This window comes from Mercenaria mercenaria, chromosome 4, assembly GCF_021730395.1.
Source record: "Mercenaria mercenaria strain notata chromosome 4, MADL_Memer_1, whole genome shotgun sequence".
NCBI lineage: Eukaryota > Metazoa > Mollusca > Bivalvia > Venerida > Veneridae > Mercenaria > Mercenaria mercenaria.
The window spans coordinates 60,820,423-60,892,511 of NC_069364.1; the positions used below are offsets into that span (position 1 = coordinate 60,820,423).

General features: G+C 35.7%; 2 protein-coding genes across 3 annotated transcripts; both read left to right on the plus strand.

Annotated features, from left to right (window-relative positions):
- The first annotated feature begins 15,949 nt into the window (after positions 1–15,949).
- On the plus strand, positions 15,950–18,625 carry LOC123551874 (E3 ubiquitin/ISG15 ligase TRIM25-like). 2 transcript variants are annotated; one of them, XM_053541434.1, is made up of 2 exons: positions 15,950–16,330; positions 17,084–18,625. In XM_053541434.1, the coding sequence occupies exon 2, from the start codon at positions 17,516–17,518 to the stop codon at positions 18,419–18,421; it is 906 nt and encodes a 301-aa protein (XP_053397409.1). In that variant the 5' UTR covers positions 15,950–16,330; positions 17,084–17,515; the 3' UTR covers positions 18,422–18,625. The 2 variants fall into 2 exon arrangements, with proteins under 2 accessions (XP_053397409.1, XP_053397410.1); XM_053541435.1 differs by having other exon boundaries at positions 15,956–16,330.
- A 16,548-nt stretch (positions 18,626–35,173) lies between these two features.
- Positions 35,174–48,962, plus strand: LOC123552909 (uncharacterized). The gene is made up of 7 exons (XM_053542229.1): positions 35,174–35,255; positions 36,460–36,562; positions 37,729–37,766; positions 39,201–39,261; positions 42,287–42,363; positions 46,275–46,383; positions 48,547–48,962. Exons 1-7 carry the CDS (start codon positions 35,201–35,203, stop codon positions 48,623–48,625), a joined length of 522 nt encoding a protein of 173 aa, XP_053398204.1. The 5' UTR covers positions 35,174–35,200; the 3' UTR covers positions 48,626–48,962.
- The last annotated feature ends 23,127 nt before the right edge of the window (positions 48,963–72,089 follow it).

The following is a 72,089-nucleotide window of genomic DNA, read 5'->3' on the forward strand; positions in this document are numbered from 1 at the left end:
AAAAATCTTTTAGCCTAAAACTACAAGGCCTTGGTATGTTGCATTACCTAGTGGTCCTCTACCAAAATTGTTCAAATTATGTCCCTGGGTGTCCCAAGTTTTACCTAGACTTCTTGTCTGCATGTTCAAGGCCTAGGACTTTGATATTTGGTATGTAGCATTGCCTAGTGGTTTTCTAACAAGATTATACAAATTATGCCCCTAGGATTAAAAGAGGCCCCGCCCTTGGGGTAACTTGTCAATGAGCCATATAACAAAAATACTTCACAAATTATTTTATTCCATCAAAGGGAGGTAATTAATAAACAAATGAAATGCATGACAATTATATGATACTGAAGAAACGTATTATGTTGACTGTCAAGTTACTTGAAGATCCATCCAAACAAAGTAGAGATACTGACCCAAAAAAAAAACAAAACCTGTTGTCTTTCACTTCAAAGTGTGACCTTTGAGACAGGGGCCTAAGTCTTGCACATGACATCATCTCATTATAGGGAACATTTGTGTCAAGAAATATTTACATCCCTTGATGAATGGTAGAGTTATGGTCTGGATATGAAACTGATGCTCTAAACCTGTGACCTTGATCTTAGAGCTAGGGGTCTGGGTCTTACACATAACACATCAACTCATTTTTGGAAATATTTGTGCCAAGAAATTTAGCCGAGTCTGACATTGACCTTGGAGCTAGGGATTTGGGTCTTGAGCATGACACATCAATTCATTACATAAATTTGTGGCAAGTAATATCAAAACCCCTTGATGAATGGCATAGTTATGGACCAGACAAGAAACAGAACATGTAATCCTTTAACTTCCTGACCTTCGAGCTAGGGGTCTGGGTCTTGCGCATGACACACTGGCTCATTACGGGAAACATGTGTGCCAAATAATTGCAAAATCCCTTGATGAATGACAGAGAGTTGTCGACTATACACGAAATAAACCCTTTTAACCTTTAACCTGTAAGTGTGACATTGTCCTTGTATCTAGGAGTCTGGATCTTGTACATGACACATTGTCTCACTATGGGGACTATTTCTGCTTAGTTATTTTAAAATATCTTCATGGAAGGCAAAGTTTTGGACTGGACAAGAAACAGACCATGTTCACCTTTGATGTCTAAGTGTGACATTAGCCTTGGAGCTAGGGATCTGGGTCTTAAGCATGACACATCAATTCATTATAGCGAAAATTTGTGCCGAGTTATTTTAAAATCTCTTGATGAATGGTATAGTTATTGACATGACAAGGAAAAGAACATGTTAACATTTAACCTCTAAGACCTAAGACCTTGACTTGGAGCTAGGAGTCTGGATCTTGCACATGATATGTTGTCTCACTATTTGGAACATTTGTCCTTAGCTATTTTAAAATATTTTCATGGATGGCAAAGTTATGGACTGGACAAAGTGTGAAGGATTGACGGAAGGATGCAGCCTATTTCTATGTCCCCCTTTTTCTTTCAAAAAACAAAAGCTATCTACAAACCAAGTAACAATAGGTGTAGAAACCTAAATATCAAGAGGAAACCATTATTGAACTTTTAGTATAGAAACACTGACCTTCGCTATATTGAGTTATTATGGCCTTGACCAAAAATGCAACCATAGCATTGGCTTCTATAAAACAACCTTTTTACCAGGTAAGTTCATTCCTTACTTCCTGAATAAAAGTATTTAGAGTTATGAGAAAAAAAGTTTTCTCTGTTTTCTTTTTTTTTGTAACAATAACCTTGACATTGATCTAATCAGCGCAAAGCACAGGTAAAACTGCCTCAGCAAGTTTCCAAATTTCTTAGTTTGGTTGCAACACCTTATTCTTTAGGGTTGATCCGGGTAAGTACGAACAATAAGGATAGTACGGACGGTATCAATAAAGAAGTAAATAAAAAGCATACCATATATTTACAAGTAACACGCCATATTCTACGTTTAAAACAGAAATAACATGTCATTTGTGGTATGGTAGGATAGTGTTTTACTTGAATGTGACGTACAGAGCATATGACCTTCACTTCCTTCCCGATAATAACAAAAGTTTGTGACGAGGGATAATTCGAAATCAAGAAATACAATCTCATTTCAGGTTAGTATTATTACTTCTCTATCTATATTGTTTATAACATATCGATACAAATATCTCAGTCGTTAATTAAACATCTCTGTTGTTACCAACCAACCAACAACAACTGCAACAGATAATATTGGCAATTTTCATATGTGTCCGTACTTTTTTGACTATTTTAACAGGAAAATTACGAAAATAGAAAAAAATTGAAACTCCACAGTTCGCTCAGTACGACAAAAACGAACATGTTGCAGGCTTGGTTTAATTGAGCCTCTGTTCATGAACGGTAAAGCCCGTCCGCTTAGCTCAGTAGTTAGAGCGTTGGTCTACGGATCGCAGGGGTCGTGAGTTCGATCCTCGGGCGGAGCGTATGTTTTCCGTTACTATTTGATAAACGAAATTGTGTCTGAAATCATTAGTCCTCCACCTCTGATTCATGTGGGGAATATCATGCCCTATATTCTACAAAATATTTATAGGCATATGACGGATATTAATGATTAGCAACAGGGTCAACACCTTACAACGTTCAGTTTGGTGTGTCCTTGTTTTAACAGACTTGTGAATCTCAAAATCTACAATTTCCTTGTAAAAACTGTCATCGTTACTAATATGTTTATCATTTTATCAGCTTATGCTTTTACTAATACTACAAACTGACACTAACATTACTTTAGGTCCTTTAGGTGTTACTTTAGTGTTAACAAGCTTTTCCTTTAATATAACTCGGTGACCTAGTTTTTGACCCCACATGACCCAGATTCAAATTTGATTTAGAGGTTATCAAGGCAAACATTCTGACTAATTCTCATGAGTTTCAAACTTAAAAAGTGGTCTCTAGAGTGTTAACAATATTTTCCTTTGATCTGGCATAGTGATCTAGTTTTTGACCCGATATAACAAAGATTCAAACTTGACCTAGGAATCACCAAGATAAACATTCTGACCAAGTTTTATGAAGATAGGATCATAAATGTGGCCTCTGGAGTGTTAACAAGCTTTTCCTTTGATATGATCGGGTGACCTAATTTTTGATCCAACTTGACCAAGATTCGAACTTGACCTAGAGATCATCAAGGTAAACATTCTTACCAAGTTTCACAAAGACGGGGTCATCAATATGGCCTCTAGAGTGTTAACAAGCTTTTCCTTTAATTTGACCTGGTGACCTAGTTTTTATCCCAGATGACCTAGTATCAAACACCTCCAAGATTTAATTGAGGGTAACATTCTGACCAAGTTTCATTAAATTGGGCCAAAATTGTGACATCTAGAGTGTTACCAGTCAAATTGTTGACGACGGATATATAGGGCAATCACAGAAGCTCACCTTGAGCTCTTTTTGCTCAGCTGAGCTAATAAAATGAGCGATTTTTTGGTGGAGGGGGGGGAGGGGGAGTCGGAGGAGAGAGCTGACAGGGTGAGGGTAAAAAAGTTAACATCTTGATGTTCGATTCCCGAGTTATCGCGGCCTTGAATGAACCCTGTTGACCTTTGAGATAGGGTTCTGGGTTTGTGCAAGACACATCATCTTAATATGGAGAACATTTACGCCAAGTAATAATTAAATACCTTTAAGAATGATTGAGTTTTAGACATACAAGTGTGCCAATGTGACCTTGACTTTGGGATCTGGATTTGCACATGATATGTTGTCTCATCAAGAGATATATTTGTGTTAACTAATATTACAACAAAAGTTCCACCAAGTGGGGCAATATACGCCCGAAGAGTTACATCAGAGGATGGGAGCAAAATTAAAGGAACTTGGCTGTTGTAGCCCAAAGGACAGGAACAACAAAAAAGAAGAAATTCCAAAAAAGTCCACAAAAAATTCCTTACCAGGTACAGGTATGTCAAAATACACCTAAAAATTGGAGGTACCATCCATGTTGTACCACGGAAATGTGGTCTCGGTTTTTCCCTAAGGCCAATAATAAAAAAAGTTTTAAAATAAGCTATTTATAGTAACATAAAAGGGAAGTAATTCATTTTTTTCCTACTGTAAATGAAGTTTCTTTGAAATCCTTCAAGCAGTTCAAGAGTTACAGAGCGGGCACGAAACAAACTGATATGACCTTTGAGCCTAGGTGTGACCTTGACTTTGAAGCGAGACATCCAAAATATACGCTCTGCACGTCGTCTTGGTGTGATGAACATTTGTGTCAAGTTTCTTTGAAATCCTTCAAAGGGTTCGATGGACGCAAGCACGGACAGATGACACCGGGGTATAACATAATGCGTTCCTTTGGGCGTATAAAAATACTATTTTGCATGACAAAGTTACAGACTGGACAGGAAAAAAAACCTTATTGAACTTTGATATCCAAGTGTGACCTTGACCTTTATAAGCTAGGTATCCGGGTTTTGGCCATGGCATGTTGTCCAATTATGGGAAACATTTATGACAAGTTATATTGTAATTTCTTGATGGATGACAGAGTTCTGGACCGGACACGAAAAGGACCCTATTCATGCCATGTTACCATTTGACTGCAAAGTGTGACCTTAAACTTTAAGCTAGGGGTCTGAAGATGTGCATGATACATCTTTCTTATTATGGGTCACATTTGTACCAAGTAATATTAAAATCCTTTTGTGGATTATTTAGGACAGGAAAAAAGCCCTATTGACCCTTTACCAGGGGTGGCAAATTAAATTGTCCGTATTGCCCAGGTTGTCCCAAAGCCTGTCAGACAAGTGAAATTTGACCAGAATTTACTCTATAACTATCATACGGACAAGTACAAAATAGCAATTGACAAAAAAAAAAAACGGAGAAGCAAATCAAAACCTGATTTCGCCACTCCTACCTTTGACCTCCAAGTGTGCGCCTCGACCTTTGGGCTATGTGCGTTTTGCGCATAACATGTCACCTCATCATGGGGAACATTTTTGTCAAGTAATATCAAAATCCCTTGACGAATAATAGAGTTATTGAATGGACACAAAAATGTGGACAGATGGAAAGATGTTCTCTTATGGAATGACGGATGAAAAAGTGTATTCATATAGTCCCAAACAGTAGGGGCTATTTATGTTTCTATACAGATATTACTTTATGTATTGTACTGGTCTCCAGCTTCTACATCTGTAGGGTTACAAGTAAACTTCTTTGGTGCAAAGTTCTACTTTTCACAATCTGAAATTTAAACGAAATGAAACTGTTTTTCGGTATATTTACAATAGATTTTATAGTTCTACAAAGGTACCAATAAGCACCAGCAATAAGACCTCAACTATTTTCCAGCTAATATAAACAAGGAGCAATTCATATCTTTGTAATAAAAAGTGTTTTTTCTTCTATGATACTCATTACGGAAGATTACTTTATCATTACTGGTTCAAATTCATTGCAGATCAAACAGCATGATATTCCCCAAAATAAGTCACTTCATTTTCAAGAATGAATGACTTCAAAACACATGTGACTGAGTATTGCAACTTAGTAATACAGAGGTCAAACAATTATACTTGACCTTCAATAGTGACAAACGGACCTTTGACTGACAACCATGGGTCATGTGCACGACACTTAGTCTAATCATTGGAAACATTTCTGTGTAGTACTAAAAATCACTCAATACAATTCAAAGTAATGGTGCAGAAACATTTTTACTTGACCTTGAACAGTGACTTTGACCTTTAGGTAATCACCCCTTTTCATGGTTAATGGTACAGTCCAAATTTAAAGATAGACAAGGTCGTTATAGTTATTAGCATGGTAAGGGTTAACTGACAAGCATAGATCATGCATTGACACAGTGTCTCATCATGGTGAACATTTGTGTGTAGCATGGAGATATAATACATCAATGCATATAGAAGTTATGGAGCAGAAAGAATTTTTACTTGACCTTCAACAGTGACCTTGACCTTTGACCTACAAGCAAAAGTCATGTACATGCTTAATCTACATATTGTCCTCTATTCACATACTAAGTTTTATTAACCTAGCTTGAATATACTATTTGAGTTATTACAGGATCTAGCTTTGTGGCTGGACAGACGGACTGACAGACAGAGGGCATTCCTATAGTCCCCTCCGGTGTTCCACTGGAAGGGAACTAGTAAAGATTTTATTTAGTTTATACTCATTCTTTTAGCTTGTGATGAAAGCTTCAAGCGTATTTAAACTCGACTCTTTAAGTCTGTTTCCTTTATAAACCAGTAATCGTGTCATACGAGGAACTGTTGTGGCCCCAGTGGGGCAAAAACCCATGACTACTGCTTAGAGTGGTCAACCCCTTAACTGCTAGACCACAACTACCTTGATAAGATGTTGGAATTTAATTTTGTTCATTGATACAACAAGGAAATCAATGGAAATAAGTCATCCATGATCATCAACTGATTTCACAGTATAATACCTTGCATTATTGTGGCTTAAACCCAACAAACATGAAAACAAATTGCCTGGTTTGAGACCCAAACTTTCTCTTGCATTAGGATAAATTAATCCTGATATTTTAGTGACTGAACTTTTTTATTCATATAACTTAATCAGATGATAACATCTGGTACGACTATTCATGAAATTAAAACTTATCTAAAAGTAAACAGTTAATATCTTATCTAAACAGGCTATCATAATATCACGATCTGTCTGAAAGATAGCAGGTAAACCAACATAAGGTTGTGCAGGTATTGTAAGGTATGGTAACAAGTGGTTATATTTAACAGGTATAAAAAAAAGTAGTCGCAACTTGACCGCGATGGTTGACCTTAGGCTGATTATTCATATCGACTATTTCATTGTAGAAATTAAGGATGCTTAGGGTAGCCGTGTATATTTATATGGAATTAGTTTGTATACATTGCAGTATCAAAGTATATATACTTACATTTGATCAGTTAAAACTTTCCAATACACTAATTTATATTTACACAAATTTATATTTCCTTTTTCTCGTGCAGATCGTGTTATACGTACACTCCTTTTCAATAATAGGTTGTGCCTCATTATGTATTATAATGCAAAGGTCAACCATCGGGGTCAAGTTGCGTCCACTATATAGGAGAGATCGCCGTGACGTCACGCGTTAACACCTGTTTATCTGGTGGTTGGCAAAACAAATGTTTTTAACACCATTTGCGTATTGAATCAGAATTTTTAATTTTTAATAACTTTTTTGCTCATTTATGGATTTTAAAAATTCAAAAAGATTTGAAATACTAACAATCTTCATATTTTTGTATCCAAATATCTTTTTTCAATGAATAACCGTTTTAAATGACATATAATTTTAAAAGCGGCGTAGTGATTTTCACAACCTTTAGTAAAACAGTGTAAGTTAAGCGTTCATAATTAATCCATTTTATTTCGAAATAACAATTAAAAGTAATCAATAAATTGCTTGTTTTATAAATGTATTTATTTGCGGTGCATACACCGTGTCTTTCCTTATATGGTAAATACTATTGATAACACGGATTAGTAGTTTTGGCGCTTATTATGCACGAGGTAATGTGTAAAAGTAATATAGTCATTCGAGGCTTTACGTTCAAGCCGTCCACTAGTGAAATTTTTGGTTTGGACTTCGAAATCATGTCTCAGGAGCTTGACGACATGAAAGCTTACTTCGATAGGAAGTTTACAGAAATAAAAAGGGATTTTTCCACGACGCAGTCTGTTGTGAAACCTGCAACTTTGAAATCTAAAGGCTTACAAGATCAACTTGACTTTAACTGTGAGTTACTTTCTCTCGTTCAGAAACTCGAGTGTCTTACAAATCCTTTAGAGAACTGTGATATTTCTGACATTTGTGTTCAAATCAGCAAGAAGCTGAATCGACGTATTAAACTGATAAAATTGGCTGATAAATCCCCGGCCAGCTGGCTCGTGGTCAAAGAATACGAACAAGACGACTTGGCAAGCGACGACGAAGACAGCAGAAAAATCAAAAAAGCGGAGAAGTCAGCTCTCGCAATTTTGAAAGAACGAGATGAAAAGAGAAAGTCGCTCAACAAGGATAACTATACTTCACGTTATTCTCCTTATCACATTCCTGGGGTATTTGGAAACGTCAATTAATACGCTATGGCAACACAAGCTCAAGGGTACAACAATTTTCGTCCCTACACGTTCAACAACCAGTGGCGTCAGAGATTCTTCAGTCCAAGGCCAACCGATCAATGCTTTGCTTGCGGCAAGTTCGGACACTACCGTTCCAACTGTCCACACAATGTCTTCAACCAGAAGGTCGGTGGAGCTCCAGCCTTTACCAGTACATTCCCAGGAGAAACTGACCAAAAGAAGCAGTGAAACTGTAACTTCCCAGAATCCTGTCATCACGGACTTGAAAGTTGAGTATAATTTGAATTTTGTTCCATTTTATCAGATTTACAATGAACAAAAATCCTAATTTGAATTCAAAGAAAATCAGTTTTCTCCAAACATTTCCGTAAAGGGCAGATTGAAACAAAATTTTGATTTTTGGGAGTACATTGGCGCAAATGATTATGTAAAAAGTGTAATAAAAAACGGTTACACTATTCCTTTTATCCACACTCCTGATTCAATATGTCTTAAAAACAACAAATCCGCTTTGGTAAACATGCCTTTCGTGTTAACATCAGTTTCAGAATTAGTAAATTCAGGCAGAGTACTAGAAGTGCCTTTTCAACCACTAGTAGTAAACCCCCTTACAGTATCTGTTAGTCGCTCAGGCAAGAAAAGGCTAATCTTAGATTTAAGGCACGTCAATAAGTACATTTGGAAAGAAAAGATGCGGTTTGAGGATATTAAGTTAGGTTTAGACTACGTTGAAAAAGGCGGTTACATGTTCAAATTTGACTTGACCTCGGGATATCACCATATAGACATTTCCCCAGAACACCAAACATTTTTAGGGTTTTCCCTTAAACAGGGTACTGAAATAAAATACTACGTTTTTACAGTGCTCCCGTTTGGTTTAAGTTCCTCTGGTTTCATTTTTACCAAAGTTTTGAGAGAACTTGTAAAATATTGGCGTAACCGAGGAATCAAAATCATCGTTTACTTAGACGATGGTTGGTCAGTTAATTCTTCATTTTATCAGACTTTAGCGGATTCTGATTTTGTGAGGACTTCTTTGGATAAATCCGGTTTCATGGCCAATAATGAAAAGTCTGTTTGGGTTCCTGAACAATTTTTAATATGGCTAGGTCATTTCTTTGATCTTAAAACAGGGGTTTTAAAAATTACCAAAGAACGAGTTGATAATCTAAAACGGGCGATTTCGGTTACAAAATCCCAAAAATGTGTCCCAGTACGCCACCTAGCGAAAATAACAGGTATGATAGCCTCAATGCATTTTGTCCTAGGGCAGCTTGTCCGCCTAATGACCAGGTTCTTGTATGCAAGGGTAATGAGCAGTAGTCACTGGGATTCTTCTTGTAGTATTTTAGAAGGAAGTCAAGAATGGACTGAATTATCTTTCTGGGCAGACAATATTGATTTTCTGAACGAAAAACAATTGTTTCCTGTCTCTCCGGCACAAGAGGCATTTTCTACATTTTCAGACGCAAGTGATGTTGCATGTGCAGCATATTCTCCTAGTTTTTCTGGCTGCATTTCGCACAAAACATGGTCAGATGTTGAAAAATTAAAAAGTTCTACCTGGCGAGAATTAAAATGCATAGAATGGGGTATCCGGGCTTTGTCACACTTTTTAACGAACAAGAGTGTTCAGTGGTTTACAGACAATAAAAACTGCGAAGTTATCGTTCAAGCCGGAAGTTCCAAACAAGATTTACATTCTTTAGCCTGAAACATTTTCAATTTTTGCTCTCAGAACAGAATAAATTTGTCTGTGTTATGGATCCCCCGGACAGAGAATGATCTCGCGGACTTTTATTCCCGTCTTATTGACGAAGATGATTGGTGCGTTTCAGATGATTTCTTTAATTTCATAAATTCGTTATGGGGACCGTTTACAATAGACAGATTCGCAAATAGTAACAACAGAAAAATTGTTAGGTTTAATTCTAAGTTTTGGAACCCAGGAAGTGACGCGATTGACGCCTTATCTCAAAACTGGGCTGGGGAAAACAACTGGCTAGTTCCCCCCGTATGCTTAGCATGCAAATGCATCTTACATTTAATTCATTGTAAAGCAATCGGCACGTTGATAGTGCCGAAATGGCCTTCAGCCGCCTTCTGGCCTTTGATTTTTGCAGACGAGGCGTACACGTGGAGGGGTTATGTGTTAGATGCGTTAGAATTCAAAAATTCAGAAATAATCGTCCCGGGAAACAATAAAAAATCTCTTTTCGGATCCGGTGTAATGAAGTATTTCGACCCCCATAGAATAACGACCCCCGGTCATTATTCTATAGAAAATGTGACTCCTTTCCTGTAAAATATTGACTCCCCTTATAAAAAACTGACTCCCTTTGAAAACTCTATAGAATAACGACCCCCGGTCATTATTCTATAGAAAAACTGACCCCTCCAAGTAAAATACTGACTCCCTAAAGATGACTCCCTTCGAATCTCATAGAATAACGACCCCGGTTATTATTCTATAGAAAAAGTGACTCCTTCCATGTAAAATACTCACTGCCGAAATTACTACATTCGAACTGTCATACAATATCGATTCCCGGACATTATTCTATTTAAAAAAGTTACTCTTTCCGTGTAAAACACCGGCTCCTAAAAAGACTTTCGACGATAATATCTATTAAAAAGTGATCCCCACCAAACCTAACCGACAATTTTACTAGATCTACAACTCTAATACCCTCCATTGCCAATAGTTAACATTTTGATTGTACTACTACTACTGGTGCCGTTACTTCTATTGCTATTACTACAGGTACTTCTTCTTCTTCTTCTACTACTACTACTACTTCTACTACTACTACTACAACTGCTACTACTGATACTACTGATACTACTATACCTGCTTCCACTAATACGTCTTGTACATCTACCTCTTCTTCTCCTACTGCTGTTGTTGCTGTCACTTATTCCTCAGCTGCTGCTGCTGCTGCTACTGCAGCTGCCACTACCACTGCCACTACTACTACTACTACTACTATTACTTTCTATTGTTGCCGCTACCGTACTTTACTGCCACTGCTAAGTATTGCAACTTCTATTAATACTAAGTTCTATGCTAGCAGTTTCTTGTGCAGTTTTCTTCTGAAGAATTACTTCATACCGAAGTTTGCAGGAATTATTGACACTGGTGTGTTTTGTGAACGTATTGTGAATTGTTATTTTCCTGAAAAAAATGTATACACCAAGATACAGCGTCTAGAAATAGAACCCCCTTTCCCGTTGCGGAATGCTCTGATTTCTGTGTCAAGTGATGGTATCTGGAGCTAATGGTCAAACGGAAGGACGGACGGACGGACGGACAAGGGCAAATCTATATGCCCCCCTCCCCCGAGTGGGAGCATAAAATGCAGCAATTAGGCCTTAGATACATGAGTTATCACTAAATTTGACCAAATGACCGGGGGTCGTTTTTTTATGGGAGTCAATATTCTTCGTGAGGTTCAGTTTACTTCACGTGGGGGAGTCATAGTACTATGATCTGGAGGTCATAATACTATGACCGGGGGTCACTTTTTCTATAGAATAATGACCGGGGGGTCATTATTCTATGGGGGTCGAAATACTTCATTACACCGGCTGTTTCAATGGATCCGTTTTAGCTGTCAGATTTGACGCACGTGTTTAAACACTGGGTTATTTTTGTTCTATTTTTAACCTGGTATTTTCTATAAATACAGACAACGCATGAGTTTTTCACATAGCGGGTTATTTATAGCCTATAGGTGGTTTTCCACAGCACGCTTTTTTGTTTGACTTCAGTAAGTTGTTATTAGAGCCATAGTGTGCACAATGAATCATGCATATATAGTGTTAGATTATTAAAATTACTTACCTGAATCCAAGGACCTGCTTAAAAAAAAAAAAAAAAGTAAACCATTGTAAAGATGATGATTATAGAGACATGGAAAAGATAAGTTATAGAAAAGAAAAGATGAGATATAGAAAAGATGAGAAATAGAAAAGAAAAGATGAGATATAGAAAAGAAAAGATGAGATATATAAAAGATGATGATTATAGAAATATAGAAAAAATGAAGATATAGAAAAGATGAGATATAAAAAGATATATAGAAAAGAGGAGATATAGAAAAGATGAGATACAGAAAAGATGAGATGTAGAAAAGATGAGATTATAGAGATATATAAAAAGATGATTATAGAGATATAGAAAATAGAACAGGCATAGGTATTATGCCATGTGATATATACAAAAAAAAAAAAAAAAAAAAAAAAAACGAAAGCAGGTCATTGGAGTCAGTTTTATCATTATTTTCCAAAAACTCCTATTTTTATCAGTTATTTTACTTTTTTCAGATGTTTTCAAATTTGGTATTTGGAAAGATCTCCAACATTTAACCGAAGAAAATCCGAATCTCAAACACCTGGCAGATATTTTACTTGATACTGGTCCAGTGCCTAAATCCGGACACTTTTGGTGGTTTTATGACCATAACTTTGCACCCCGAAACCGCACGTGCATCACATTTCAAATGTATAATTTTAGGTTCTTTATAAATCTCTATGCTAAAAAACAAAATCGTATATTGCTGATTTCATCATAAAAAAGTCATCCGAAGTGGGCTAGTAAAAGCTGTCAAAATCGACCTTCAGAGTGCTTAAATATTCGGACACTATTTCGGTATGAAATGCAATGAATCAGTGCTCCAAAAAATAAAAATGAACACGATTTTGTTTGCAACAAAGCAGTCAGATTCAGTCCTGTAAATTTTGTATACAGACATCTCCGTTCGATTGAAGTTTTATTACCTGTTAATCACGTGATCATTCTAATTTAATGTATAACTGCCAAATATAACAATAATATAATACGCAATAAAATCTATCTTAGCGAAAATTAATGTTTACACATGTGCAGATTCTGTTGATGTCGTTATACTCTTTGACGCAACTATGCACTATAATGACGCCGCGCCGATTTTATCTTATGAATTGCTTCCCTTGTCTGCAACTGAATGCTGGCATTTCCTTCTCTATTGAATTAATTATTATATAACAGAAATCGGTTAAATTTCTTATATAAATACTGAGGGTAGTACAGAAATGTAAAACATGTTTTACATCAGTTTTGATCAACTAAGAAAAAGAGTCGTCTGCAACAGGAATAATTGTTTTCTCATTAAATTATTACATCGTCGCACCTCAAATAACTAGCGTGCGCTGTATGACGTCATCCCCCGCAACACACAATGTTTACTTTTAGCGGTGCGGATATTTGAAGGTAATTTTCTCGGGAAATATTTACATTAATTCACACACAGTTGTTGACAACTGGTCATCAAAGCGTTCGTCTGAGTCGATCATGTTCATTCCAGTAAAAAATCACGACCGTAAAGCGTTTTTTAATGGTGTCCGAATTATTAAGCACTGTCCGAATTTAGGCACTGGACCAGTACAGTGTTACAAAGCAAATCTGATAATACCAGAAAACAATATGCATGTTATTTTAAAAAATGGATTTCATGGTGCAGTCAAATGAATATTACTAAAGTATTTCCAGCATTAGAATTTCATATTGCTTTGTATTTGGTCTCATTAATTCAGAAAGAGAGCTCCATTTCAGTCATAGAACATAGTTTCTACGCGTTGAAGTGGGCACACGACTTTACTGAAACAAAAATTCCGTGCGAATCCAAAACAGTCATTTCAGTTTTAAATGCTGCTAAAAAGCTGTGTGGAGCACCTACAGAAAAGAAAAAGCCTCTAACCTCTGACGTCATTTTGAAAATGTTTATCTTATATCCACCCGACGCCGTTGATTTATACAGATTAAGAACATTAACTTTTATTGTCATAGGTTTCGCCGGATTTCTCCGCATATCAGAATTAAGCAACCTGAAATGCTCAGACGTTACATTCAAAGACGATTATTTCGAATTATTAATTCGATCTAGCAAAATGGATCAAACAAAGAAAGGACAGAATGTAATAATCTCAAAAACAGGAAATATTACTTGTCCGTACAATACTTTAAGTCTTTATTTTCAAAAGGGAAATATTAATACCGTTGATGATGTTCACCTTTTTCGCCATTTATCTTTACATAAAAGCAAAAACTGTTATTTATTCAAAGAGAAAGGCTGTCTATCATATACAAGGTTCAGGGAGTTACTAAGGGAGATTTTGTCAGATTTAGGTTTGAATCCAGATGAATATGGAACACATAGCTTAAGACGAGGTGGCGCTACTGTTAGCGCAATGAACAATATTTCGGATAGACTTTTCAAAAAACACGGAAGATGGCAAAGTGAGAAGGCAAAAGACGGTTATGTTGTCGAAAATATTTCGGAAAAATTATCTGTTACAAAAAATTTAGGAGTGTAGATTCATAACACATTTCCTGATGAACGTTATGTAATGTTATATGATGACCGTGTACATGACCTCAGGGAAATACATTGTTATGATTGCTTTTGCCGTAATTGTGTTTATTAGTTTAAAACTTACTCTGATTCATTTTTGAATTGTTGTGCATTTTTGTTCCCGTTCTTTATTTTTTTCGACGGCTTAACGGCATGCCCCTAACCTTAGACTTTTTGTTGTGTTGTTTTTATTTTAAGGTTATGAACTTAGGTTAAGGTGTATGTTTGGAGATAATAAATGATGTATGCTCGTTTGAGAGAATCGAATTAGAGCATAAATGTATTTATTTGCGGTGCATACACCGTGTCTTTCCTTATATGGTAAATACTATTGATAACACGGATTAGTAGTTTTGGCGCTTATTATGCACGAGGTAATGTGTAAAAGTAATATAGTCATTCGAGGCTTTACGTTTAAGCCGTCCACTAGTGAAATTTCCGAAAATATTAGCATATTTTCGATTACTTTTAAACCTTTATAAGTTTTTCTATCTGGCAGTTATATTAGTGAACAGAATTTCATAATTGTGTTGGTATTTCTAAATCTTTTACCTAAATGTTAAATGTTAGTATTACACCGATCTTTGATATATCGTTTTGTTTATTTCAGATTCCTCGCACAGTATTTTACACGGACATTACAAACATAATAGACTCTTTGAAGAATGAAGTTCATTGTAATGATAACTTTATTTTCAGCAGCATGTGATTCTGTTTAAAATTTAAAGTGTTCAATTTTTGTAACTCGAATACTTACCTAATAAGATAAGAGATTTAGAATCAAAATTGGGGTAACTGTCAGGTAGGCGATTGAAACAGCCGCTGATCTAGAGCCTCGGAGTTTCCTACCTCCCCCTCCCACGTAGGAGTTAGGGTTAGGTAGCCCGCTCGCAGCACATCTGACTTTGGCTTTTCCAAAACTGTCTTAAATGTACTAAAGTATAAATATCTTCTGCCAGTATTTACTGGCAAAAAATTGCATTTCGGTGATTTCGTATTTCTGGGGTGTAAAACATAAAAGTGCTGATTGTGTGATTATTGACAGTTATTATAGATTTGAGTAGATTAAAATGGTTTGTGAAAGGGAACCTTAATAAACGGGACGGCTTAACGGCATGCCCCTAACCTTAGACTTTTTGTTGTGTTGTTTTTATTTTAAGGTTATGAACTTAGGTTAAGGTGTATGTTTGGAGATAATAAATGATTTATGCTCGTTTGAGAGAATCGAATTAGAGCATAACCTTTCCATTGATCAAAAAATTATTTATGTAATTTGTGTTTTAAGAAAGTTTAGACCGTTAGAAAAGCATCACTGTTTACAAAAAACATGGACGATCTGCTTCTGCCCACCCGATCACTGTCTTATCAGTTCTAAAAATAGAAAATACACCGGATTTGTATACAAACACGATCTCTCCTATAAAATATAAATTATTATATTGATTTTTCCTGTCATTCAAGAAGGAAGTTATGCTTTATAAAGTGATAAAATGGCGACTAAAGAAAACATAGACGCGTCAGATGAAATAATAACAGTAAAGTGTTGTGTATGCACCAAGAAAAACATAACAAGAGATGCTGAAAAGTATTGTGTAGAATGTAAGGATTATTACTGTATACCATGTACAGACTCGCACAAAATGTTTCCTGCTATGAGTGGTCACCAGATCTTGGATAAAGCTGACTTCAGCTCCCATGGTTTACAGGTAGCTGAGCTGCCAAGTTACCCTACAGAGAGATGTTCTACACACAAGGCAAAATTACTGGACATGTTCTGTGCCAACCATAATGAAGTTGTTTGTGCTAGCTGTGTAGCTATACATCACAGGTAACATTGATCAGTTCATTGACAAGTTCATTTTTTGGTATATTTACCGATGGCAGATATGCAAAAATTGAATTCAACAACTTCTATCATGATATTTGTCATTTTCATGCTATAACATGACTATAACTGAATAAACTGATTCATCTGGTTTACTGAAAGTGTTTTATTATATGACATTAGAAAATAGTTTTCAAAGATTTATTTTAATTTTAATTTTACTTCACTCAGCAGAGCTGAATATAGACCAGTCATACAGCACAGACTATGAACCGGAGATTTATATTTTGTATCCTGTTAACTTTATTGCAAATAAACTTCCATAATTTTTTTCTTGAACTTTCTAGCCATGACTTAAAAACAACTAAACTTTATTTTAGATTCAGATGTACATAATATCTAATATGAACGTACACATATAATTTATCTATTACATCATTTCATAATGAAATGGAGAAACAATACACAAATTGCAGTCAACTATTTTCCCTTTTTAACAAAAAAAAACAAAACAAAAAAACAAAAGAACACAACAAAACTGTTATAATGTTGTGCTTGATCTTTCGTTGGTGAAATGGGTAAATTTTCAATGAACCATCCAAAAAACATAAAGAGCAAATACTGGTATGTTTGTTTTCTGTGAAAACTAAATAATATTATGTTTTCGAACTTTGTTAATCTTTCTTGTTGTCATTCTCACAAGAACTACTTTTGATTTAAAATGTTCAAGGAAAAGATACATTTTTACTTTTTCAGAGCATGCCAAGAGATACGATCAATTCCAGAGGACAATGAAAATTTGTACAGGGAATCAAGTTTAAGAGAAACTAAAACAATAGTGAACGCCATGAAGAAAACCATGGAGGATATAAAGAAGTCAAAAGAGCAACTATTAAGAGAGCTGAAGAAACACAAGAATAAGGCAACTGATTCAATTAGGAAATTCAGGAAGGAAATGGAAGCTGTGCTTGAGAAACTTGAAAAGGAATCCATAAAGGAGGTTGAAGCAGAGTATGAAAAAATGAAAGTATATTACACAAACAAATCAAGGAAGCAGAGGAATTCAATGTGAACCTTGTACAATACTACAAGAAACTGGAGAGTTCTGCTGGAAATAAAGCGCAGGAGTTTGTCTGTGTTAAACAGACTGAGAAAACTATTCGTAAAGCTGAAAAAGCTGAACAAATTATGAGAAAAGAACCAGATGTGGAAATAGGATTTCAACCTGATGTAAAAATAAATTCTTTTCTAAAACAATTACAGACGCTCGGTAAGATCTCAATTACAAGTACAAAACTCAAACTAAAAACAACATTGTACACAAAGAGAGCAGAGAATGAAATTAATGTGAAATTGACAACAGACAGATGTCGCTGCTATATTTCTGGTTCCTGTTTCATTTCAGATGGCAGCCTACTACTGGCAGACTCCAACAACAATAGACTGAAACATGTAAATATTTCCACAGCTACTGTTAAGGATCATCTAGATCTTGATGCTGTACCAAATGTTGTCTGTCAGATCAGTGATGATGAAGCTGCAGTCAGTCTTAGTAACAACACCATCCAGTTTGTATCACTGGTTGATAAGATGGCTACCACAAGGCAACTGAAACTGCATCATACCTGTTTTGGTCTGGCCTACATGAATGGCAGACTGTTTATATCTGATTTTTGTTCCGCAGTTTATATTCATGATATGACTGGTACCATGCTCCACAAAATCACAGCAGACAGATCAGGCAATGAAATGTTTAGCTCCAGCAGACATATCAGTCTCAGCACTAACAGAGACAGGGTGTATATAGCTGATGAGGATAAAGGTGTGATCACACTAGACACACAGGGAAATTATGTATCAACATTTACAGATCCTGATGTAGTTTACTCTTGGTCAGTATGCACTGATGGAAGAGGAAACATATTTATCAGTTCAGCTGAATCAGACATTGTCCAGATAAGTGAGGAAACTAACAGGAAGTTAGGTGTACTCACAGATATGATGGAATCTTTATCTGCTTCATTTGACCCACAGCAGAACAACCTTGCTCTAACTTTTATCAGTGATACTGTAAAAATCTTTCAACTAGAATAATTTAATCATATCATCTCTTCTGAACAATGAGTGTTCTGCAGATTAAATTTGTTCCATTTTATATCTTACTAACATACATCAAACTGTCTTGCAACATCTATGCATAATGTATCTTAAACGAAGGTATAACAGTATGCTATTTACCTTATCCGTATTATAGTTAGTTGGATAAATAAAACACAAATCTAATTGGTCAACTACTAACCACAGGCAATCATTCTTAGAAATCTGTTATTGTGAGACCATGCATTCTCTAGTTATTGATGGAAACAAACTGTCTGTCAGATAGACAGTAGACTATGTAAGTTTTTGACCCCACATGACCCAGATTCGAACTTGACCTAGAGGTCATTAAAACAACCTATCCGACCAATTCTCGGGAGTTTCAAAAATGACTCTAGAGTGTTAACAAGATTTTCCTTTGATCCCACATGACCCAGTTGCAAACCTGACCTAGAGATCATCAAGGCAAACATTTCGCCCAAGTTTCATAAAGATTGGGCCACAACTGCGGCCTCTAGAGTGTTAACAAGGCAAATGTTGACGGACAACGCATGATGGACGACGCACGACACTGGACAATGACTGGTCACAATGAATCACCTTCAGCACTTCATGCTCAGGTGAACTAAAAAGGGTGATAATTAAAAAAGGGGGCGGACCAACTAGAGTTACTTCTCACTCTGTTATTATGTAAAGTATGAAGTCAATACTTTACACAGTATTTAAGTTATGCCCCAGACAAGGTTTTCAAAAAACGGAGATAATTCAACAATATGACCTTTTAGAGTTATGGTTCTTTGTCACTGCACTTTCTTTCAATGAGCTCTATCACTGTATAAAGTTACAATTTGGTATCTTCAACACTTTTTGAGTTATCCTCCAGACAAGAGGTGTGATGGATGGACAGACGGGCGGACGAGGTGGCAACTATATGCCCGCCCCACCCCCATTCAGGAAGCATACACAAGAGCTGTCACAGGAGACAGCAAGCGCCACTATTTTGATGCTGAATAGTGAAACTGGGCACATCTGAGGAAGCTGGAGCTATCACTGGAGTTATTCGACGCCAGTGCGGATGAAGATATTGGACAATAGCTCGAGTCTGTGTCAAAAGTATTAATAAGTAATCAGAAAGATAAAGCATCAAAATTAACCTAAAATTCTATGCATAATGGGGGCATAATTCATAAAATATTTGTGCAAGAGTTATGACCCCTTGTGTTAAATGATGCGGGTGATGATGTGGAACAACTACTTTAATCAAGTTTAAATCAAATCCATGGCATTTAGTAATAACTGAGATAGTGACAGTGCATCAAAACTTTAACCTGAAATTCTAAGTAAAATGGATGGATAACTCATGAAATACTGGAGCAAGAGTTATTGTCCTTGTGTCATCTGATGTTAGCAATGATGTTGAACAACTATTTTAAGTTTCAATGGAATCCTCTCTGTCATAACAGAGATATAGTGAAAATGCATTAAAATTAAAAGTTTAAACAAGGCAGTCTTAAAGACAGCTATATCTCCCGCCGCTGTTATAGATAGTGAAAGGCTTGATGGTATTGGGTAGACCCATTGACATTGTTAAGTATATTTTATACGTTTTTTTTTAGTTCTGGACATCGTCTTGATAAGAGAAATATTACAGCCAAGTCATATTAAATCCTTCAAGGGGCTTAGGAGATACAGAGTGGACACAAAATGGAAGGCTCAAACCTGGGACCTCGAGTTGTGACCTTGACCTTGAGCCAATATGGCTGACTCATACAGACTTATAGAAAGTCGTTTGTCCGACGGACATGACAGGAAATTTTTTATGCGGTCCACTGTTTCCTAATCCGGATGTAGTCTGACTGACTGGCATTTATCGTACCACAAGAACCGCAACATCTCAGACAACGCATCAGAATGGCGTCACTAACATATTATGCTGGGGTAGAACCGGGAAAGAAACGTAAATTAATGCCCGACAATTGTAGTGAAAAGTTAAAAAAAAATGTACAAAAATAAGAGGACTGACCGAATATATAAAGAGAAATGGACTAAAAATCACACCTGGCTTGTAAGTGATGGTGAAAAGCAACATATCATGCGGTGCACCGACATTTTTTTCTGTCCGGCATATTTTTTTCTGTCCAGCAGATTTTTAGGCATTGCTGTACCAAATATCCAGCCAAGTCTGACATGAGTTCTACACATCGTCTTGATGAGGTGATCATTTGCCCTAAATTACATGAAAATCCTTCAAGGGGTTTAGAAAACACAGAGCAGACATAAAATGGAAAGCTTATAACCTTTGACCTTGAGTTGTGACATTGATCTTGGGCTGACATGGTTGACACATAAGTTTTGCACATCTTCTTGTTGAGGTGATCATTTGACCCAGGTTTCATAAAAATCCTTCAAGTCCGGTTTAATAGCGGATGCAAAATGGGAGGCTCAAACCTTTGACCTCGAGTTCTACCTTAACCTTGAGTTCACATGCCATATGATGTGGGTGATGATGAGGAATAACTATTTTAAGTTTGAATGAAACAAATTCATCTAGATATTACAGAGAAAAAGGGAAAGCGCATCAAAACTTTAACCAAGGTGCGGGCGTGGAAGGACGCCAACGCCAGGTCGAGTACGACAGCTCTCCATACTTCGTATAGTCAGGGTGAAATTCCCAATACTTTTGTTGCGTAATTACAGTCAAACCTGTCCTGTGACCCTGAAAGAGACCAGCATTAAAAGGTCACATAAGATAGGGATTCTCTCAATACAGGATCATGGACCACTTATTACCTTGTAGCTCAACTAATGCAACTTAACTAATTATCATAAATTAAAACTTGTTTTATCATTTCAACTCTGTTAACAGTTAAGAACTACTAAAGACAAAGAAATGATAAAGATTCTTAAAACGTACATGAACTATGGTGAAATTTGTCTTAAAATTATAAAGCATAGAAGAATTTGACTGACTCAACACTTCACTACATCATGTTACATATACATGTAGTGATGTACATGTATGAATTTATTTTAACAGAATTGTCTTACTTGATTTCATGTACTGGTATAGATTTAACTCTTTAATCATACTGATTTCTTATCAGAGTTGTAACATTTGCTTTGAAACAATTTGAAAAGTGAAAAAATGTAATCCTGATGCTTTCTGAACTTCAATTACATGGCCTGGATAATCCTCTGATCCCATTTGTTGAATGTCAGATGTTGTGTTCCAACGCAAAAACTGCACTTTGATGTTGCTCAGGTGTGAGGGCGCATAATGTAAACAAAAACAGTAAAATGTTCCTCCATTGAGAGTCATCTTTTCAAATTTCTGCAGGAAATCTTCATAAACTGTTTTTGTCATCCATGCATTTTATGTAATAATAATAATGGGTGAGTTTATTTTTACTTTTTTAAACATCTTGATTCTCTTGATCTGCCTAGATAATTGCGTAGCAATGGCAGTTGATCAATTGTTTAATCAACTTTTTGTGTTGTTTTTGCACTTGTTGACAATTAAACAGATTGTGTTAAAGAAGTAACCGCATCGCTAACTGGCCGAATACAATTGCGGCTGTTGTAACAGATAATTTGATTCGCTTTCACACTTGTAAAAATCACACAAGTGCCTGCAGTAAATGGAGTTTAAATTATGCCATCAGCATGTAAATTCAGCTCATTTCGACACCATGCAAATTGTCAACAGTCTGAATTGCGGTCATATACGGGTGTTGATAAATAAACAAACTTGGGCTACATTGATATTGCTCCAATACGGGCCAACAATGAGATTTTCTGTGAGAATTTTTCGGCGTGCCGTATTAAGCACGATTTTATGACCTCGTATGACCTTATGCCGCCTGAATAATGTACCAATTGGATTGCTTGGTAAGGTATTCTCGGTATTTTCAGCCATAATTAGAGATTTAGTAAGAGTGGCGCTGATTGGAGAAAAGGTTGAAAATGCTTCACTCTAAGTCATGTGTGACACGGAGTGAAATGACAACGCGTTCGTCATCTATAACCTCTATAAGTACAGCACCATCGGGTTGTATGCGTACCACTTGAACAGGTGTGCATAACCAAATATTCATCTGCTCATCCGGACATATTTCTGTTTTGTTGAGTTTTCTTGTTAAGTTATTTCTGTTTTGTTAAGTTTCCTTTCCTTAAGTTTTGTTTTTACAAAAAGGTTATTTGTTTTATACAGTCATTAAGTCTTACCCTGCATTACAGCAACAATTTCTAACCAGTGCAAATCATTAATAACCTGCAACAACATGTCCGACACTGTTAAATTTTAGATTCTAAATTTTAAATTAATCTTTCCAGTGAAAACAGTACTGTACATATTCTGAATGATAGACAAATTTGATAATAAGCTGAAGAAGAGTAAGGGTTCATGTTGCTTCCAACAATTCCAGAAATAAAGTATAGAACGTATTTCAATATTGTTTGCTTACTGTTACCATCTTTTAAGCACCAAAGGCTCAAAGTGAGCTTTTGTGATTGTTTGGTGTCCGTCGTGTGTCCCTCCACAATTTCTAAACACAGCCTTCTTCAGAACTACTGTCCTCATTTATACAAAACTTCACAGAGGCCCCTTTCAGCATTGCCAAAGAAATTTAAATACAGGTTTCTGCCCATATATAACTTGTGCTTCAGTTACATCACGCCGACCATCTTTTTTAAAGATATTTCTTGTTATACATGTATTTGCAAATTAGAAAGCTGGTATGCAAATGATTTTTTAGGAAGTGTCTAGCCGTCTGGTAACCAGATGTCTAGCCTACTTTCAATTTCTTAATGAATAAATAATGATTTAATATAACTTGACCTGTTATTTACTTAAGATACTAACACTCATCTGCAAACAAAACCTTGTGTGAATACATACCAAAGTATATTTGTGATTGTCTCGAATAGATTACAGCATTTTCAGCAGATAAAATGAAAGTTTGCCAAAATCAGTAATGGTGAAACAAATACATTGTAGAAGCGGATGATTGTTTCACTGTTATCTTGTTGTTAGACAGCGTTTAGTTACCCATGTGTCACCAGCTGAAGAGATACAAAGCATTACACAATTCATATGCATCCAGGCCACACCAAGCGGAGGCGCTATCATCATGGTCAAACTTTCTTTTTTAAACACGACTGTTAGTAAGACAGCACGATCGACTTTTCTCAGAGCTTGACTCTGAATTAGAGCTTTGCCAATAAAAACTTTAACCAAAACATTCTAAGTTAAAAAGATGCAAAAGTCAAAATTCAATCAGAGTTATGGGGATTTTTCTCCTGGTGTAGACTTTGATAGTAAATAACTGTTTTAAGTTTCAACTGAAAAGCTTTAATAGTAACTAAGTTAAAAAAAGGGCATAACTGTCAAAATTCAAACCAGATTTTATCTTCTATCTAACTGCTTACAGGGATCACACAGAGATGACATAGTTCATGTTTCCGTGAATATCCGAAACAAAGGCATGCACTAACACACATACGCCAAACAGCCATTTGGACGACTATGTCTTTGCTTTTCTGCAATTGGGCTTGATAAAAAATATACCAAAATAGTCAAATAACCAATAGCATTTAAGTGGTATTGTTTTAAATTGAGTTACCTCCCTTCAATTGTAAAAATTGTTGTATGCATAACTTTAAATGCAGCTTGATTCTAAACACAAATGATCCATTTACTTGTTAATTGTTTTCGTTCACCTGCATGAAATCTGAAAACCCACTATTGTTCCCTCATTACAGCATGTAGAATAAAGGCCTTCTGAAGTCCATGGTTTGTAACCTTCCTGCCTTACAAAAGAAGAAACATATTTTCTAACTGTTCAGAAAATATAGAGAAATACTAGAGGCACATATAAAAAAGTTAATTAACAATTTAAAGATAACCACCAAACATATAATTATCTTAAAATAAGTGTCAGATTTTTTTTTTTAAATTATGAAGAAACTTTAGGCAAAGTTATTCAACATCCAGTCATGCGAAAAAAATAATTAGACTAAACAAGAAAAAAGTTTCATGAAGTCCTCGACTTTGGCATGTCCCTTGACTTTGCTTGCAACCTAAAAATATTTCAGTTATTTACTGCAAATTAGTTCACCAGAAGAAAAAAAAGATAGGGATACAGAACTTGACCAACAGAGGACTAGTAATTTAACTTTTAGCCTGCAGGTGGAAAGTGATTTTGCCTTTGCAACCAGTGCAGACCAAGATCAGCCTGCATGGAAGTACAGGCTGATCATGGTCTGCACTGTTCGCTATTCAGTCAGTAAATTTTCAGTGAACACCCTATTGAATAATAAGTGCCACTGCCCGAATTGAATGATGGACCAGTCCATTTTAGAAATTTAGCAGAGTAAAGGTTAAAGACAGAAGCAAGAGTGTCATGATACCCTGGATCGCTCACCTGAGTAATATGAGCTACATGTTTTCAAATGTCAAACATGATTAAATGTACATGATTGGATCTGACAGATTCATCATGGAATCCAAGATTTATTGTTGTTGAACATATTATTTCAAGTTTGTATCAAATTAATAACTCTGGAACCCATGATGGGATCTGGTCTGTTTTCGAAAGGAACCAAGTTATTAGGCCAATACAAGTTGTGTACAAGTTTGATTAAAGCTGACAGCAAAGTGTGGTACCTCTATCATATTCACAAGCCAAAAATTGCAAATTTTGGCCCTTTAAAGGGACATAACTCTGGAACCCATTACAGGATATGACCAGCTTCCGAAAGGAGCAAAGATATTATGCCAATACAAATTGTGTGCAAGTTTGATAAAAGTTGATTGCAAAATGTGGTCTTTATTGTTTTCACAAGCCAAAAATAGCAAATTTTGGCGCTTTAAGGGGCCATAACTCTAGAACCCATAATAGGATCTGACCAGTTTTCGAAAGGAACCGGAATGTTTTGTCAGTACAAGTTGTATGCAAGGTTGATTAAAGTTGATTGCAAAATGTGGTCTCTATCGTGTTCACAAGAAATTGTGGACGGACGACGGTCGGACGGCGGACGAACTAATGTTTCACTGTTTACTGTAAGCATGCTGATGTAGATCATACTCAAACAGAAACTTAAAACTATAATTTGTTAAAATAAATGTTTAAGTGAACATTTCTGTAAATGAACTGTCTTTGGACAGCAACACTCAACGACTCAAAAGCCTTGTCACTAAATAATGTCAGATAAAAGAACACCCAGTTAAAACCAATTCAAGAAAATTTTGGGGAATACGTAACTATGGAAAAAAGAAGAAAAAAAAATTGTGTAACCGGAGAACGGCATGTCTTAGATAAATCATCACACAAATAAGTGTGTGAAGTTTCAATCCATTACCATTAGTGGTTACTGACATACCAGCTTACATAATTTAAAACAAGAAATATCTTTAAGAAGAGCTGTCACACCAGACAGCGCGCTCGACTATTTCGATGCTGGATAGTGAAACTGGGCACATCTGAGGAAACTGGAACTGTCACTGGAGTGTTTAATGACTCCAATGGTGGGTGAGATATTGCATAATAGCTTGAGTCTGTGTCAAAATTAGTATGTAATAACAGAGGTAACGATAAAGTGTATCAAAACACTATATAAGTATAATTCTAAGCAAAAATGAATATTATAAATTTATTCAAAAGCCTGAATAGAATTGACAAAGCTGACGCAAGTAAAAAGAATAGCGCGTCCTTATACATTAAAGTAGCGTCACGCGCCTGGAATGAATTTCAGACTTCAGGACTGAAAACAAATGACGTTTCCGGTGCGATTGTACCTTAATGAAGAATAAAAACGAGTATGTAATAAAGCGTTTTAATTCACACGGCTTGTACATTTCTAAGGTGCGTCGACACATGTCAGTAATTTCTCAAACTTCAAACGCTCTAATATCAGGTGAAATTATTTTTATGGCATATGATTAAGATATCATTTTAAGTTATGATGTATTAAATGGGCATCAGATCCTCGATCTGTCGTGTTGGCTCGATGTCTCTCCTATCCTCATGCGAAATAAAGGGCAAAACCTTGGGGTATAATTAATTTTGCTTTATTAGGTCAGTGACGAAACAAAATTTTGCGAATGGTATGGAGCGGAATTCATATAAGTTTTAAGTAGCTTTTTTCAAATCCATTCGATTAATATTTTCTTTGTTTGTTTGTACTATTTTGATAGAGTGTATGTTTTTTATCAAACTTTGTTAACTTAAATATACTACTCGTGTTTGTAAATATAATTGCGGAAATAAATACAGTTTAAACCAAATTTTGCCAACTTATTATCTGACAATGCCACCTTCGTTTAGAGAAAAACTATACTCGGTAAAAAAAAGTCCTGCACAGCTGGATGTTTTCTTCATTATAGGGCAAATTAAAAAAGTACATGCATCTTTGGATTTACCATAGTCAACAGATATCTGTTACAAGGACACTGATCGAAACAGAATAAAAATCGATACATAAATGATCAAGTTATAACAGTTTATATGCACTGGGAGTAAGCCTTCAAAAATGGCAAAATTAGCAGTAAATTTGAAAAGTGCTCAAAATAGTCTTGCTTGCATTCTTTCCTCACACACTGACCATACACACAGACAAAGTCCTGAATATGAGTAATTTATTCTATTGTTGATCAATCAAACACCTAGTAACTTAATTACTTAATTATTTTGTTTGTAAAATGAATTTTATAAAAGAAAATAACTTGCGATCCTTATTCAAAGTTTGGCCACTGTCACAGTAATGGCTAATGTACTGCCAAGACGTCCGTTAAGACGACTAACTAATGAAAACCGGTCTCGTGCCTTGGGACATTTACAAGCTGGTATGCGACCTCAGGATGTTGCAGCGATATTTGGAATTCACCGGAGTACTGTTGTTTGTCTTAATCAGCGGTATCAAGCAGAGTGTCACATTCAGCGTGGATGATATACGCATTATTAGTGTTTGGTAGTAAAACAGTGATTTAACCATTTTTGACAGAGGACCCTTGGGGACTTCTTTTATGGATTACTCAAGAACGGATACTTGGATTTTATTTTCGTTTTCAGTTCTGTGTTAAGCTTTGTTTAAAGTTTAATCTGGTATATTCATGTTTGTTGTGTGTTATATAATAAAAATATAGTCACCCAAAACATCCGTGTGTGCAGAACTTATTTTTACCGAGTATATAAAAGCGGTTTCTTATAAAAAGAAATAATATTATGCCAGTCGATGCAATTACCACTAACGGAATTGGCTCCTGTGAGAAGGTATATTATAAAACCGTTTTTATGGGAATTTTGTTTAAGATTTTGGGTCATGGTAGTTGTTCGAGTTGTCCTCGTATGACTGTTGTGTCACTATCTCCATATTGAACTTTTATGTGCTGAATCAAATACTTTTATTTTTGTAAATTTTAATATGTAGTGTCATTATTGTGCGTTTTATGTCTCCACACACTACACTAGATCAAATAGACGGTAAGTCAGTCCTGTGTACGCAAGCTCAAGGGTTAGGTATTGTGGCTGATTCATGTCTATAAAGAGCTTTTTAACGATTTAATTTCAGAACCAAAACCTACATAACTTTGAAAGCTAAAAAAAAAAGAACGAAAAATAAAGACAAGAACGCATTGGATTGTTTGCTTGCCACTAAGTATTGGGTGGTCGACATTTTTATCGAAAGTGTTCTCGTATTTTATTTTTATTGTTTTATTTTATTTTACCTTTCATAAAGTGGCGTCATTTCGTCTATAGCGTTGAAGTAGCAAGACCAGGCCCCTTCAACTGACGGTAATAAGGTAGGAGGATGAAAATAGAATGAGTGTGCAAAATAGTTCTCTCAATTTGTTTGACATAATCGGGGCTCTAACCACTTACGATAGTTTTTCAAACTTTCCTTTCTGATCACATTTTGTAAGACGAAACATTCTATTCTTAACTTATCAAGACATCAAGGTCAGATTCGGTGATTAGCAAGTTCGAAACAGGATCTTAATGGTAACAGTCTATGAATTAGTCGGCCCATTAGAGTACTTTTCTTTGATCTCGACCATACTTATAGAGAAGATGTTTCACTATAAAAGATAGGTCAGCACTTCGACTAGCCCCTCAAGAGTTTTGGCCATTGAATAAGTCAAATTTCAGGCAAAAACTGACAGAGTACCTATGCATAGGTTCAGACACCCGAATAAGTCAAAATTGCAAAAATTGAAAGTTCACTCAATACCTATAAATTTTCTAAACTCAGCAATCTATATTGAGGAAGATGATGCATTAACATAAGAAGAAAATTTATATTTTTATCTGTGTGAGCGGATGGTAAATTGTAACATATTTCTGTTAATTGTTAAAGAAATTCTAAAATCACATGAATCTTTAAATTAGCCTGTAGGGTGCTTAGCAGCCTGGAATATCGACGATGAGTTATTACTTGTCCATAAGAAAATACTTAAATGAGCTGCATCATGAGAAAACCAACTTAATGCGTTTGCGACCAGCATGGATCCAGACCAGCCTGCGCATCCACGCAGTCTGGTCAGGATCCATGCTGTTCGCTTTCAAACTCTATCGCAATCAGAGAAACTGTTAGCGAACAGTATGGATCCTGACTAGACTGCACTGATGCGCAGGCTGGTCTGGATCCATGCTGGTCGCAAACGCACTATGTTGGTTTTCTCATGGCGCGGCTCAAATGTCCCAAATCGGGGCGAATGAGGCTCTGATATTATCGGCGTGTCGCTTGCAAGACTATTCACAGACCTTCATCCATCTGCGATTGTTGTATCAGCACAGTTAAAGAGGTATGCCGTTTTGCCAAAACCATAATGTCAAAAAATCAAAAGTGTAACACCGTTTAAGTATTTAGCGCCTTTAAAAACGCAAGTTTCTACGTTTTGTTGTTTCGCCTATTCAAAACAAAGTATTATCAAATCAATTTGCTGGGTTAATCTAAGTAAATTGATACCCGTGTGATATTCAATTGTATTAAATCGGCGTCTGATCAGGTTCCAAGCTGTTTGCTACTCTGACAATATTTCTTCCGATTTTGGAGCAAATTGAATGAACTTTACAATTTTAGCAGACAACATTTACAGCAGACGACAATTTATCTAGCATGCTAAAGGTTAAGCGTTACTAGTATCTGTGTGTCTTAAAAACAAAAGTCTATACTGTCTAATTAAATTAAATTAGGGGCCTCCGTGGCCAAGTTATTAAGGTCGCTTGCCCCTCATCCATGTGGATTCGAGCCTCACTCGGGGCGTTGAATTCTTCATGTGAAGAAACCATCCAGCTGGCTTACGGAAGGTCGGTGGTTCTACCAAAGTGCCCGCTCAAGATGAATAATGCACGGAGAGGCACTTCGGGTCTTCCTACTCCATCAAAGCTGGAAAATGGCAATATGACCTATAATTGTGTCGGTGCGACGTTTAGTAGCTTTTTTCAAATCCATTCGATTAATATTTTCTTTGTTTGTTTGTACTATTTTGATAGAGTGTATGTTTTTTATCAAACTTTGTTAACTTAAATATACTACTCGTGTTTGTAAATATAATTGCGGAAATAAATACAGTTTAAACCAAATTTTGCCAACTTATTATCTGACAATGCCACCTTCGTTTAGAGAAAAACTATACTCGGTAAAAAAAAGTCCTGCACAGCTGGATGTTTTCTTCATTATAGGGCAAATTAAAAAAGTACATGCATCTTTGGATTTACCATAGTCAACAGATATCTGTTACAAGGACACTGATCGAAACAGAATAAAAATCGATACATAAATGATCAAGTTATAACAGTTTATATGCACTGGGAGTAAGCCTTCAAAAATGGCAAAATTAGCAGTAAATTTGAAAAGTGCTCAAAATAGTCTTGCTTGCATTCTTTCCTCACACACTGACCATACACACAGACAAAGTCCTGAATATGAGTAATTTATTCTATTGTTGATCAATCAAACACCTAGTAACTTAATTACTTAATTATTTTGTTTGTAAAATGAATTTTATAAAAGAAAATAAACTTGCGATCCTTATTCAAAGTTTGGCCACTGTCACAGTAATGGCTAATGTACTGCCAAGACGTCCGTTAAGACGACTAACTAATGAAAACCGGTCTCGTGCCTTGGGACATTTACAAGCTGGTATGCGACCTCAGGATGTTGCAGCGATATTTGGAATTCACCGGAGTACTGTTGTTTGTCTTAATCAGTGGTATCAAGCAGAGTGTCACATTCAGCGTGGATGATATACGCATTATTAGTGTTTGGTAGTAAAACAGTGATTTAACCATTTTTGACAGAGGACCCTTGGGGACTTCTTTTATGGATTACTCAAGAACGGATACTTGGATTTTATTTTCGTTTTCAGTTCTGTGTTAAGCTTTGTTTAAAGTTTAATCTGGTATATTCATGTTTGTTGTGTGTTATATAATAAAAATATAGTCACCCAAAACATCCGTGTGTGCAGAACTTATTTTTACCGAGTATATAAAAGCGGTTTCTTATAAAAAGAAATAATATTATGCCAGTCGATGCAATTACCACTAACGGAATTGGCTCCTGTGAGAAGGTATATTATAAAACCGTTTTTATGGGAATTTTGTTTAAGATTTTGGGTCATGGTAGTTGTTCGAGTTGTCCTCGTATGACTGTTGTGTCACTATCTCCATATTGAACTTTTATGTGCTGAATCAAATACTTTTATTTTTGTAAATTTTAATATGTAGTGTCATTATTGTGCGTTTTATGTCTCCACACACTACACTAGATCAAATAGACGGTAAGTCAGTCCTGTGTACGCAAGCTCAAGGGTTAGGTATTGTGGCTGATTCATGTCTATAAAGAGCTTTTTAACGATTTAATTTCAGAACCAAAACCTACATAACTTTGAAAGCTAAAAAAAAAAAGAACGAAAAAATAAAGACAAGAACGCATTGGATTGTTTGCTTGCCACTAAGTATTGGGTGGTCGACATTTTTATCGAAAGTGTTCTCGTATTTTATTTTTATTGTTTTATTTTATTTTACCTTTCATAAAGTGGCGTCATTTCGTCTATAGCGTTGAAGTAGCAAGACCAGGCCCCTTCAACTGACGGTAATAAGGTAGGAGGATGAAAATAGAATGAGTGTGCAAAATAGTTCTCTCAATTTGTTTGACATAATCGGGGCTCTAACCACTTACGATAGTTTTTCAAACTTTCCTTTCTGATCACATTTTGTAAGACGAAACATTCTATTCTTAACTTATCAAGACATCAAGGTCAGATTCGGTGATTAGCAAGTTCGAAACAGGATCTTAATGGTAACAGTCTATGAATTAGTCGGCCCATTAGAGTACTTTTCTTTGATCTCGACCATACTTATAGAGAAGATGTTTCACTATAAAAGATAGGTCAGCACTTCGACTAGCCCCTCAAGAGTTTTGGCCATTGAATAAGTCAAATTTCAGGCAAAAACTGACAGAGTACCTATGCATAGGTTCAGACACCCGAATAAGTCAAAATTGCAAAAATTGAAAGTTCACTCAATACCTATAAATTTTCTAAACTCAGCAATCTATATTGAGGAAGATGATGCATTAACATAAGAAGAAAATTTATATTTTTTATCTGTGTGAGCGGATGGTAAATTGTAACATATTTCTGTTAATTGTTAAAGAAATTCTAAAATCACATGAATCTTTAAATTAGCCTGTAGGGTGCTTAGCAGCCTGGAATATCGACGATGATTTATTACTTGTCCATAAGAAAATACTTAAATGAGCTGCATCATGAGAAAACCAACTTAATGCGTTTGCGACCAGCATGGATCCAGACCAGCCTGCGCATCCACGCAGTCTGGTCAGGATCCATGCTGTTCGCTTTCAAACTCTATCGCAATCAGAGAAACTGTTAGCGAACAGTATGGATCCTGACTAGACTGCACTGATGCGCAGGCTGGTCTGGATCCATGCTGGTCGCAAACGCACTATGTTGGTTTTCTCATGGCGCGGCTCAAATGTCCCAAATCGGGGCGAATGAGGCTCTGATATTATCGGCGTGTCGCTTGCAAGACTATTCACAGACCTTCATCCATCTGCGATTGTTGTATCAGCACAGTTAAAGAGGTATGCCGTTTTGCCAAAACCATAATGTCAAAAAATCAAAAGTGTAACACCGTTTAAGTATTTAGCGCCTTTAAAAACGCAAGTTTCTACGTTTTGTTGTTTCGCCTATTCAAAACAAAGTATTATCAAATCAATTTGCTGGGTTAATCTAAGTAAATTGATACCCGTGTGATATTCAATTGTATTTTGAAGAAAATACTATCAGAATTTACAATTGCTATTATTGGTTATGTAATACCTTCCTCGTACATAAGACATTGATTTGTGCCGTCTAGCTTAACCAATGCTTGCTCAGAGACTGCCTCCAAAATAATGTTGCATACCGAAATGTGTAAGATGGATTTTTCAATCTTTACGTGGACTCGTCAAGCGTGGATGAAAAGAACATGAGGGATAATCTACTTTGCTTATTATGGAGACGTGAAAAGGATGACTGCTGAACCTTTCAATAAATTATTGATCGGATCCAATAGCAAAAGCTCCGCATATACGACCAGTCCAAATCTGACCAATCGCAAGTGTTTACGACGGTTCGGAAAGTCTCATAATGTACATGTAGTCGTCAGTAATACATTTTCTTAAATATTAAACCTGGACCCGAGCTATTCCGTACCGTCGTAGGCAACATAATTTGAACGACTATTTGAACTCACGAATCATAAAGTGGTATATATCCACAAAATTACAATTTAAAGTTTCTATCCTCTACTACATTTTAAATAAATATGTTCCACAACCGCAGAATCATCATGTATACAAAAGGAGAGAGGTTGGTGAATGGAAGTACGCATTCAACGCAATTTTCGCTTTGTTTTAAGAAGTTTTGCGCCTATCCTACCTCAAAAAAAAAAAATAATAAATTAAAAATTAAAAATTAAAAATATATAAGGTGAGGGGTCACTTAAAATTGCCCTATATGTGTTTGTACGCTACAGGTCTTTTTTTTCTCACAAAATTCGACTGCAATTCTTGTGCATTAAAGTAATCTTACTGGTGAAATTATTTCGCTTGGCATGGGGATGTTTCAAACCCCTTGGTCACAGGGAACATCATCAGATGCCAAAATGTTAAATTATTTTTTGACTCAGTCGAAACACACCGACTTGGCATTGTTGTTGTTTGTGCCATGTTATTTGAATATTCATGCATGCATAAAAAGTTATAGATGGGATTGAATCTTAGACATTTAAATGTCACATTGACCTTTGAGCTAGGCGTTATGGTTCTGCATGCGACATGTCGCCTTGTTATTGTGAATATCTGTGCCAAGTCGTTTAAATATCCATACATGCACAAAAATGTTATAGTGCGGAAAGAAAAATGACTTTAAATCTTTCAATTCGAAGTGTGGCCTTGACCTTCAAACTATAGGTCTGGTCTTTACACGCTAAACGTCGTCTTGATATAGCGGTTATTTGTACAATGTTATTTTATACGTGCATAAAAATGCTATAGAGTGTACAAGAAAAAAGACCTACATGTTTTACCTCTAAATAAGACCTTGACCTTTGAGTTGGTTGTCATTTGTTACGGTGTGAATGGTCTGTTTTTAAACAGTCACTCATTACATTTCGTTGCTTACATGGCAAGTTGCACTGATATATTTTATGCACTAGCTGTTGATTTAATGATTGGTAGTGCTAAAAGCCGCTATTTGTCATTGTTCATTTTAGTTTTACCGACCATTTCATTAAGATATCTAAAGCATATTCTCTTCTCTTCGTGTTTACCTTCTGTGACGTTTTTCGAAGTAAAGATAAAAAGTACGGAACATTCAGTGTCACATGGCAATAGTTTCGACCACGAAAATCAACATGCAATACATAAAGACATGATGTAATTATACATATTTCTTAACTCTTAGCCTGCTGCAGGCGAATTTAACAGCCTTTGCAAACAGCTTGGAACCAGATCAGACGCCGATTAAATCGGCGTCTGATCAGGTTCCAAGCTGTTTGCTACTCTGACAATATTTCTTCCGATTTTGGAGCAAATTGAATGAACTTTACAATTTTAGCAGACAACATTTCCAGCAGACGACAATTTATCTAGCATGCTAAAGGTTAAGCGTTACTAGTATCTGTGTGTCTTAAAAACAAAAGTCTATACTGTCTAATTAAATTAAATTAGGGGCCTCCGTGGCCAAGTTATTAAGGTCGCTTGCCCCTCATCCATGTGGATTCGAGCCTCACTCGGGGCGTTGAATTCTTCATGTGAAGAAACCATCCAGCTGGCTTACGGAAGGTCGGTGGTTCTACCAAAGTGCCCGCTCAAGATGAATAATGCACGGAGAGGCACTTCGGGTCTTCCTCCTCCATCAAAGCTGGAAAGTGGCAATATGACCTATAATTGTGTCGGTGCGACGTTTAACCCAACAAAAAAAACTCCCCAAGAACTGAAAATCTTGCAACTAAAGCAAAATAAAAATGGTTTGCATAGATTATTGCTGGGTTCACCATACCTGTTAAATTAGATGAAGTGCTTTGCTGATTTTGAAAAACTATAAACACGTGCCACTTAACGGTTAACATATGAATTAATTCTATTTATTGCATTTTAAAAGTCATAAACCTAGAGAAAACGTGTGCAAAAATGGTATAAATACCACCTTGTCCACCAGAGAAGCAACCACAGTTTCTATCTAACTCTGTAGGAGAAACAGCTAACCTAAACATGAATACAAAGGTTGTTCTAGCGCTGGTGCTTTTGGGTCTCGTGACATTTGTAGGTGAGTTGATTTATATCATTACACATTTAGGATTTCTTTTTGTCAGAATTCATAATTAAGGTGATTCTGCACGTTTGATAAATCGGAAGTAATCGCGTATTGTCATTTATCCGGAAAACGTAGAATAAAGTCTGGATTCGACGTAAGGAAATGAAAATCGTTTTCTGAAATAATAGCAACCGGTGAGTAAATTCATTACAACAGCAATGTTACTGTCTTTCTAATATTAAAATATGATGTCAAAACATCTGTCAAGTTAAATAATTCCAAAAGAGTCTTAAAATTAGCTTGAAAGGCGCGGCTTTCTTTAACCATGAGCAAATATCTCAAAAACAAACTCATGGACCTACATAATTTTATTTCATCATATTAAAGGTCATATGTTTATTCACGACTGTGAGAAGTTTTATTAAAATCTACTTAATTATCAGAAAAAGTTCTATTGGCGAAAATGTTATCAAAATTGTGATTTTCCCATAGACTACTATTGTGAAAATTTCTGTGAGATTTTTTTTTTCAAGTCAGTCTGGTAAAAAAATCAAGAACAGGACCCTATGTTTTTTTTTATTTGCCATATTTTCTAAGTGTATTTTGAAGGTTTGAAAGATCAGAGTTTTACATTGTAGAAGAAAATTGTGATCCGAACGTGCAGAACTACCTTAAGAGTATATGTTGCGAACTTTGTCAAATTTCGTATTATCCAAAAGAGAGAAATGTGTCTGTGAAATAAGCTTTCAAATGAAATCTGCATCTTAAAATTGTCCACCATCAATTGATCACTATCGAAATTATACATATCACCGCATTATTGTCGTAACAATATTCCACAAGGGTATATGTGTATAATTTAAGACTGAATTTATAAAAAATTAAATGTATCTATTCTTACAGATAGAGCAGTTAGATTTTGCTGTAATTAAGTTCCTTATTTATTGATCATTAAATGTATATTTAGATACTACTAAAATTCAGTGTTCTTCAGTTTTTAATCTAAAAGAATTATTTTGCAACTTAAACGTATGGCAAGTGGTAAATACATACAATATTAAGACCGACCTCCTTCTTTTTGGATGCCGAAAAAGGTAAATATTGATAAGAACTTCAGGCCAGAGTAATTGACATTTAAATTATACTAATTTGAAATCTTTGTATTCTTCATTGAAAGTACAGTGCTAACAGCATTATTTCCAATGATGTTTTCCAGCCGCCAAAGCGAAACCAAAAGATTGCATTTGTACAAAGGAATACAAGCCTGTATGTGACAAGGACGGGAACCAGTATTCGAATAAATGCATGGCTCGCTGTGCGTAAGTGCTCTTATAATCATAATAGAATGCGTGGATCAACAACTATAATAAATATGTACACGCAGTTGAAATATTATGGAGCAAGTATAAACCAATGCTTTGCTTTTTAATTATTTATTTTCAAAACATTTAGTATGCGTTTTCACCAAATGATAACAAGCAGCGCTTTTGCAAAGTACGTGAGTGTCAATGTAGGTGATGATGATAATGATGATGATGACGATGACGATTTTGGAAAATATTCCATTTATGATAATGATGATTATTTAAGAAAAAGAATGATGATGAGTTTTTAAAACATACCGCTAATAGTTATAATGATGATGTTGATGCTGATTTTAAGTCATAACATATACTCAGTATGTACAGAAACGCGACTTGCAGTAATATATTGAAAAGGACATACAAATATAATAATTATGTTTCTTAAATGACGTCACGGCGATGTTAAATTGTGTTTTACATTTCTGTTCGTTTATTTCACATCAAACAAGGAAGAAGTGATCTGATGTATGCAAAAAGATTATCATAATAGTAGCTTGATCTGGGATGCTGTATTCGGCTCTAGTGGACTTTGCGAGCCTAGATCACACAAGGCGCGTAGTCCGACCTGGCAAAATCCACTCGAGCGAGTATAAATTCCCAGATCTTGCTACTATTATAATGACCCTTTTATTATACCTCCTCCTTTTTGTTTGTACTAAATCTTCAATGTTGTTTTTCCGCGAACTGTGTAAGGTCATACATATTAAATGAAAGTAGTCACAAAAGGTACGACACGATTTTTTTTCTGCCCGTTCGTGTTTCCCTTTTTTAAAATAACTTTTATATGCATACAAAACAGCAAAATATTGCAACGTTGCCTGTCTGTACATGTAGTGAGTTAATTTGATAAGAGGCTATTATAACGTACATATAAAAGCTGTTATTTGACATCTGGTGCCAGCCAAATATTATATATTTAACAGTACTGTTAAAAGAAAATTTAAATTATCAAATAATCACAGCTTTATATTTTATATATTTTTCAATTATAAGATTAATGACCGTTCTTAACCACTACATGTGAACATGTGTCTTTCATTACGATTAATTGTACAGGGTGATCTATTGAGTGACCTCTCATATTTTTGTATTTACTGGGTATGTATATTTCTTCATTGCAGCCGCGCTAAAGCAGTGCGTAATGGCCCGTGTCCCGGGGGTCCGACTCAGGCACCACTATTTTAAGGAAGATGGAACTGAGTGCAAAGTATCTATCTTGATTTGTTTGACAATCTCTGGACTTTCGCCTCCTCTTGGGACTGCTGCTTTAAAAACTATCCTTTCTGACAACGTATGAAAATGAACAAACTTCTGCTATCATGTGTTTCAAAAGTGCTGCATTAGCGAATCTACTGTTTTCAAAACTTGTCGCATAAAAAAAATGTTAGCAGATTCACTGTCATTTGAAATTTTTTTCAAAATGATTCACTTGATAAATATATTCAAATGCAAATGAGTAGAATATTTCTTTGTAATTTTGTATCAAAACAAATTCATAATACTTCTACAACTGTATTTGCTATATCTGTATTCTTTTATTTAAATAAACCTTAATAAAGCTTTTATAGCGTTGTCTTCTACTTGACGGATTTGATGGGGTATGAATACACTTGCGTAGGATTAAAGTTCATCGAACCCCTTCAAGAATTGAACTTGTAACAGACCTGTCCGTCTAATTGCGCGGAGTCAATCTTTGTTATCAATTTATTGAGGTGATAACAAAAACAACTATCAGGCAAGTGTTATCGGACATAATTGCATGGTAATGATTATGAAAATAAGTCACTTATCTAGGCCAGTATTAAACTTTTAATTGGTGTAGGGACACGGTTTATGTCGCATATATATATATACAACACCCCCCACCCCCCACCCCCACCCACACACACACACACACAAAAAGAAGGGATAACGGACTTGTACTGAGATATAACTTTTGTCTCTACAACAACTACATATAGCGTTGGATTGACCGTCTAGAACTCAAGCTATATTCGCAGGAAATATGTCCTCTTTTCAATGCCTGAAAAATAGAAATAAGATCCCCATACAGGTATTTGGTCTAGCAGGTACTTAAAAATGTCCCACCTCATTTCCATATTCGAAATATTTAAATTTGTGAACAAGTGTGTATGACTGATAAAGTCTGTCTTTACGTTATATCTCTATGCAAAAAGGAAATATTGTTTCTGTTGTTTCTAAAGAGTCGTTTATTTGTGCGCCACAATCATCTCTGAGAGAGACACGCTTGATGGTAAATCCAGTCTGCGTATGCAAGATAAAGTGTTAGTTTCTGTCAATCCCATTCCGTCGTTCTTTCGTCTCCAACACAACAAGAGAATGGCATTTTACAATTGGTTTCGTTGTTCCGTTATATATAGCGGTTTGTCATATCGACAGAACGAGAAATGAAGCGCGACAGAACGAAAGGGTGAAATTTATGTGTACTTGTGTGTATTTGCTCCCCAAAACTCAGCTTTTCTTTTCTGACGCCGTGGCGGGGACGACATAACGTGGCAACGAACGACGAAATCACAAAAAGAACAACAACAAGGTCTCGGCAAAACATTGAGACGTTATAAATATATTGTAGGGTATGAGCTGCCAAATAAGACACTACGCTCAACTATTTCGATGCTTGAAAGTGAACTAAGGTATATCTGAGGAAATTACTTATAAATCTCCCATACAGTTATCATTTGATATCATTCTATCAGTCTACTTCAAAATGTCTCATAAATAGCTACATCAGAAGGCAATAACACCATGAAAAAATCGTCGTTAGTACTAAAGCTTGTCATGAAGTTCCTTCAAAACCCAGTTGAAAGATATGCAAATTACGTCGGGATAAGAATTTCTATGTAGACTTTATGTCTAAACATCAAAGGGCTATGACTAAACATTATTCGATTATTCGAAAGAAAAAAAAACACAATACATGTATATGCGCAACGAGGCAGCATACTAATTATTCTACTACATTTTATTCAAATCCCACCAATAGCATAGCAGCAGAGCAGACAAAAATTGTCCATAATGACCATAACTCTGAAACAGATAATCCGACTGGGTCGATGCTGATAATATGTACATCTTTCATTAGTAAACAAGAAATATCTTTTAAAAGGATGGTCGGCGAATTGTAATAAGGAAAGAAGTTTATGAAATATACTTATAAGGATGCTTCAGACCAAGTATGACAAAGATCCATCATGAGACGCTGTCTAAAGGCATTTCTAGTTTTAGCTCTAGCAGCCCCTAAAAGGGGTCAAATGTCCCAACTGAACAAAGTTGGCTGCGGGCCTAATAAAGATGCTACAAATCAAGTTTGATGAGAATAAATGAGAAAAAAAACAATTAAAGGATTTTTTTTATTTTTAGCTTTAGCGGCCCCTAAAATAGGCCAACTGATCCCGCTTTAACAAATGCATATTCGCTATTCATGACTCTTTGGACAATGACGTCACACTTATAAAAAAAGTGAAGGTCATGGGACGCATACAATTGTAATTATTTCAATATTTCTGTTTCATAAGCAAAGTTTGATCGTAGTCATATCAGATTTCAGATTCAGTCATTATATAGCATATACATAATAAAACAGATTTCAACTGAGTTCAATATTTGCATACCATACTAAAGAAAAATATTCATATATAATAAATCAGTTAAATAATTTATAACAAATATATCAAAGCAAACAAGTACTCATTTTAATATGCAATCTGAATAGGTCACAAAAGCAAGAAACATTTTCATATACAGACGACAATTGTAACAAGGAAAATCTTTTAAAAAGCACTTCTCTACATAGAAGAGAAGACTCTTATCACACCCTTATCCATGTGATACACAGACCGTATTCAGCTCTTTCTTTAATTTGATATATGTTGGTATCTGAACAGGTTTTTATCATATTTATTAAACTTACTTATCATTTTGAGATATATCAATATTCTTGCTAAATATACTTAGCGAAAGTTAGCTTTAAAACTGTGAACAGCGTCGTTTAGGATAAACGCTTTGTCTACATTTCACTCAGCGTAGCACAATCAGCAGAGTGAACAGAGTGAAACAATCGTCCAATCAGGCAGAGTGTTGCATAAATCTTTAATTTTGATAAATTATCGATAATGCGTTACACGTGGCATGGGTCGGTCAAGGTCACGAATTCATTCTTATTACGGCATTCGCCGAAAAAACTTCGTATGAAGGTTCGTTAATTCTTGCCAGTGGTTTCTGATAAAGTAGTCAAGACAAGAAAGTAGGCTTTGTAAACAAATCAATGATTGTTCTCCTTAGATGAAATCAGTAGAAGCTTCCTGCGATGACCCGTCCTTTAACCATTTGGGCAGTTAAATTAATCTAGATGCTAATATGGGTTTTTGTTTTTCTTGCTTTTGATGGAAAAGAGAGACACAAAGATACCCCTCCAGTCATTAATTAAATGGGTGGGAACATGGGTGAAACCAGCGACCTTCCATAAGCCTATTGGATGGCTTTCTCACAAGAAAGAAATGTACACCCCAGTCGAGGATTTAAACACAAAGCGGTGAGGGGCAAGTGATCAATCCGAAGTCAGTAACCATAACCACTCGGCCAAAGAGGCCCATGATTATACTATAGAACCTCAACTGTACACTCATTAGTATTCATATCGTGGATAGTAAATGCTATAAATATATACTTAAATATATTTTTATTGCGTAATTATAATGTCTATTCATAATAATAGAGACTTTTACGTATTCTGATGGATCTGTATACCTGGTATCAAGTAATTTATTACGCACTTGTATCATAATATCATTGCCTCAAAGTTGTCTGGTCCGTTCCTGTCATTATTTATGGCTCACTGATGACATAATTTCCAATTTTTGCATAACACATGTTGATACCAAAAATGGTTTATGAAAAAAAGCAAACATTCGATAGCATTTTCATGAGGTGGGTATTTAAGTTTGCCTTATTTGAATTTATTCTTTTACCAAGACATTTTATCCTTCCTAACATGATCGCCTAGTTTTGGGACCGGCTAATCTGGTCTGGATATTTCCCAAAATAATTACTCATAATTAAGGCGATCATTGTAAGGTATAATGCATGCACTTCTTGGAATGGGTCAGTTTTGAAGTCATCTTATCGTTGCCCGACTGAGACCCATATTAGGTGGAATTATTTTTTGTAACGAAAGGGATGCAGTAATATTAAATTGAAAGGGAAATCATTCTTGAATATGAGCTGCCAAGATAGATACAATATCACACAACGATAATAGAAAAAAAACATATTTCATTGCTGTTGGGGCCTAACTGAGTGCTTGTGTTTTCAGTGTGCTTGTGTTCCGGCGTATTTTTAGAAATCTGTCTGTATATCACAGAATAGAATCAATATGCCTATGAGTAAAAGGTGCGTTTACCATACACAGAACAAAAGGGTCCACACGCACTGAACCTTGCCTTGTAAACAGACTGATTTGCATAAATAAGTGGCCGTAATAGGTACATAATACTTCAAGCGTCAAAGCGCTCTCAAAAAGCTATAACCTGCTTAAACTACAAATTTATTCGTTTTATATGTATTCAATTGTTGTAAACTTGAATATGAAGTGTGTAGAAATCATATAAATTAGATGTGTCGTCTTCCAAAGCACATAGCATATGAAACTTTGTAACTCAGCCGGGAGCCAAAGACATTAAACATGAATTCAAAGGTTATGTTTGCGCTGGCGGTTTTGGGTCTCGTGGCATTTGCAGGTTAGTGGTCTTATATTAGTACATTAACCTTTACCCTGCTTAATTTCTAAAATAGACTAGTCAATCATTCAATTTGGGCAGTACTAATCATTATTTGAAGGGGTGTTCATTGAAAATTTACTGACTGAATAGCGAACAGGGCAGACCATGATCATCCGTGCAGGCTGATGTTGGTCTGCCCTAGTCGCAAAGACAGAATCACTTGCCGACAGTAGGCTAAATATTGGTTTCATTTTCAAGAATATGAGACCCGAGGAATATTTTGTAGTCAGTGTCAGCATGCAGTGATATACATGTGTTTAACCAAACTTTAAAATAAAATGTGCACGTTTAATTTTGCCGTTCCTCCTTCTTATTGGTCATAAAATTAATGGACACTTTAGATATACTACAAAGAAGTTGACTGAAGTTTGTACATAAGGAAACATGTTATCAAATTACGTACATTTTGAAAGAATTTCAATAATACGAACACAAACATAGAAAGGTTATGATACTGCATCAACTAGGCCATTTGTAACATTTCTCGGTCTAAACGCTTAGCCTTACATTTTGAAAAAGAAATCATACAGCACCAAATCATAGAAATAAATGGTTGCACAAAAATTGAAAAGCATATAAAACAAGTATATTATTCTACAAAACAATTGTCAGTTTACTAATATATACATTGAATTCCAGAAAAGGACTGCATAAAGGGGCAGGGGCCACACTTTTGAACAGTTCAACGCCATTAAAAATTCACATTTTTTTTAAAGAACTATTACATATCTTCGTTTTCATTTGCAATAATGTCACAGAGCTGACATTTCTCATACTTAGGTGGAACGTAGTTTTCAGCAATTGTTTATATTTATTACTTTACTAATGACGTCCATTTTTAAAGGGGGACAACTTTTTGAGAATATTTTAAGTATACGACAGAACATGTAACGCAGGTGGATTGTTGGTTTATCAAATATTACTATGTTTTGATGATATACTCCTAAACCTTAACAACAGATTGTAGCTGTAATCAAATTGTTTGTGAAATTTAACGTACCGGTACTTTTTACGTCTTGTTCTGAAATTAGTCTAATGATTGTGGTAAATGATAAACTCCTATCACAATATTTATAAAGGTCGCCTTGTTTATTTTGATGCATATGTCATGCAGTGACATTAGTGTTAAACAACTTTCAAATAAATTGTTTTGAAATGTTTAAAAACAGGTAAATATGTAAAAAAAAAACAACTCCAATTTTGTAAATTTGTTAATTCGGTTATCTTAAAAGAATGTGGCAACGTTAAATGTCGCAACGCCGCTAAATGTCGCAACCACCGTTAAATGTCGCAAGGTTGACGTTAAATGTCGCAACCACCGCTAAATGTCGCAAAATCGTCTGCCGCTAAATGTCGCACCTTTAACGTTAAATGTCGCAAAAATTTGCCCACCGTTATATGTCGCAATACCAACGCTAAATGTCGCACTTCCTATTTAACACTATGACTTTCAATTCCTTGTGTATATTTACTTTTTTGAGGGAAGAAAAAATAACAGGTTTATGTAATACAAATAATTATCTTAATGATAAGTGTTGTTACGTATAGCAACAAGAATGCCTTGTTGGCCCTAGATCGCTCACCTGAGTTCCACATCTTGCTTGAACAATCACGCAAGAAAAATATTTGTGAAATTATTTTGTAATAGGGCCAGTGTTTTAGGACAGAAATATTCTGAGGTTTCTTCTAACTAAATACGATTTGGTAACCATGAGTGTTGTATGTTTGTGGGGGTTGGGTATGGGTGGGGAACGGGGTGAATAACGACACAGAAATCTAAGACACAGACACACCAAGACAATTAATAGAAAATATAAATATTTACATTTTTGAAGTGGGGTGGAGAGAGAGAGAGAGGGTTATGTGTGGGTAGGCGGAAAAGTAGGATAATGAGGGGAATGAGACTAAACCAAACAATTTTAAGAGACTAAAGGTAAAATAATTTTAAAAATTCCCGCTTTACCTGAAAAAAATGTTCAGAGGGCCACATAGGATCTTTCTCCGCCACTGAAGCTTGATAGTTACCTTATGACTTTAAATGTAAACCTCCAAACAAAGAAATAGAACCCATGGTTGATTAATAGAAAGTCTTCGTTTTCTACAGCTTATACAAAACAGTCTTCGTGTCGCGTAGTTGTACATCCTGTTGTGTAACAGGCCTGGATTGTTGCCCGAGCCGATTCCCCCACCCAAAACCACACCCTTGTTGGCTTACTAGTGACTTATACTCATCAAAGTTACACCCAACTATTTTGGAAATAATATTTTCTCAAAATGTAGACCCAAAACGCACCAGAGGCGAACATTTTATACTTATATTTCAAAATTCCCCAGGGGGAAGAACCCTTGACCCCTTAAAATAGGGGGAGTACCCCGCCAGTAGCTTAAAATTAAGGGGAAAAAATGCACCAGAAGCAACCATTTTATACCTGTTTTTCAAACTTTCCCGGGGAGAGACCCTGAGCCCTCGAAAGTGACAGGGATAACCCCTCCCATACACCGAAATTTTGAACAAAAATGCAATAAAAGTCCAGCATTCCATACTTGTATTTCAAAATTGTCAATCGGAAAAGACCCTAACCACCTAAAATTAGGGGAGTGCCCCACTAGTACGTACCTAAAAAATAGACAAAAATGCACCACAGGCCAACATTTCATACCTGTATATAAAAATCTTTCCCACAGATACGGACAGACGAACCCCGTACCTACCGCACGTCGCCGGTGACGCTTTAGTTTTAAACTTGTGCTCCCCCGCCTCCAATCCTCCATCAACAATTTCTGGCCCCGGCTTATTGTGTAACGAAATTCAGGTCGACTAAAGACATGCGATACAAAGCGCGACAATACGGAGCGCGAGCTTAATGCCTCATCAGCTAAACAGGACTCCATAGAATTACATAGTTCAGACCTGAAGTAAATCTAGTACTATGGCGAGTACCACGTTAGTGCTCAAACCTTTAGATATTAAATATATAACGTATGTATGGTGCGGAACCACTGAAAAGCAGACGTGCAGATCAGAGTGAAAGGTCAATTCAGCCCTTCCTAAATCAATCATGCATTACCCAGTCTTATCTCTAAGTTATAAAGACTGTTTAACTTACCTTATTTTGCTGTGCGACATTTAGCGTTGGTGTTGCGACATATTACGGTGGGCAAATTTTTGCGACATTTAACGTTAAAGGTGCGACATTTAGCGGCAGACGATTTTGCGACATTTAGCGTTGGTTGCGACATTTAACGTCAACCTTGCGACATTTAACGGTGGTTGCGACATTTAGCGGCGTTGCGACATTTAACGTTGCCACAAAGAACACAAAAAAAACAAAAAAAAAAAACACACTACTGTCATTATAGAAATGTTTTATTTCTTACTAAACATTGATAAGATCTTGCATCCCTCATAAAAAGTCAATGATAACAAGAAAACAGAAGAATTTTACCTACGAAATAAGAAGGACCAAAGAAGTATAAAATTATTTGTATAGCTCTTTGGAAGGACATATACTTCTGTGTTTCATGTCGAGATATCCGACTAGATAATTACAAAGTTTTAATTAATTGAAATTATTGTAATTATGTGAACATCCATATATTGTTGTTGAAAACTGAATAAAAGAAGAAACAGAATCTGGATTTTGTTAATTCCCTCATTTAAGTGAACTCGAGCCAAATAAATACATAATACTCGAAAATCTGACTTTAAGCTAAAATATTCCCCAAAGAAACTTCACGTAACACACGCAGCGTTACACATATGCAAAAAATTCTATAATGTTATAATTCCCGACAAGACTGATGAAGGTAAACTCTTTGCATTCGTCGTTGATACATTGCTGAATCATCATTTTCAATACTATTTTCAGTCGCCGAAAACACAGGACCTGAAGGAGAGTGCATTTGTACCAATGAAGACGCACCCGTGTGTGGCTCTGACGGAAAGACGTACGGTAACAGCTGCAACGCCGGCTGTGCGTAAGTAAACTATACGCAGTTTCTTATAAAATGCAGCCTACATCAATTTCATTCTGCACGTGTATAGGCTTCTGAAATATCACGAAGCGGGTGTTCAATTATAATTGCCTCATAACATATTTCTAAATAACCCTGCTTAACCTTGCTTATAATTCCGGCACGTCTCGACGGGTCGGAGTTACGACAAGATTTTTGTTTGAAAGTAACGAAAAAGACCGAAACTCTCAAATCCCAGGAAGGCTTTATATACCCTGCTTTCTTTGCGCTCTATTACAAATGCAATGGTTAGCCGAGAACCAGTTATTTCAAGATAAATCTTGAAAATTAGGATGAAGATGATGATGATAATAATAATATTAATGATGATGATGATGATGGTTGTAAAGAGGATAACACTGTTGGCCATAGGCGTTACCAATATTTGAACCAGTGAACAGTGAGGATTGGACAAGAAGTTGTGTTTTTCTCTGTTACAATTTACAAACATGTTATTTATTTAATTCTATTTTAAAGGTAGATGTATCAATCTTATAGAAAATACTAAACATAAAATATTTTGTTTTACTTTAAAATTTAGACCGTAATTTATTGCAACGATTGAATTGCTTTGAAAAGTCGGGACATTTAATGTAAAATAGACTCAAGATTATCAAGTTTTTATTCATTACCATGATTATGGAATAAAAATGAAATATTTCTAGATGTTTTGCTTGACTGATTTGAAAAATTAGGATCTCTTGCAAGTTTCATTATAACGGGAATCTACGCGAAAATCAAAATTTTCATAACCTTTTCGCGAATTAAATTTTTTCTACAATGTAGATTTTTAGGAAACTTCTCACAGTCGAAAATAAACATATGGCCTATAATATGGTGAAATAAAATGTATAGGTCCGTGTGCTTGTTTTTGAGATATTTGCCCATGATTAAAGTGATCAACACATTTCAGGCTGGTTTTAAGCTATTATTTTGAATTTTTTAACGTGTCAGATGTTTTGCCATTATTATAAATTTACTCACGGGTTGCCATTAATTCATAAAATGATTTTCATGTTTGTACGCCGAATCCAGCTTTCTAAGATATACGCCATCACTTCCGGTTTTTCAAACGTGCAGAGCTACCTTCATTAAGGTCGCTTACGCATAACCTGTACGTTTAAAGCCAATATCTGACAACTGTGTCAGTGCATCGACTCTTTGGCTCAGTGGTCAGAGCATAGGACTTGCAACCGAGCGACTCGTGTTAATCCCGCCACAGGCAGTTGGGATTTTTCGCCATTAAATGCTTTGTTACGCCCAAAGGTCGTAAGATGACAAAGTTTTGAATGAAAGACCAGCAATTTGATAGAATGAGAATACAAGAATATGCATAACATGACTTTTTGATAGGTGGTGGGAAAAAGAGCTCCTCGAACCCGTGTTTATTGTCTGGATTTTTTCTCTTGATTAGTTCTGTGAGTGCAGGGGTTTTATAAAAAAAATTGTTTCAAATAAGGCTCGAGTGAATTTTTCCAGGTCGGATAACACGACGCGCGCAAGCATCAAGTGGTATCCAACCTGACAAAATCCACGAGAGCAGAATACAAAATCCCAGAACTAGATTTCCCTAGCTACTGTTATTTAAGAAATAATAAGTTCCCAATCGTGGTTTATCGTAGAATAACCCGTGTTTTGAGTTCTTATGCATAAGAATATATAACAAAGGCCGTAGGCCTGAGTGATGGTAACTACTTAAATTATAAGACCGTGCTACGCACCTGGATCGGATGACGTCATTGCACGCGCGTGGGTTATTTATGAAATAATATATCTCATTTAGTGATTTGCCGCTGAATAAATCATTGTTTGGAGTTCAGATTCATTAAATATTTGTCCGTTTTCAATTGGTTTCTTTTGCAGCGCGACGCTATGCCGTTTGACCCTATGACGTAATTATTGTGACGTCAGAACAGTGAATTGTTGTAAAATAATTCACTGTTTTCAGCCTTCTTTGTTTAATAGGAAAATTAATCGAATTGTGTTAGAATGCAGATTAACCCGAGATAGATTTTGCTCTACATGTATGTAGGTTATTTGCTGGTCGTGTTAGAATTTATAATGATATTTTTAAAAACAAAATCTTGTTTTGACTAGATTTTGAATATGTATATTATTTCCTTACAGTGGCGTTGGTGTACAAAAAGAGGGCGTCTGTGAGGGAGATTCGACTCAGAGACCACCTTTGTCGCAATTAGGAGGATAAAATCAGTTTCAAGCTCTGGACATTCCTTTCTTTTATGATTACTTTCTTAACAATCCTTTCTAACTAATATAAAACTGGATAACTGCTTGGATGCAATTTTCGTCACCGTGTATTGCATCAGCAAATGTACTATTGTTGAAACAGAACTGTTAACATTTCACTATTGAATATTATTAAGTAAATAATAGTATGAAATTCTTAAAACTATATACATATTTAATAAATTTAAATATAAGTAAGTGGATTTTCTTTTCTAGCATATCAAACTCAAAGCGATGCCGCAAATATATTTGATATTTTTGTACTCTTGTCTGAAATTAAATCTTATAAAAGCTTGTATTGTGTTGTGTCTTGACTTGACAGATGTGAGAAACACAGTTTTCTTTTAAAAATATAGACTTAAGCATTGAAGGACTAACAGATCCTCGTGAATACTTATTTATACAGAGATATATATTATGGTTACCTAAACAAGAGCCTATAACGCTAAGCAGCTAGAAAATATTGCTTATTATGATACAGAGCTTCAAATGAATGATGAGATAAAACACTGCAATTCATTCGATAAATAGTTCTTCTTCAAAACCAAAGTATTCACCTTCTGTAGGTACTGGGTTTCCAACCATGTTCCGTCGGTCTTTGAACGTCTAAATATTGTAAGTCTGTTTCCAGTTGAAAATTATGCATGCTTGTTTGTTTTGTTTGGTTTAACGTCGCACCGACACAATTATAGGTCATATGGCGACTTTCCAGCTTTTATGGTGGAGAAAGACCCTATGTGCCCTTCCGTGCATTATTTCATCACGGGCGTGTTTACCACTAGCCTATTAGTAAACAAAAGGAAAACATGGCATATAAAAATATGGTTAATTTTACCCGAAGATATCTGCGTGAAAGTAGAACAAAAAGCGGGCAAATATTTGATGGACGTCAAGTATATACTATATATATTTCAAAATAAAAACATAAATAAAACATTTATTGTCTGTAGAATACTTCAATAGGATAATAAATTTTCTCAAATTATGAATAAAGTGGCTACAGGGGAAAGAATAAGATACGTATCGCAGGTTTTTGCTTATTTTATTCAGTAACTATATGCCGTAAACTGAGACTGATAGTGGTGTTTTTAATCGCCAAGGGAAGCATTAATTCTTCTTTTTAGATATATAATTTTTATATCTTTGTAAAGAGAAAAGAATGACGAACACTTCAATAGGATAATAAATAGTGTGTGTTCATTCTAATAAAAACAATATTTGTTCAAACTTTTTTTCCTTCTTTGTTTCTATTGGAAAATATCAACCAGATAAAAATCGATATCGCCCAGCCAGGTGATTTCAAGGGGATAATTTTACCGATAAGGCGGCAAATTTTATCGAATTGTTGATCATGCTTAAATATCTTTGGTAACGTGTTAGAATCGAAATAATATATCTCATTTAGTGATTTGTTCTTGAATAAAATCATTGTTTGTCGTTCAGATGCGTAGTTTCTTTATTATTAGATCACTCGGGCTGTGCCCTCGTGATATAATTCCTTCGCATCTAAACTCCAAACAATGATTTATTCAACGACAAATCACTGGATGAGATATATTATTTCTTAAACAAAAAGACGTAATGCATAATACGTAAAACATAATTCCTAAGATATGTTACATAACAACTAAGATAAAATGAAGCCAATAGGTTTCCGTATGTAACCGTATGCATTCTCGCATACCAGAGATCTACCATGGTTCCCCGGATGAACGACTCGGGATTTTGACGAACCTCTGATGGATGAGAATGACCCGTATGTAACTCATGTCAACTGAAATTTACCCGACGGACAAAACGTGATCGTAAATCATGAATATTGAATTCATATCTGCTATAATGAATGAATACAAAAAGAAGTACTTGTAAGATAAATGTTTAATGCGTTATTATAACGGTCTGTCATAAACTATATTTTGATAAAAGTCCAAGAACCTTAAATCAGTAAGCACGGAACACGTGCACTAATCTCTAAAGTTATCCGTATTTCTTAACATTTTCTTCAGACATTTTCCAAGCGCTGAATGGATTTACAACTCTATCAACACAATCACGAGCCCATTACAGCCCGAAAACAGCGGTCTGTTGTTGACCGCCAAGAACAAATACGAGGGGAAACAATTTTCTTGGAATGCACTTTGTTTAAACGAAGAAAATTATTTTCCCTCAAATCATACTCGGTACGAATCATAAGTCTGAGTTCATAAATAATATAAATGGACTCCGGATAAAGTAAGAATTGATATATATGTTCCTAATAATTAAATCATAAGAACACACGAGACAATATCCAACGTTTTTATAAAGCTAAACACTGGGAAACAAGTCAGAGTTCCTCCAAAATTGCCTTTGGCCTGTATTGTATCCTTAACTCTTATATCTGCGGCAGCAGTAGCACCACGAGAACGTCTGAATAAATCCATAAATATACTTTAAGACATGAATACTCTAACAGACTAGCTCCTAGAATATGGTATAACTATTTACATTTCAATGATTCAATGCAGTGTACTGAGCCAGTCTATATCCTATGTCCAATATCACATAATGGTGGTTTTAACATCATTCTAGAATAGACTGGTTTTTGATTCTACAAAATTGAATAAGACAAAAAAAGGAAACAAAGGAGAAATATCTTTATTATCAGTATAGTGGCTAGTCTAATACTAGTATTCTAGTAACCGGTCTTTGAAACACTCATTTATGTGTTAGTTACAGCCTGTTTTCGCGGTGCGAACCATCTCCTTATTGGTTTGGTTTGAAAGACTCAATGAAAATCATATATATAGTTAAATCAAAGCGCTGACAGCACAGAAAGGTTCAAACCCGTATTTGATGTGCAATAAACCACTCGATCCGCTGTAACAATTCAAGTCGCTTCCATGAAACCGTATAACATTCAAACCATTTGCATCCCTGTTACATTATATACTAGAAATTCTGCTCTGACTAAAACCATCAAGTGTCTTGAAACACACTGACGAGCTGGGCAAGGCTACTCTTCATTGGCTTAATTAAAATTTACTATAATGATACCAATGTGAAAAACAGTGTCTGTTCTTTAAAACCACAAACATTCACAAAGAGAATACAGATACTAGAAAAAAATATATCTTTTTTTTATTCAAATTAACATTTAACAGTTAACAGTTAGAAAGATTTAAACGTTACTTCAACGCTAAAAATCTACAGAAAATCAATCGGCTATATTTAAACTGCCAGTGTGTCATACTTTCTCTGACGAACACCATTAGAAAGCTTAAAATCTGAGCTTTTCAACTTTTGAATGTATAATTTGATATACTGTTATCATATGCATTGAAACGATTTTTCGGTATACTTGTAAATAATCAGTAAAAGTTGTGCGGAAATAGAACGATGGATTAATCTGCTTCAGTGAAAACTGTAATTACTGAATTCTTGCAGTCTCCAGAATACGGTTATTATAGACTGAAACCGCTTCGCAGTTTCAACATAAAAACGAAATGACTTCTTTTTATATAAAGCATTTCCGAATTTTCCCAAAACCCAGAAAACGAAAGCAAATAATGCATGAATTGTTCTCTGTGACATTTTGCTATTATAAACTATCAAAAACAGAAGAAAGTAACTATACATTGACTTAACACGTAAATTACAAATTTCTGATATGTTTCGTACGAAGATGTCTAATATGATATGTAACCTGACTAGTTCGCAGTACGAGTTTGTATAGGTTCAATAGTATAAATAGGTAATCAAGCAGGACTTCCGGGCTAATTTCGGATAATGGCGGAAAGAAAAAATCCTCAGTTTTTTTCTCAGTTAAAGTGGCATTTTCATATTTTATGTAAGCCAGTTCCTGATTTATTTCATTAGGACCTTTACTTGATGTTTGGGTAGCATTTTCAAGGAGATATTTTTGCATTTATAGAAATGTTAACAAACTTAATTACACGTGTTCATACCCACATTTTAGCTGTCAGTTTGGAAGATATTCCATCAGACATTAGAAGATACATGACCCCTACTTTTCTTTATGTTTTAATGGTTTATAGGTCTGTTAAGAACATAAGGCTAGTATAGGCATGGCTATGTGTTACATAGAAGATTATTAATTTTATGCAGAACATACAGAAAATTAATTACTACTGCGAACCCTTGTACAAATAGCAGGACATTTTGTTGCCTTTCAATTTCTCACGTCGGCGCATACTCGTAGATATACTGGATAAAATATAACCATGGGCAGTTAGCGGTCATTGTGAATTATATATTTTGAATTGAAATAGTTTACTTCACGATCCATATTTTTTTCCCTGCGAATGATACCCGAAATCACTGCACAATAATAATAATAATAATAATAAAAATAATAATGATAATAATGATAATAATAATAAAAAGAAAGAAAGAAAACCATCGAAAATGTAGAAAAAAGGTGTCACTGCAGTGAAAATATGGAAAATATGTTTCAGCGCAGTGACAAATAAATGAAATGAAAATATGCATTGATTTACATTTCATCAGTAATTCCCAAAATGTCATCAGAAAGTGTATTAAAACAATTTTATATACTTCTGTGACTTTTCAAAAAATATAACACGTTATAAAGTGTCGCTGTAGAACATTTGTTAAGTGGACTAGTTTTTCTGATTTGACCGTAGCACGGGTACCAAACAGCACCTGCGTTATATTGATAAATATTCATAGCATGGATTACCTATGGTATAAATGTATACTTCACTGTCCTTTAATGGCCCTATAATTACAATTTTCATATTCAAGAGTCTTACAGTTATTTTAGTTCTTGTCTCCGGGTGGTTCATTGAGGTAGGTCAAGTATTTTATATCAGAAAAGATCTTTCACCGCCCTTTAAAACAGATTTTTATGGTACAATCATATTTAATTACCACGCTTCCCTTATACTTTACTTTTCTTTGTTTCTTTATATCCTCTGTCGAGAAGATGAGAACACGTTTAAAGTGTTCACAAATTATAATAAAAAATCAATGAGCCGCGCCATGAGAAAACCAACATAGTGCGTTTGCGACCAGCATGGATCCAGACCAGCCTGTGCATCCGCGCAGTCTGGTCAGGATCCATGCTGTTCGCTAACGGTTTCTCTAATTGCAATAGACTTTGAAAGCGCGGATGTGCAGGCTGGTCTGGGTCCATGCTGGTCGCAAACGCACTATGTTGGTTTTCTCATGGCGCGGCTCAAATGTCTTTTAATACAATTTTAAAGTCTGTATCTGTATGAACACGTTCGTGACGAATTTGTGTCGTGCATATTTCAAAATGTATTTGACCCAGAGTCATCAGATCTCACAGGAATGTTATTCAGCACAGGGAGATGTTTTAATTGGGGTCTCACACGGCCAGATCAGAGTTATGGCCCTTGACTTAGTCAGAAAATATGCATAAAAGGGCCTAGGTTTGTGTCGCATGTATCTCAAAAAGTATTTGACCCATGGTTATGAAGCACTACAGGAATGATATTCAACATATAAGTTGTGCATCTGTTTTTAGAGATATCACACAGCCAGACCAGCGTTACGGCCCTTGACTTAGTCAAAATATATATAAAAGGGCATAACATTTTGTGTCGCACATATCTCAAGAAGTGTTTGACCAAGGGATATGAAACACCATAAGAATATTATTTAGCATGTGAAGTTGTGCGCCTAAGATTTTGTTCCGAATTTTACTCATTCAGACCAGAGTTATTCAGCGGCACTCGATTGTCAAAAATATGCATAAAGGGCATACAAGTTTGCGTTGCATGAATCTCAAAAAGTACTTGCCTAAGAGTCATCAAACATTAGCGGATTGTTATATAGCATCTAAAGTTGTGCACCTGGTGTTCTGTTTTGGATTTCATTTAGCCAGACCAGAGTTATGGTTCTTGATTTAGAGAAAATACACATAAAGTGCATTAAATTTTGTGTCGCATATATCAAAAAAATATTTCACACAGGAGTCAAAAAACATGTAGGAATATTATTCAGCACGTTAATTTGTTCACCTGAGATTGGTTTTATTTCACTTTGCAAGACGAGACTTATGGCCCTTGACTTAAAAAAATAAAACTTTGTACCTTCGAGTCATAAAACATTAAAGGATTATTATAGATAATATGAAGTTGTGCACCTGTTGTTCTCTTTGGGATTTCATTCAGCTAGGCTAGGGTTATGGTACTTTTTGAAATATACACATAAAGTACTTAAAAATTTGTAGTACATATACCTTAAAAATATTTCACATAAGAGTCATGGAACCATGTACAGTGACAGGAGTGGGTCAGCCGTGTCCTACGTACACACATCTAGTTGACATTAAAGACAACAGCTTTAAATCTTTTGGGAAAAAAAAAGATATAATTGTTATACAGTGATCAATGGCAAAAGGAAGTGTTGAACACAAAATCTAAATCTGTAAATCTGTTGAGCTGTCTCAAAAACAGAAAATTAATCTACGGCAAAACTTTTCAATGAAACTGCCTAATATTCAATCAAGAAAGAATCAGGAGCACCTGCAACTTAGTACTTTCTGTTTAATTTTCAAAAAGGCGATGACCGAAATAATTGATGTTGAAACTTTGAGGAGGTTTTTGTCAAAATGGAAAAAAAGAGAACATAATTAACTCTAGAAGAATAAAGCATTTTCTTATTTTCTGCCTTTACATCCTTGGCATACATTTAAAATTATAGCTTTATTTTGAGTTTGATGGAATACCAATATAACAAATGTTTAATGGTATTTAACGTTTTTTTAAGTAGTACACAAATAAATATTTGCATACAGAATGGGATTCGAAGTTGCAGGAGACATATTAAGTCTGACATAAGTGCATTTCTGCTCGCAAAAAAACAATTTGAGCCGTGCCATGGGAAAACCAACATAGTGGCTTTGCGACCAGCATGGATCCAGACCAGCCTGCGCATCCGCGCAGTCTGGTCAGGATCCATGCTGTTCGCTAACAGTTTCTCCAATTCCAATAGGCTTTAAAAGCGAACAGCATGGAGCCTGACCAGACTGCGCGGATGCGCAGGCTGGTCTGGATCCATGCTGGTCGCAAAGCCACTATGTTGGTTTTCTCATGGCACGGCTCATTTAACGTTCGCTTACTAGCTGGTACAGATTGTAAATTGTTAAGATATTACGTCATGAAAAAAAAACAACAGAAGTAAGTTAACATGAAAGGGTAACGTAAACAAAAACTATAAATTGCCGGTGTACGGAAGATCAAATCACAGTTTCTCTTCAGTTTTGCGTTGAAACAACATTGGGAGACATAGACGATCTAAGCATGAACTCAAAGGTTATTTTCGTACTTGCTGTTGTTTGCCTCATAGCAGTTGCAGGTAAGTTACTTTTATTACTTTTACTGCTTAAAGATAACCAAAATATATGCGTCATAAACATTTAATATAGCAGCAGGAATTTCTTTTATTTTGTATGAGCAACCGAACAAGTACAATGTATTTACATAAGGAGTATAATTATATATAGACAATGGAAAATATTACAAATAAGCTCCTTCAGCAGGGGAGTCTGCTATCACGAGATACTATATAGTTAATGTTACTTCTTAATTCAGAACTTTATTAGATACGGTAGGGTAACAATTTTGTACAATATTGAGATATATTCGAACGAGTAAATAGCCGAGAAAATAACAAAAAAAGTAGGAAGTATGCTGTGTACGAGTCCAAATATAGTTCATATTGCATTGTAGGAATGTTTTTCGCGTTAAAACATCTACAGAATCCCGAGGGACTGTTTGGTGCCCGGACCCTGTAGATCTAAATTATAATAATAACATCAAGTACTGTGCGCACTGCTACATTAATAATGTTAAGACACTAAGTACTGTAAACACATTGTCTCGGCCTATTATTTGTCAATTTTTATGCAAATCAACACGGGAACACAAAAGAATACAGTTATTCTGTGATGGCTTTAATAGTACTTCACAAATATTTTTACATTCGTTTTCAAGTTGAACGCTAAGTACGCTTTCTTTTTTCATATTTTTAAAATTCTCCACAGCAGGTATTTCTCAAAACCAACTGGGAGTGAGTGGATCTCTTGTATTGACACGTGGTCAGTCAATTCATAAATATTTTGACAAAGGGGTATTATGCGTTATTTTACATCACTTTCAGTTTCTCCAGTAACAACAGCAGACGCACAGTGTATTTGCACTCATTTATACCTGCCTGTATGTGGCGTAGGTGGCATAACATACCCGAACAACTGCACCTTGGGATGCCAGTAAGTACACGTTTGTCACAAAACTTTAATTTTCTTACTAATTTCAATACTTATATCAACAGTGTACTAGCAAGATCTATTGATACAGCGTATAGTAAAATGAGTTTCCGTGATTGGGTGAATTTTGAGATTTATTGCCGCAGGAATTTTTTCATCTTAATAATGAATAAATTATGCTGTATCAACCAACACGGCCACACTCAGCTACAAATACAAACAAAAATAAAAGGACAAAAACGGCAGGCGCATCAAGACAGATTTAGAATGGTATTTGAGGGTATGAACAAGTACCACATATAATTTATGTATGTACAGTGAGGAAGTTAACAGGAGTACATGTATACATGTTTAGAACTGTTGCGATAAGGTAAAAAAAAATCTGAAAAGTAGATCCCTCGGAAAAATCCTTAGTCACGTCGTATAAATCCCTGATGACAGCGCGGAATTGATATAGAATCTGGTTCATATTATTATAGCTTTCACTAGAAGGTCAACCTAAACATATGTTCTCATTTTTCTCTTCCATTAAGTTGAAATCGGACATTCATCAATATTTTCCAAATTAAGGTGTTAATTTCATATAGGCATAGAGTGTGTGACGTCACTAATGGCATCATTTTAATGGATGTCAAGGAGTATAAAAGTGCATAAACATCTTACTCCACCAAAACAAACAAAAACTTTGTAGAATCTACTATTATGTTATTAGCTAAAATGAATAGGCCTATGTAAAGGTTATTAGTTTTGCAGCGAGAAATGTGCACACGTTCTTTTGCGGATTACTATATTGTGAGACTCAAGTCGTGCAATAACTCCTCTGCAGAACTTGTGCATACTTCTCGATACAAATCTGAAAACTATTTAATTTAAACTTGCAGAATAGTTAGCCATATCCGCATCTAACTCTTCACGTGTATAAGCTTGGCCACAAGATGTTTAATCCTAATATGACATTACGATTCATATCACTAGGCTGCACTCATTTTGGGATATATTTTTTTTTAACTGTCGCGCTTCAATGAATTTATCTTCGATTGTTATTCATTTTTATGTTTAATTTGGCAAAACAGTTATTTGAAAATGTGTCAAATTTTTAATAAATGTCAGAGTTTGACAGTGATAACAAAAGATAATTAAGTATATTATATTTTATATGAGGGAAGGTATACTTAACATTCTCTAACACAGTATGCAGATCTAGATCTATAAGAACAAAATCTTTTATTTTTCGGGCATGGATTGACTACCATGACATAATTTCTGACGTCATGTTTGACATCACAACTAATGCAAGAAGTCTCACCATTGAATATGTAATAGTTATAGTATGTGTGAGAGTGTGTTACCAGGATATATCAGAGCTAGGGGTACATCGAGGGTATTTTTCTCTGCACATATCGTCGAGGCCGGTAGGCCGAGACAGATATGTGAAGAGAAAAATAACGAGATGTACCCCTAGCTCTGATATATCCTGGTAACACACGAGCACTACATATTATAACTGTTTTATCGCATAGTTTATCATTAAAATTTATATATCATTTTCATTTAAATTTGTTTATTATTATTTTTACTATTTTGATTCCCTTTCTGCGCCTCGCTGACTGAAACACTAAAACTTCTGTTTTAGAAAATGTGTTCCCCAGATAAAAGTACCCAACAAATTTCTGCATTGGTTTTAAATCTTTGCATTTCATTGGCCAGACATATTGTAAAACTTGTTGTTTTGTTTGTAAAAAAAATCAAAGAAAAAGAAACATTTGAGAAATCTCAGAATTTCATATATTTCATGTATTTCTGAATTTGGGAATAACTATCAAGTTTTTGAAATATTCTAGTTTATTTTTTCTTTTACTTTATAAATGTAGGTGTTTGTGACAATTCTTTCTCTGTGAACTGTAAACTGGAGTTAAAATCATCTTTTCTTTGAAAGGAAAAAATTATACTCCCTTGATAGGACCTCAATAGAGAAAAAGTGTTCCGATATATATCGGAACAGTTTTACTGTGCTGATATATATCGGAACACTTTTTTTCTTATGAAACTCCATAGAGATTTCCGTGTTGATATATATCGCAACAGTTTTGTAAGATATCAGCACAGTTTTGTAGTAATAATGTGTGTTACTATGTATAACATGCTGCAAAGATCAAAGGAAAATTGCCGCACTATGCGATAATTATCCGTATCATATGGGAGTTTAAAATACAGATTGTATTTCGGACAGAACATTCGTAAGTAGATCTATATAATAAAGAAAAGTATTTTATTTTTCAGAGGAGGAACATTTGTATCTAACGGTGCCTGTCCGCCGGCATAGTGGCGCAAGCAGGATAGAGACGATATCTGTCAGCCGACACTCTCAATTTGTTTCGAAGTTTCAAGTCATCATTAAATATTAGACATTTACTCTTTCTTTAACTTTGCATTTTATGTGAAAATCTCAAAATGAAAAAGACACAGCATATATTATTTTATTAGGCCTAAAAATGTTTGTTTCCGGTATCCCGACCTACCTTAAATGTTTGGCCCGACCCTAAATGATTTTATAGCAATGGAGATTTTTTATCAACTTTTTAACATAAAATTGCAAAACTGCGCTTTTTATGCTCTTAACATGGTCAGCGATGTTAGCAATCAACTTACCGATGCTCTAAAGACACAACCCCCTTATTTGCATTCAGTTTTTGACAATTTCAAAAAAAAAAAAAAAAAAAAATAATTTTCCGACCTACCTACCGTAATATTTTTTAGCATGTTACCGGAAACGAACATTTTTTTGTAAGGCATTGCCACCATAGAATCTACGAGATTCCGTGAATTATTCTGATGTTAGTTTTCTAGCAGTTGTGACAAAGTATGGACAGTATGTTGCCATGAAACATAATGATAATTGTTGCAATAGTTGTCTACACATAAATTATAGGCAAACAAAGCATACTTATAACATTCATATTGATGTCGATTCAATACTTTCCAAGTGATTGAGAAAACTAGCATTAGACCTATCACTCTTATGAAACTGTCATACAATTGTCTTCTTTCCTGTCAACATAATGCAGTTCTTCTTTTGATGCTTAAACATTTCAATAAACAGAATTCATTAATTCTTTTCGTTTTTTACTTTATTTTCTTTTTAATCCCTAGAGCGTTTTAATTCGTCGTTTTAATTCGTCTAATGGTGTGTTCCTTTTATGTTCTAAATTTTTGAATATGAACGAAAGACTTCACATACCCGTTTTATGTATCACCAACTCAATTTAGGTCATATAGTATCTTTGTAGCATTGAGAGTGGAAGAAGACACAATGTGCCCCTCTGGGTATACGAGGGGTGTTCCAAAAATAATGTCATTTGTGTTTTATTTCGCGGAAATCGTGTCATGTGTACACAAAACCACCTCGTGTCGATAGAACGATCACTGAATCGTAACATAGGTAAATATCGCGCTCACACGTTCACTGACTTTGGTACAGTGTACATTGCTTTATAGCGTATTCATTACACTTTACACAAAATGACTGGGAAAAGAGCTGAAAATGTGCTTGAAATTAGGGCCTACATAAAAGGTAGGTCGCTACGCGGCATGAAGCTTGTAGATATTCACCGTGAGGTGTGCGACATTTATGGGGAAGGTCAAATGTCTCATAGGACTATTTGTAGGTGGGTAGCTAAATTTAGGACCGGACAGCAGCAACTCAAAGATGCTGCTCGCACAGATCGTCCTGCAACAACTACGTCGAAAGGTAACATCGAAAAAATCCTCAATTTGCTAAAAAAGGATGCCCGATTCACCGTAAGGCAATTGGCCCGACTGACAAACTTTCCGTTAGCACGAGTTCATGGAATTTTGAAGAAACACCTAAAACTTAGAAAAATAAATGCAAGATGGATACCCCATTTGTTAACAAATGAACAAAAGAGGACCCGTGTAACAATGGCAAAGAAACTTCTGAACATGTACCTAAAATACAGCAAAAATGTTTTTGATAATATATTTACTGGGTGAATGGAACCTGGGTTTACTATTTTGAACCAAAGCGGAAGTATTCCAACCGAATTTGTATCACCAAAAATGCGAGACGCCCAAGTATTGCCAAACAAATACGAATGGTGAAGAAGGTTTTGGATGTATTTTTTTCACTCATAAGGGTCCAATCATTCGAATTCCGGTACCAAAAGGCAGTACGGTCATAGGAAAATTCTATAAAAAAAAGTTGTTCTAAGAAAATTGAAGAACTACTACAAAAGTCGCCGCCCCAAAACAGGACTTAAGTACCTCCGACTTTTGCATGATAATGCACCCGCTCACAAGGCACGCATTGTGACCGAGTTTTTGGAGTCAGAGGTTACCGTCCTTCCACACCCTCCGTTTTCGCCAGACCTGGCCCCCCTGCGACTATTTTCTCTTTCTCAAACTTAAATATCATCTGTCTGGAAAGAGATACAAATCGCCCTTGGATCGGCTGTTTATCAGTATTTGATGGGTGTCCCCATAGAAAAGTATGAACAATGCTTCCAAAAGAGGATTGACCGGCTCAAAAGGTGTATTCAGGCTGACGGAGAGTATTTTGAAGGGCAGAGCAAGTTAAAATGATCAGAACATTTGCAGTATAGGAGAACCGATGCAAGTGACATTACTTTTGGAACACCCCTCGTACTTGCTGAATCAGGCCGACATCCGACAGAACCAACAATCTCCACGTTTCTTCAGTGTACAATGTTGATATGGAAAGCATGCTTTCTGATGCGACGTGCCGAATGGTTACGACTGCTTACTGAAAATCATTCGCTTGGTTCGAGCTTTGCTCTGTTAGTTACACCAGGGGGCACTGCAGCTGGCTGACGGAAGACTGTTGGTTCCATAAGCAAAGTCATCTGACATCTCTCTTAACATGGATACACACAAAATGATACGGAGACTAAAAATCAATGTGATTTATCGGGAACTGAAATAACAGGTGTACGTCTAGTCCATGTGCCCCACCCACATAGAGAGAAAAAATGGTAAATCTACCCTACGTGCATATACGCGCGCTCGCTTTCGTGCACTCGGAGAAAACGAACATCATTTTTTTTGTAAATAGACTGTAAACTCATTTAAATCACGTGGCTGGTATATCATTGTAAAAACAAAGGGAAAACATTGTCTGATCAGAAAAATGTAACATCTTACAATATCATTACTGGAGCATTTAGAAAAATTAGGCTCCCTTTTTCTATTAACATAAGTCTGAAATTTCAGTTGATATACCAAAAAATCTGTATGTAAAAATGAATGTTTCCTATCAGAGCTAAACCTGTGCTGAAAGTACTTTGTAAGATCGTTAGAAAAATATTGTTTAATGATGTATTTAAAACTCAGAGTCCTTGATATCTCCAATGTGAAAGGACACATATATTTTGGGTCAAAACCCTCCATCCATGCACTTTTATCCGTCCCTGTCAACTGTAAGCCCGTGTTCTTAAGCATTTTAAAACGAACTGAGCATAGGTCGCGATCATAAACATGCATTTATTTAGATATTTATCATCACCTCTAGAATTGTCAGAAATTTAAAGCAACCACATCCCTCTTAAAATCAAGGAATATTGGTCTTGTTTCCTTTACTTCCAAAATTTGCCATTAACTTGTTTGCGTTCTTAAAATAATATGACCATGTTTGACTACAAGACAACACTTAGAAAGCAAAGCCCTGCTAAGCAAAGTGTCTGTCTAGGAGAAAAAAGCAGATCAAAGACACATATTTGTCGTTTATCTACAGAAACACACTATCTAATTCAAATCTGCGTCTAAATAATAATGACCCTCAAAATGTATTGTTCTCGATGCTGCCTAAGTTTGCTATTTATAGCTATATACATGTAAAAAATTGATGTCTTTAAGAATTAACTTTCGATAATTAAAACATTGATATAGTTCCCTTGATATTAAAAAAAATGACTAGGGGCCATTATTCGAAACTGCCACCTTCATTTCAACATACGGAAATGGATAGTCATTTCCTGCCTTTTGTTATACAACAAATAGTTTATATCGCGAAAAGTGATATTATTTTGGTACTTATGGCAAGCGCGATACAGAGTGGGTTTCCATTCCAGGGTTAGAATTCCAAGCAAAAAATTCACACATAGTCATCGTGCATCAAAAGTTAAGGGTGCATTTCCAAACAAGAGCTGTTGGAGGACAGCAATGCTCGACTATTTAACAGCCTTAATTGTCAATTGAATGAATACAAAAGTCGAAAAAAGGGGCATAATTTTGTAAAAATGCAAAACAGGGTTATGGAATCTGTACAGTGCTTATCAGCTTATGACAGTGGACAAGTGCGTGAAGTTTCAGTACATTCCCATTAGTGAGTACTGAGATACCAGCTTACATGTATAAAAAATGTAACCAAATCGGGACGGCGACGCCAATAGGTCTACTATTCTTTGAATAGTCGAGAAAATGGCGACTCCTGGCAACTAATTCGGTTCAAACATGACGGCACTGCGAGCTTTTATCCAGGAGAAGTTCTCGAAGCTTCTTGTTTTACTTCTGCTGGAACGGAAGCACCAGTTTGTTGTAAACATGCTAATGCCGATGATATGCTTTGTATTTTTAAATGCCTTAACATTTCTCATGCCAACGGAAAGTGGGGAAAGAATTTCTTTCGGCATTTCAGTGTTGTTGTCTATTGCAGTTTTTCTAACTGTAACAGGAGATACACTTCCTAAAACCTCAAACCTGATGCCCATTTTAAGTTTTTACTTGTTAACTGTATTGACTATCAGCGCATTGACCACCGTAGCCGCCGTGTTTAACATGTGGCTCTTCCACCGTGATGTGTCATTGCCTGTGACCCCTAGGTGGAAAATGCTTACAAAACGTTTTAGACATGACCGCAATAAAATGTATTTAGGGGAGCGAGAGACGGACTGCTGCGACAATCAAGAAAATCAACGGCAATGCATGTCAGAGGCCAGTAGTGTAGAACATGACGACAAAAGGGGCATTTCTTTTTCGAATGTTTCTGATGCCGGTTCATTCGATATATCATTCACCTACTTTTGCTGTGATTCTGTGGAAAAGGGTGCCTCTAGAAGTCAGTGCTCCAAAACAAATATGATGAAATCTGATGTCAGTTGGAAAGAAGTTAGTGCAATATTGACCACCTGTTTTTTCAACTTTGCTTAAGTGTACTTTCCTTTGCTACCGCTATATATTTAATACTTGTTTTAACCGCAGATCGTAGAACATTTCCTACATACAGAGGAGAGTAGTTGAATAACCGAATCTGTTCATTAAAATCTGCCTTTTAAAAATTACGTCATTAGTGCCATCAGGAAAACTGGGATAAAAAAAAACGTTATCAATGGCAACTGGAAAAATAATACAAAAATTGGATATCACAATAACGATGCGAAAGTTTGAAAAATCAGAATAGAACAAGACTAGTACCCTTTGGCAGAAAAAGAAGAGCAAACGTTTGCTAATACCTGGAAATGTTTAAATATTGGCTATTTTTATTCAAATTAGCTAGACATATCTAAGGTCGACGTTTTATAATTTTTTTCTCGCTTGATTACATGTTGCTTTAATACACGTTTTGTTACTAACATAGCAATATATATATATATATATTTGTTTCGTGTTATAGCGTCTGCAGACACCCGAGGGATCATTTGGTGCCCGAGTCCGTTACCTACTAGGGCGAATGTACCAACGTACAACACGAAAAATAAATGCGTTATCCCTATGGTAAAATGTTTTCAAAACAATGTTTCATGTCGTTATGTAGTATATTTGAAATTTTTTCCGATTGTTATAATTGCAAAAGAAACCCGATTAATCATTTCAGCAAGAGAACCGAGCGATCGGGTTCTTTTTCACAAAGTCTTCTTTTATCCTAAGTTCTCTCCTAGGTATAGATTTTTGAATCGCATTTTTAATATCCTGTTTGTTTGTTTGTTTTGGGTTTAACGCCGTTTTTCAACAGTATTTCAGTCATGTAACGGCGGACAGTTAACATAACCTGCAGGAACGCAGTGTTCCTGGATTCTATACCAGTGAGTACAAACCTGTTCTCCGCAAGTAACTGCCAACTTCCCCACATTAATTATCAGAGGCGGAGGACGAATGCTTTCGGACACAATGTCTTTTATCAAATAGTCACGAAAAACATACGCCCCGCCCGGGGATCGAACTCACGACCCCGCGATCCGTAGACCAACGCTCTCCCTACTGAGCTAATTTAATACCCTGTAACTTATAAATAAAGATAGGTTCAGTTATTTCTTTTCGACAGTACTAGTGCTATTATCTGATACTTGGAATAACCGAATAGTTTAAATAAATCTACTTAAAAGGAAGTTCGTAAAACAACGTTCACATAGTTTTAGTTTTGAGTTTTTCTTAAAGTTTACTTTGAGAAACAGGCCTGTCAATTTTCACAGGATCAAGCAAGAGTGCGAAACTCTCATAGAATACGCCCGTAATGCATGAAGAATCACAAATACACATTAAAACTGTCCCAAAACTAATAGGAAGTAACTTGTGCTACTGGTTATTTGCGCGAGATATAATGTCCTTAAATATTCCGACTAAGTTTTGTCAACATTGGACAAAAAGGCTCACGTAAGCAACAGTCGCCATTTAGAGTTATTCGAGGGGCATAACTTCAGAGCTACTGAGATTGATCTGACTGCTTATCGATCTTGGCCGAGATATAATGCAAATCAGCATACTGGCCAAGTTTGGTGGATATTGGATAAAAACTGCGCGAGTTAAAGAGTGGACGCTGCCAATACTTGCAATTTTGAGCAATTAAAGGGGTGTAACTCCAGAACTACTGGGACGATCCGGCTAATTATCGAACATGCCCGACTTGTAAACATTCTGACCAAGTTTGGTGAACATTGGACAAAAACTGCTCAAGTTAGATAGCGAACAACTTTTGGAGACACCCGCCCTCTACAGGTGTTCTCATTATACGCCTACGTCGTATACAAATAAAGAAAAAAGCAAAAATCTGCGATAGATAGAGAAAATCATTCGCATTTATATAATTATGTAAAGGAGAAAAGCCGAAAACTGTCCATTATGTGAAAGAATGGACAAATCGAGGCGCAACGCGCCGAGATTGTCCATTCTTTCACATAATGGATAGTTTGAGGCCTTTCTCTGACTTAAAACACGGTCCTCACGAAAAAATCAAGATTGTCGTGATATTATATAATGTCTCTAATATTGTCCTCTTTGAGGCAAAGACAAATCATTGATTTGTGTCTCTGTGCTAAATAAAAATACCAAGTCAAATGGAATTTAAATTAGATTGCATATAAATGTTTATTGCAATTAAAGGTTTTTAAACACTAATGATATTCAGTGCTGATTCTTAGGAAAGTTTCGAACATATCTCGTTTTGTCATATTTATGAATGATTTGAAGTGCCTTTACAAAAAGTAAAATTAAACTTGGCCTTATGATGTATGTATTAATAGTTGCCCATGCTTTGTTCGTGCTAAGTTTGCAGTTTTATATAAATCAAGTAATTTAATAAATGACGGGTCCAGGTGAAGACATTCTAAAATGTATGTATATGTATTTTATATCGTTATTAGAAAACAATCGTTCTTATCTCGTAATTACGAGATATTCTTTCAATTTTATTAGAAAAAAATTACTCGTATCACATGAGATCTTTACTCGTTATGACTCATATGTCGTTAATATTTCGTTGTTAAAATAAATAGCACCGTTATTGCAAGACAATTGTACTCAAGTTCAACGTAGATCATTCCGGCCAAATTTTCTGGTAATACCGAAATGTGCAGTAAAACTTTAGGGAAATTGACGTTGTTTTTTGTCTTTGTAGTAGAAAAGTGAAATTGCACATTTCTGGGTAGGACTGCAACAAATGTCAGTTATGTTACAAATTTAACCAATTTTACATGAACACTGCATGAGAAAGATATGTCTGCAGCATTTGAAAAAGAAAGGAAAATTATGTGTTTTATCTCGACTATTCAAAGAATAGGTGGAGCTATTGGACTCCAGTTTGTTTAATTCTGCCCACTGTTTTCTTGTTTAGGGCACAGCCATTATTCTATCTGGGGACTATACGCCACTTTTCATGGATTTGCACTCTGTGCATCATTGAAGGTTCCATGTGCACCGTCGTATGAATACATCTGCGAATGTCTAAATTACATTCTGGTACTTATAACATGTGTAAATGTTGAGTTCTGCTCAACCCGGGGCTAGAGGGCGTGGACGATAGCTTGCACTTCCACTACCGTCCATGAACAGGCTCAATCAGACCGAGCCTGCAACATTTGCGGTTATGTCGTGTTAGGCGACCTGTGGTTTTCCACTTTTTTATTTCATCCCTGTGTCGATGTCCGCGTCGGCGTCCCGATTTGGTTAAGTTTTTGTAAGAAAGCTGGTATCTCAGTAACCACTTGTGGGATTGGATTGAAACTTCACACACTTATTTACTGTGATAAATTGACTTACACTGCACCGGTTCCATAACTCTGTTTCGTATAATTTTTTATTAAGGTTTTATATGTAAGCTGGTATTTCAGTACCTACTAATGGAAATGGATTGAAACGTCACGCACTTGTTCATTGCGATGATCTGACATGCATTACTCATGTTCCATAACTCTACTTTGCATTTTTACAAAAGTATGCCATTTTTTCGACTAAACAGTTGTTGATTAATTTTTTTGTATGCAAGCTGATATCTCAGTACCCACTAATGGGAATGGATTGAAACCTGCACATTTGTCCATTGTCATGAGCTGATATACTTTGTACAGGTTCAATAACCCTTTTTGCAATCTTACGAAAGTATGCCCCCTTTTCGACTTAAATATTCATTCAGTTGACAAGGCTGTTGAATAGTCGAGCGTTGCTTTACTCCGACAGCTCTTGTTTTTACATAACGTTGCCTGTTTTTATCTATTTTTGACTGAAAATGCCATACCAGGTGTATATCTGCGATACATTTCTATTGCGATTTAGGAGTACACAAAGAGAACATTATTACTTTCTAACGGTTGAAGATTTAAACTAACATTCTGTAATTACTTTTGGCACACTGTTTGATTTTCATTTGACTGATAATTTGTGGGGCGATTTAGGTTAAAGTCATACGTTCCTCTTCAGGTTTTTTTTATTGCAATTACAAGTTCTGTAAAACGTTGTAGTTTAAATTTCGAAACTTTCGAATTTCTTAGGTTAATGTACTCACACCTCTCAACGCACATGGTTGTTACTATACCTGTCCATTATTAACCTGTACCTGTCCATTCTTAAAGTATCCATTATTTTAAGAATGGACAGTTACAGGTTGATAATGGACAGGTATAGTAAAATAATCGTGTGTATAGAACGGTGTCGGTACAATAACCTATATAGTAGACAAAACTAACAAAGGATTGCATCACAACCGTGTTTTAAGTAAATAAATAATAAGATACATGGCATCGTATACCTCAATGTCAAAGAAGCTTCATTTCTGTGTGAATGATATGTTTCTTACCCATCTAAATACACAGAACCCACCATTTCCATGCGTTGTCCGGGGAGGACCCCAAAATACCACTCGCACACCAAAATAAAAATCTAAATCTAACGACGGAAAGTTTTTGGGAAATTATTCGAGTAAGCCCACGCCCTCATTTTACCATTCTTTTACGTTGTGTTTCAAGACATTTGTAGTGGACTCTCCAAACCTCTCACCTTTAAAGAGAAAAAATCTTTTTCGCCGGAAACATTTATCTAAGACCCCTAAAACACGCACAGAATTCACCATTTATGTTTATGTGGGATGTTTTAGAAAATATCTAGGTGGAGGACCCACGTGCCATCCTTACTTTTATACTTCGTTTTACAGAATTCAACATTATCGTGCTTTAAACAATCTCGGTGGACTATCCCTACATTAAAACAACAAAACAACACAATGTTGTTGCATAGGAAGCGTCGTTTGAAGCCACTTTCATCTGCTCAGGAAACTACGTTTTGGTTGTTTTTATACGAAAACAGTAGGTTCTATCCCGGGAGGGGAACTCCGAACTCGCCCACCATTTTTATAGGAGACATTCCCTCCGATCATCTCTCTCTTTTGTGCGTTATGTAAAAATGAGCTGATGTAGAAAAAACTACCAAAATACGTTCCATTCTATGACCCTTAACACATATGTAGAATTTTGTCGCTACTAAAACCCTGCCGAATTTTGGTAGTGAGTACCAAAATGCGTTGCTACCGTTTTTAGGTGTAACAAAGCTGAAATGACGTCACGAACAATACGTCACAATTCTTGAAATTGTTGGGGTTTTTCCACAGGTGCCCGTCCACAGGTGCCCGTCCAGTCTTGGTGCCCATATGGGTGCCGCCCCTAAAAAAAGTTATAAAAGAGTTATAAACCACTGTTTTAATCCTAAAACGAAAAAAGAAATGATTTTTTTTTTACCTATATATTCTTAGATGGAAAAGGTGCTATGGAGGTTAACTAGGACACGCTGTGGAAAACCAAAATGTCCAGTTCAGTACCAGTGCAAGCTACCCTGCTGCCGATTACACATTTGGCATTTAGAAAACAGTAAACAATCCTATTCTACCTAGTATACAACCTTAAATAACTTACATTTAAATTCAAAGACGCCAAGAACGGCATAGGTTTTCTACTTTCGCAAGTGTCTAGACAAGTTAGCTTGTTTGAATTTAAATGTAAATTATTTAAGACCGTTGACTAGGCAGAATAAGATTGTTTACTATTATATAAATGCATGATTGTGTAAATGGCAGCAAGGTAGTCTCTACTGTTACTGAACTGGACATTTTGGTTGTTCCACAGCGTGTCCAAGTAAACCTCCATAGCGTTACGGCAACACAAGCACCTTTTCCATGTAAGAGTATATAGGAAAACATTTTTTTCGTTTTAGAATTAAAACAGTGGTTTTTAACTTTATTTTTTGAGGGGGCAGCACCCATATGGGCACCAAGACTGAACGAGCACCTGTGGGTTTTTCCAAAGTAAACAAAAGTTTCTTTGACTGTACACATAATCGGCTTGGGATGTTTGCAGGTAGTCTTATATAATTGTTCAATCATCTTTCTTATTTCATGGGTAAAAATTGGTAATGATAAATTTATGTTTTTTTTCAAAAGTGATTTACTTCGGATTTTATGACCGGAAGTTGGATAAGTGTTAGTTAGCTGGTAAAATGAACGACTTATATATTCTACTTGTTAGTTGTGCTCAGCGTAACTTTCATAATTGTACTTTCGACTAACTAAAGCCCATACCACGAAATCATGAAATTTCGATGATGAAAGTTGAAATAACGATGATGAAAGTCAAAACTATGATGACGAAAGTCGAAAGCACAATGAAGAAAACACGAAACGACGACGGCGAAAACGCGAAATGATATTGCGTAATTTCGACTTTCACCCGATAAGACGGCAAATTTTACCTAATTGTTGATCATGATGATTTTAGATCTAGTTCCGAGTTTTCGCCATCGTAATTTTGACTTGAAAATCACCATCGTGTTTTCGACTTTTCATCATCGTAGTTTCATGATTTTGACTTTCGAGAAATGGGGTTCAGAAAAAAAAATGTCGATGGTCCGAATAGAACACCGTACAAAAACCTTTTAAGGTCAAAGTTATTAGATTTTGTTTTACATTAACCTTCGTACATCAAATAAGTGCCCTTTTTCAAAGATGATATTGATTGGATATCTATGGTGTCCCGTACGTAAGGGCCATCGCTGCATATTCTGAGTTTGAAAAAAACGAAACTACGATTGTAATAATCGAAATCACGATGGTGAAAACACGAAACTACGATGACGAAAAGTCGAAACTACGACTGTAAAAAATTGAAACCACAATGGTGAAAACACGAAACAACGTCTCCTCACTTACTGTACTTGAGTGTTTGGACAAACGGCATAACACCAGAATAAAGTGAACACATAGCTATTCTACATAATGAAAAAGGCCTATCGTTTTCGTTCATTTCGGTAAAATGATAGAAATGCAGCCATTTATATCCATTCAGTTTCTTTCTGAATAAATTATTTCACCGTGCACAAAAGAAGAAAAACGTTGGAACCATCTGCTCACTGTGATAAATTGGTTACCCCATGTTACCCGTGGTGACTAACACTACGTAATATGTGTGACGTAATAATGTCCATTTAGGTAGGCTCTTCATGACAAATGTAAATTACAGCTCTTGAAAATACATGTACACTACCGAAATATCATTCGCGTTAGTTTATTAACAGTCCAGGAACCAGCAAATTTTAAACAGAGGTGGTTGCTGGAGACCTCAAACCAGGCCACGTCACATAGCAGTTTTAAGGTAAATATTTACATCCATAAAATATATTTTAACTCTAATGGCAATTGCATTTAGAGGGTATCCGCGTGATTAACATTCCCGACTTTCTAAAGAGTCACTTGCCCTTTACCACTGTTTGTTCGAAAGTCGCTTGGAAAGTATAGGTCATTGAGGTGAGGCAGCCTTCTAGCTACATTACGGAAGGTCGGGCGTTCTACCAAGAAGTCCAATTTTGAACTAATACCTAATGGGGCACTTGTGGTCTTTCTCCACCATGAAAAGCTGGAAAGTCGCCATGTGACCAACAATTTTGTCGGTGTGACGTAAAACTTAGACCGAGTCCGTGACTCCAGTTACCTCCGCTGACGGTCCGTTCACAGAAATATCAGATTGAAATGAAATGGAAGTGGTAATTACGTCACGAGTTAGACTACGTAAAACCCAACAGTATAAGATTGATCAAGTTAGGATACGTAAACAAAACAGCAATTTATATATAAATTAAATAAACCATGTAATATTGGCTTGATCAGTGGTACTATTTTTTATCATGAGAGTTGCAGACAAGCCTGTACGAGTAACATACTATTTCTAACACATTTTGTCTTTCTGTTTTCTATATCAAAGTCTGCAGCTGACAATAAATACTTTTATGCAATTTTCGAACTAAATGCAAGTATGACGTCAATAAAAGTCAAATATTTTGACCATATCACATCTGTCTCGATAGCAATGAACTCAACTCGAATGAGATTCTCGCCGTCGCGATCCGCAGAAATCACAAATTTGTGATTTCATTTAGACACCGAAAT

Bases quoted from the DNA above. Each gene is read 5' to 3' on its own strand.
- LOC123552909 (XM_053542229.1), top strand. From the start codon at position 35,201: ATGAATACAAAGGTTGTTCTAGCGCTGGTGCTTTTGGGTCTCGTGACA. The intron at 42,364-46,274 runs GTTAGTGGTCTT...TACTATTTTCAG, and splicing joins GGGTCTCGTGGCATTTGCAG to TCGCCGAAAACACAGGACCT. The intron at 46,384-48,546 runs GTAAGTAAACTA...ATTTCCTTACAG, and splicing joins AGCTGCAACGCCGGCTGTGC to TGGCGTTGGTGTACAAAAAG.
- LOC123551874 (XM_053541434.1), top strand. From the start codon at position 17,516: ATGAGAAAAGAACCAGATGTGGAAATAGGATTTCAACCTGATGTAAAA.